At 48.5% G+C, this 71,894-nt stretch overlaps 1 protein-coding gene across 3 annotated transcripts; it reads left to right on the forward strand.

Moving 5' to 3' along the window:
• The first annotated feature begins 8,303 nt into the window (after positions 1-8,303).
• Positions 8,304-45,712, forward strand: LOC141272720 (uncharacterized). Of its 3 annotated transcripts, XM_073683743.1 has the most exons (5): positions 8,323-8,446; positions 11,491-11,614; positions 20,668-20,765; positions 20,898-21,012; positions 43,686-45,708. In XM_073683743.1, the coding sequence occupies exons 2-5, from the start codon at positions 11,530-11,532 to the stop codon at positions 45,167-45,169; spliced, it is 1,782 nt and encodes a 593-aa protein (XP_073539844.1). In that variant the 5' UTR covers positions 8,323-8,446; positions 11,491-11,529; the 3' UTR covers positions 45,170-45,708. The 3 variants fall into 3 exon arrangements, with proteins under 3 accessions (XP_073539825.1, XP_073539834.1, XP_073539844.1); XM_073683724.1 differs by lacking the exon at positions 20,898-21,012 and having other exon boundaries at positions 8,304-8,446; positions 43,686-45,712; XM_073683733.1 differs by lacking the exon at positions 11,491-11,614 and having other exon boundaries at positions 8,304-8,446; positions 43,686-45,710.
• Positions 45,713-71,894: the final 26,182 nt, after the last annotated feature.

Here is a 71,894-nt window from a genome sequence, read left to right on the forward strand (position 1 = left end):
CTGACAATCATGTTCATGTGCCATATCAAACGGAGCTTCCTCATCTGCTAATTTGAAAAACAGGGGCAAATCTTGGCTCATGGTTTCTCCCTCTTCCCCATCCTGATACTTTCCTCCCTTTTCTAAATCCACTGGTAGTAGTGTAGCTGGATTTAGAACATTACAGCGTTTGATCGTTATATGGGGAGGTGTAAGGAGTAAGACTTCATATTTTGTCAACCTTGATGCTGAGAGGTGGCGGGTCTAAGCCTGTTGAAGTATTTCAGATACAGCATGAGGAACTTGAAGTGTGAGGGAGCTTCTGAACACTATGTCCTCTGTCTTTTCAACAAGTTCTGAAGCAGCTGCCACAGCTCTAACACAAGTAGGAGAACCCATAATGACTGGATCTAGGATTACAGAGTAATACCCTAGAGGGTGCTGCCTACCACCATGTTCTTGGGTAAGGACACCAGACGCATGTCCAGCCTGTTCGTGGCAGTACAAAGTAAAAAACTTGTCATAATTCGGTATACCTAGAGCTGGTGAGGCAGAAAGAGTGAGCTTGAGGGTGTGAAATGCATCAATAGCCTCAGAATTAATGGTGAAAGGCTCAGTTTTGAGGCAATGGAACAATGGGGCCATAATACTAGAGGCATTTCGTATCCAGAGACGACAGTACTGGACTAGGCCCAAGAATGCCCGAAGGGACTTGGTAGATCTTGGAAGGGGTATTTTTAGTATAGCCTCAATCCTCCCTGGGCTGAGATGCTTAATGCCTGGAGACAGGCAATGCCCAAGGAAAGTGACTGTGGACTTGCACAATTGGAGTTTATCTTTTGAAGCTTTGCACCCATGTTCTGCTAAGAATATCAGCATAGATTGAGATTCCTTGTGGCATATCTGGTCAGTGGTGCAGCACAGGAGAAGGTCATCCACATATTGTAAGAGTATGGTGGATGAATCAAAGGGGCACCAGTTATCGAGTACAGTCTTTAGGGATGTGGAAAATAAGGAAGGGGAGTTAGCAGCTCCCTGAGGAAGGACTGCCCATGCATACTGAGCACCTCTGTGGGTGAAGGCAAAATAAGAGGTGCCCTCCGTGGACAAGGAGACAGAGAAAAAAGCATTGGCCAGATCAATCACTGTGAAACAGGTGGCTGTGGAGGGGACCTGATTCAGGAGAGTATGGGGGTTGGGTACAAGTGGAGTATCCACTATAGTTACTGCATTAACTGTCCTGAGATCATGTACCATACGATAGGCTACTGGCTGTCCAGGTGGGGTTTTCTTTTTGACTGGGTACAGGGGAGTGTTAAATGGGGAGGTTATAGGAATAACTAGACCTCTTAACAAAAGCTCCTGGACATTCTCATGTATTGCTGCATCCTGAGCAGCACTTAAAGGATACTGCTTTATACAGGGGGGTTGGGCACCTGGTTTAAGTTTTACAGTCACCGGAGGGTTGGGTAGTTTTCCCACATCAAGTTGCTACATGCCCACAATTGACTGGGTATATCCTCAAGCCAAACAGGATGGGAATGAGGTTTAGAGTCTGTATGGTCTAGAACTGTGGGAATTGTTAGGGATAGAAGACTACACAATGTGTCATCATCCAGGGGGGTGGTCATCTTGGGGCCATTTGGAGTGAATTCTATGCAGGCCCCAATTTTCCGCAACACATCTGTTCCCAACAAATTATAAGGCACATCAGGGGAAACTAAAACCTGGGTTACAATTGAAATTGAGTCATGCAAATTTAACCAGAGAGGATGAGTCATTTGTAATTAAGTCGTCCCTCTACCCCTTCACACGTCACATAGTCGGGGGACAAAATGTTCTTGCATTAATACTGTACGGGCTGCTCCAGTGTCTACCATGAATGAAATAGTTTGTCCCTCCCCCAGGGATACAGGGACAGTGAGTGTGGGTCCCTGGGGGGTGACAACGGGGCAGAGGGAGACATCTGGATTGCCAGTTTCCTATGGAGGGGGCTGGGCAGTGGCTGTTGATTTTGTGGGACATTTGATGGATAGATGTCCTTTTTGCCGGCAAGACCAACATTCTACATTGCTGTAATCTCTATTTCCTCCTTGGTGGTTACTTCCTCCCCCCCCCATCTTCCCTTCCTGGGCTGCACAGGAGCCAAGTTAACCCTTTTCTTTTACATGCTTTCTAGTTCAGCACCTCGGGCTTTTTCCTTTAAATCAACCCATTGCATATTGCGCCACTCCGGGCGACTAGTGCGTCCTGCAGCCTGAACCGTAGGTCTAAGACCACTCATAAAACACTGCAAGAATAATCTGCGATCCTTATCATCATTATGCTCATATCCAAAATCCAACCATGTTTGTTCTAATACAGAGGCATATTCTGAGACTGACCGAGCCTTATCCTGTACTACAGTTTGTAACAGGTCTTGTTTTTTATCCTGCTCTGCCCGTGCCCAGTTTTGCATCCTTTGTATAAACACCCGACCCGACTCTGATGTATTTTTAATGGCCGGTTCCTGGCCTGGCAGCATCTGAGTAATTTCCATAAGTAAGGGGTCACTGCCTTTCTGCAGAATGACAGAAACTAGGTCATCCCATGTGGCCCGATATGCCTCCTGAACACCCTGGAGGTGCATTCTAAATGTTAAGGTTTTTTTCGGGGATCTGGGAGCTGTGTAGCGAGGGCAATAAGTTCACTGGGGGACCAAGGCCGATATGTTTCTATTGGCCATACTTGGGGGGGATCGTGTACCTGAACATTATCAACCATCCTAGGAGGTTGAAACTGTACATGACTAGTGGTCCTCATAGGGAACAGAGGCACCCTGGGTGTTGTCCCTGGGTGTGAAGACCCACAGGACCTGCAACAATTAACCCCCAGGGGGATTCTGATGACCACAATGTCTGCAAGTCCATGCCATTGACCCAGCATAAGGCGGGGGTGCTGAAGGGGTGCAGAATTTACATCAGGTACAGAGACTACAGGGGTTTGAGAGTTTTTCAAACTATCATAGATTACATAGACAGTTCCATGCCTTGTTTCCTCTGATTTATGTTCACTCATTGAGAGACGTTTTGCTGCTTCTAACCACATCCTAGCCTGCTCTAGTTTGTTTTTATCTTTCAACCATCCTTCCCAATTGCAGATATATTTCTCCCATTCCTTCACTTCCAGATTTCCCCACTTTCCCATACCAAATTTCCTCAATATTATTTCACATCCCTCTACTGCTTCTTTCCCTTTCAGTCTCTCCACTATCTCACATGCTGGAACTGGGGCCACGCCCTTTAGGGTAGTCAATTCTTTACTGTTGCCAGTCCCCATGACTGCAACCACTGTGCCAGAGTTACCGCAGAACTCTCTTCAGCACACCTAGAGCCTCTCAGACTCTAAATTTGATCCCATCCCAGTCTCCTCTGAGCCTCGAAAGACGGATCTGATCCTGTCCCAGTCTCCTCTGAGCCTCAGAAGACAGATCTTTAAGGAAGTACTAACACAGATTTTCCAGCCCTGTGAGCTACGGAGATTCTTACACACAACCAAACAAATAACAATACCAAGCCTACTGCTCCACCTACTATTCCAATTATTTCAGCATGATCATATAACATTTCCCAGTTCAAAGGATTTCCTTCTATACCTTGTAAAGGCGCTGCGTGACAACTATATCTGCAATAAGTGTTACTTGTTATACTATATGTTTCCCAGTCTGGGTATACAGGCTGAGCAAGAACTTCAGCTACTATGATTTTCCCTCTCTTGAGCTTACACAAAACAGAACACAGACACTGAGGACAACGATTCTGATTCATCAAAAACGACTTAACAATATGTCAGTCACTCAATACACACTGCACAATCGCTGATATTAATCCCCCTGCTGTTTTCGGGCTAAAACCTGCATTCAGTTACCCCTTTCTTGAGGGTGCCCTTATCAATTTACAGGGGAATTTAATACCCTCAGAGTACTACCTTACCGTGAAGGATTCCTATGTTATAGGCAATCACACTTCCCTGATCCTCTTACGGACCGATTTTCCTCTCCACCACATGTGAAGGAACACACCTAACGGGATCCCTTATCCCTTGTACATTCACACTGAAGGCATCAAAACTATGAATTAACACATGTGGAATTATATACTTAACAAAAAAGTGTGAAACAACTGAAAATATGTCTTATATACTAGGTTCTTCAAAGTAGCCACCTTTTGCTTTGATGACTGCTTTGCACACTCTTGGCATTCTCTTGATGAGCTTCAAGAGGTAGTCACCGGAAATGGTTTTCACTTCACAGGTGTGCCCTGTCAGGTTTAATAATGGGATTTCTTGCCTTATAAATGGGGTTGGGACCATCAGTTGTGTTGTGCAGAAGTCAGGTGGACACACAGCTGATAGTCCTACTGAATAGACTGCTAGAATTTGTATTATGGTAGGAAAAAAGCAGCTAAGTAAAGAAAAACGAGTGGCCATCATTACTTTAAGAAATGAAGGTCAGTTAGTCTGAAAAATTGGGAAAACTTTGAAAGTGTCCCTAAGTGCAGTTGCAAAAACCATCAAGCGCTACAAAGAAACTGGCTCACATGAGGACCGCTCCAGGAAAGGAAGACCAAGAGTCACCTCTGCTTCTGAGGATAAGTTTATCTGAGTCACCAGCCTCAAAAATCGCAGGTTAACAGCAGCTCAGATTAAAGACCAGGTCAATGCCACACAGAGTTCTAGCAGCATACACATGTCTACAACAACTGTTAAGAGGCGACTTTGAGTCGCAGGCCTTCATGGTAAAATAGCTGCTAGGAAACCACTTCTAAGGACAGGCAACAAGCAGAAGAGACTTGTTTGGGCTAAAGAACACAAGGAATGGACATTAGACCAGTGGAAATCTGAGCTTTGGTCTGATGAGGTCAAATTTGAGATCTTTGATTCCAACCACTGTGTCTTTGTGCGACGCAGAAAAGGTGAACGGATGGACTCTACATGCCTGGTTCCCACCGTGAAGCATGGAGGAGGAGGTGTGATGGTGTGGGGGTGCTTTGCTGGTGACACTGTTGGGGATATATTCAAAATTGAAGGCATACTGAACCAGCATGGCTACCACAGCATCTTGCAGCGGCATGCTATTCCATCCGGTTTGCGTTTAGTTGGACCATCATTTATTTTTCAACAGGACAATGACCCCAACACACCTCCAGGCTGTGTAAGGGCTATTTGACCAAGAAGGAGAGTGATGGGGTGCTACGCCAGATAACCTGGCCTCCACAGTCACCAGACCTGAACCCAATCGAGATGGTTTGGGGTGAGCTGGACCGCAGAGTGAAGGCAAAAGGGCCAAGAAGTGCTAAGCATCTCTGGGAACTCCTTCAAGATTGTTGGAAGACCATTTCTGGTGAGTACCTCTTGAAGCTCATCAAGAGAATGCCAAGAGTGTGCAAAGCGGTCATCAAAGCAAAAGGTGGCTACTTTGAAGAACCTAGAATGTAAGACATATTTTCAGTTGTTTCACACTTTTTTGTTAAGTATATAATTCCACATGTGTTAATTCATAGTTTTGATGCCTTCAGTGTGAATGTACAATTTTCATAGTCATGAAAATACAGAAAAATCTTTAAATGAGAAGGTGTGTCCAAACTTTTGGTCTGTACTGTATACACCATTCCAATATGGTTCAACACTACGATCCAACAGGAGGACAATCTAGGACAATGCCAAAGCATATGCAGTATGTCTGCCTGAGATTGCGAGCACCTTGGGCAGTCGGAGTTAGACTTCAACCCTGCTTTAAATAACATATCAGGGTTTCTATATGCCCTGTGGATCACATACAGCTGTGACATTATCCCAGGCTCACTCACGGATAACTTGGGTATATGTTCTAGAATAGACTCCCACCTATTATCGTTTATCTCTCTCAAGTCTGTCTCCCACTTCCTTCTAGCTTTGATAAGGTGTTGTCCAAGAAAGGCATGCAGCAGGTCTCTCTATACACTAGAGATATTGCCCCTTTCGTTCCTCTGTTTTTAAGTATAAAATCTAACATCAGATCTATTTGTATTCCCATAGGCCCTCTTCTGCTTTGGGTGTGAAATGCGTGCTAAACCTGTCTATATGGAAAGAGGTTTAGCCTTGGGAATTGAAATTCTTCCTGCAACGTTTCATATGATTTAAGCTTCCCTCTGTAAATCAACTGATAGATCAGGCCAATACCCATTTCTTTCCACTCACCAAACCCCTTCATATTACTGAACTCCTGAAAATAGATGTTATCCCAGATAGGTGAAAACTTAGTGAAGTGAGTTACCCCCCTCCCCTGCTTGATTTTTGTGCCACATTTTATGTATAAGATTTATGGTATGGTAATGCGATCCCCATTTCTTGAAGATTCCCGCCTCCAGTCCCATACTTAATGGCGAAATCTTAATTAAGTGCTCCAAACTGACAGGTACCTGTCCCCTCCTATAGTTTCCCCCCAGCCCTTGAGGTGTTGGCTTTGTGCAGAAAGAAAGTATAACCAGGGATTAGGGAGCGCTAGGCCTCCCTCCTCTTTTGGTCTCTGCAGTGTTTGGTTAAGTCTGGGACTCTTCTTATCCTACACTAACTCTCTAAATAGTGATTTCATCCTGCGGCACCTGCTCATTGGGATCCAGATGGGGGAATTGTGCAGCACATATAACAGTTGCGGCATCACAATCATTTTGAGGAGGTTCACTCTGCCCACCACTGATAAATGGAACTTATTCCACGCTGTGATTTTAGAGCGCAGTCTTTGTAATAAAGGGCATATATTATGCTCCTCAAATGTCATCAATGGAAGAGCGATATGAATCCCTAAGTACTTAAATTGTTGGACCACCTTTAATTTGGTGAATAGTTCCACCTCCCCGGTACAGTCACCCTTTCCATCTATCGGCAGAACACACGACTTATCCCAGTTAATGAGTAGTCCCGATATCTGTCCAAATCCCTCAATTAGTGTCACTACGTTTCTCAAGGCTTCCCCAGGATTTTCCAAAAATAGTAGAATATCGTCGGCATATAAAGCGATCTTCTCCTCAGTTTTCCCATATACAAACCCCGTCACCTCCTGCGATCTTATTTTGGCAGCTAATGGCTCCACAGCTGGGGCAAATAGCAGCGGGGACAACGGACACCCCTGTCTCGTACCCCTAAACAGAGGGAAGCTTTCCCACAGTTTGTTATTCACTTTAATTCTGGCTGGTGGAGAGGAGTACAGCACTTTTACCCATGAGGTAAACACTGGCCCGAACCCGAAGCGACTCAGCACCAACCACAGGTAGTTCCAAAATGTGGTGAGTCTTAGCCGCCACACAGAAGACTCTACCTGCTGACAATGCATGTCGCATGTATTCTGTCACAATGCATGTCACATGTATTCTGTCTCTCTTCCTGCATCGATGAAGTATCTTAATTTGAATCTCACTGGCAATGTGAAGACCCTTTGCTGTCTATTCCAAAGTTCTCCTTAAAACAAAGAGGGTCTCCATAACATATGGAAGATCGGGAGGACTGCTGTTAGGAGGCATCGGATGTGTCCTCGGGGTGAGGGAGGCAGCTGCACAGCGCTCTACAGCTACTGGCGCCCAGCGTCTCCCAGGATCTCACCAGCAGAGATGGCAGCGTCTCCTCTCTCTGCACACACTGCTGAAATCCTGACACCAAAGAGGAAAAACTCAAGCTGTGAGTGACAGGAGCTGGCTGATAACAGAGAGAACACGACATCACTACAAAGGACGGGTCTGCGGCGCCGTGACAGAAGGACCTGTGGTGACGTCACCGTCATGTGATCAGTGCAGGAGGGGGTGGAGCTCTACAATAGAGAGAAGTGGTGAAGGACCTGCGATGATGCAGGGGTCACATGATTGTGATGTATTCACAGGTCTTTCACCAGTTATAATAACGTTATATTTTATAGCCTCATTACAATCTACGAGGAAACATCAGACAGAAAAGGCGACAACGGCTGGAGAAGAAACCCTGCGGAGCCAATGACTAGCCGAAGATCATAGTGCTAAGCTCCGCCTCCTCAGCGCATGAGGTGACGTCACCACAGGTCCTTCACCACCTCTCTCTGAGCTCCGCCCCCTGATCACATGGCGGTGACGTCACCACAGGTCCTTCACCACCTCTCTCTGAGCTCCGCCCCCTGATCACATGGTGGTGACGTCATCACAGGTCCTTCACCACCTCTCTCTTGAGCTCCGCCCCCTGATCACATGGCGGTGACGTGTTCACAGGTCCTTTACCACTTCTCTCCTGAGCTCCGCCCCCTGATCACATGGCGGTGACGTCACCACAGGTCCTTCACCACATCTGTCCTGAGCTCCGCCCCCTGATCACATGGTGGTGACGTCACCACAGGTCCTCCCGCTCTCAGTGCAGCAGCTCCGTCCTGGTTGTGCGCAGCTCTTGCTCTCTGGTATCAGCCAGCAGCAGGTTTCCGCTTCCCGCCATTCCGGTGAGATTACAGGGAGGGTTTGTGGTGAATCTGTGAGAGGAGAGTGTGGGGTGAGATCAGAGCTGTTCCTGTGGAGGCTCCTGCTCCATGTGACTGCGGCTCCTCAGTGTTGTATGGGGGATGTGCAGCGGCTCCTCCTCACCTCACCGCCCCCGCTGGAGGTGGAGTTACCACGGTGACCGTCCCCGCTGGAGGTGGAGTTACCACGGTGACCGCCCCCCACTGGAGGTGGAGTTACCACGGTGACCGCCCCCCGCTGGAGGTGGAGTTACCACGATGATCGTCCTCCGCTGGCGGTGTAGTTACCACGGTGACCGTCCCCGCTGGAGGTGGAGTTACCACGGTGACCGTCCCCGCTGGAGGTAGAGTTACCACGGTGACCGTCCCCCGCTGGAGGTGTAGTTACCACGGTGACCGTCCCCCGCTGGAGGTGGAGTTACCACGGTGACCGTCCCCCGCTGGTGGTGGAGTTACCACGGTGACCGTCCCCCGCTGGTGGTGGAGTTACCACGGTGACCGTCCCCCGCTGGAGTTACCACGGTGACCGTCCCCCGCTGGTGGTGGAGTTACCACGGTGACCGTCCCCCTCTGGAGGTGGAGTTACCACGGTGACCGTCCCCCGCTGGAGGTGGAGTTACCACGGTGACCGTCCCCCGCTGGAGGTGGAGTTACCACGGTGACCGCCCCCGCTGGAGGTGGAGTTACCACGGTGACCGCCCCCGCTGGAGGTGGAATTACCACGGTGACCGTCCCCCGCTGGAGGTGGAGTTACCACGGTGACCGACCCCGCTGGAGGTGGAGTTACCACGGTGACCGTCCCCCGCTGGAGGTGGAGTTACCACGGTGACCGTCCCCCGCTGGAGGTGGAGTTACCACGGTGACCGTCCCCGCTGGAGGTGGAGTTACCACGGTGACCGTCCCCCGCTGGAGGTTGAGTTACCACGGTGACCTTCCCCCGCTGGAGGTGGAGTTACCACGGTGACCGCCCCCCCGCTGGAGGTGGAGTTACCACGGTGACCGCCCCCCCGCTGAAGGTGGAGTTACCACGGTGACCGTCCCCCGCTGGAGGTGGAGTTACCACGGTGACCGCCCCCCACTGGAGGTGGAGTTACCACGGTGACCGTCCCCCGCTGGAGGTGGAGTTACCACGGTGACCGTCCCCCGCAGGAGGTGGAGTTACCACGGTGACCGCCCCCCGCTGGAGGTGGAGTTACCACGGTGACCGCCCCCCGCTGGAGGTGGAGTTACCACGGTGACCGTCCCACGCTGGAGGTGGAGTTACCACGGTGACCGTCCCCCGCTGGAGGTGGAGTTACCACGGTGACCGTCCCCCGCTGGAGGTGGTGTTACCACGGTGACCGTCCCCAGCTGGAGGTGGAGTTACCACGGTGACCGTCCCCCGCTGGAGGTGTAGTTACCACGGTGACCGTCCCCCGCTGGAGGTGTAGTTACCACGGTGACCGTGCCCCGCTGGAGGTGTAGATACCACGGTGACCGTCCCCCGCTGGAGGTGGAGTTACCACGGTGACCGCCCCCGCTGGAGGTGGAGTTACCACGGTGACCGTCCCCCGCTGGAGGTGGAGTTACCACGGTGACCGTCCCCCGCTGGAGGTGGAGTTGCCACGGTGACAGTCCCCCGCTGGAGGTGGAGTTACCACGGTGACCGTCCCCCGCTGGAGGTGGAGTTACCACGGTGACCGTCCCCCGCTGGAGGTGTAGTTGCCACGGTGACCGTGCCCCGCTGGAGGTGTAGATACCACGGTGACCGTCCCCCGCTGGAGGTGTAGATACCACGGTGACCGTCCCCCGCTGGAGGTGGAGTTACCACGGTGACCGTCCCCCGCTGGAGGTGTAGTTACCACGGTGACCGTCCCCCGCTGGAGGTGGAGTTACCACGGTGACCGCCCCCGCTGGAGGTGGAGTTACCACGGTGACCGTCCTCCGCAGGAGGTGTAGTTACCACGGTGACCGTCCTCCGCTGGAGGTGGAGTTACCACTGTGACCGTCCTCCGCTGGAGGTGGAGTTACCACGGTGACCGCCCCCGCTGGAGGTGGAGTTACCACGGTGACCGTCCTCCGCAGGAGGTGTAGTTACCACGGTGACCGTCCTCCGCTGGAGGTGGAGTTACCACTGTGACCGTCCTCCGCTGGAGGTGGAGTTACCACGGTGACCGTCCCCCGCTCCGACGACAAAGCTGATGATGATCAATCAGATCAGCGGAGGAGGCTGAGGACAGAGAAGAAAATATGGCGTAAATGTGATTGGAGCCTTAGTAACTGGATGATACAGGACAGCACTGGAGGATTCTGGGTGATGAGCGGAGAGGTGACTGCTGGGACATTATACAGGACAGCACTGGAGGATTCTGGGTGATGAGCGGAGAGGTGACTACTGGGACATTATACAGGACAGCACTGGAGGATTCTGGGTGATGAGCGGAGAGGTGACTGCTGGGACATTATACAGGACAGCACTGGAGGATTCTGGGTGATGAGCGGAGAGGTGACTGCTGGGACATTATACAGGACAGCACTGGAGGATTCTGGGTGATGACTGGAGAGGTGACTGCTGGGACATTATACAGGACAGCACTGGAGGATTCTGGGTGATGAGCGGAGAGGTGACTGCTGGGACATTATACAGGACGGCACTGGAGGATTCTGGGTGATGAGTGGAGAGGTGACTGCTGGGACATTATACAGGACAGCACTGGAGGATTCTGGTTGATGAGCGGAGAGGTGACTGCTGGGACATTATACAGTACAGCACTGGAGGATTCTGGGTGATGAGCGGAGAGGTGACTGCTGGGACATTATACAGGACAGCACTGGAGGATTCTGGGTGATGACCGGAGGGGTGACTGCTGGGACATTATACAGAACAGCACTGGAGGATTCTGGGTGATGAGCGGAGAGGTGACTGCTGGGACATTATACAGGACAGCACAGGAGGATTCTGGGTGATGAGCGGAGAGGTGACTGCTGGTACATTGTACAGGACAGCACTGGAGGATTCTGGGTGATGGCGGTGTCGTTGTTGTCAGGTTCCTATAAGGTGTCAGGACGTTGCTGTCTATCTCTCCATGGAGGAGTGGGAGTATCTAGAAGGACACCAGGATCGGTACCAGGAGGTGATGATGGAGGAGCTCCGGCCTCTGACATTACGAGGTCAGCAGATATATATTTATCCCCATTACTATAGGCACTGGCTGCCATGTTGAAGCCTTACTGCCATCATGTGCAATGCGTACATACGTTTGTGCAGTAACATGTAATGTAGATGGTCCCTAAAGGGAATCTGTCAGCAGGTTTTCGCTACATTATCTGAGAGCAGCGTAACGTAGGCAGTGAGAAGCTGAATCCAATGATGTATCACCTAATTTACTGGGTCCTGTGACGTGCACTGTGCTCCCTCACTTGCCGGACATGAGCAAAGCGCCGCTCACATAGAGCTCCCATAGAGCGCGCTTTGCTTCCTCTCTGCCCGTCTCTCCCTGCTGCGGGGTTCTATTGCGCAGGTGCCGGGAAGTGACAGTGACTCCCCAGCGCCTGCGCAATAGAACCCTGTGGCACGGAGAGACGGGCAGAGAGGAAGCAAAGCACGCTCTATGGGAGCTCTATGTGAGCGGCGCTTTGCTCATGTCCGGCAAGTGAGGGAGCACAGTGCACGTCACAGGACTCTGTGACTTGCTGGGGAAGGGGGTCATTGTGATAGCTAAGCATATAGGCGGGGATTTCGGGAATTACTAAGAAGGTAGGCGGGGATTGCTTGGCGTCCGGGGGATGCAAAAAATATATATTTTCATCTTTTACATTTTTAAAATTACAAAAAGGAAAATGGGCCGACGCAGAAGTTTGTGCCCCCTGCATGGTTAGTACCTAGTAGCGCCCCCTTTTGAAAGTATCACAGCTTGTAAACACTTTTGTAGCCAGACAAGAGTCTTTCACTTCTTGTTTGAGGGATTTTCATCCATTCTTCCTTGGAGAATTCTTCCAGTTCTGTGAGATTCCTGGGGCGTCTTGCATCCTCTGCTATTTTGAGATCTATCCACAGATGTTCAATGATGTTCAGATCAGGGGACTGTGAGGGCCATTGTAAAACCTTCACTTTTTGCCTTTTGAGGTTGTTTATTGTGGATTTTGATGTGTGTTTAGGATCATTATCCATTTGTAAAGCCATCCTCTTTTCAGCTTCAGCTTTTTTTTACAGATGTTATGTTTGCATCAAGAATTTGTTGAAATTTCATTGAATCCATTCTTTCCTCTACCTGTGAAATGTTCCCCGTGCCATTGGCTGCAACACAACCCCTAAGCATGATGGATCCACCACCATGCTTAATGGTTGGCGAGATGTTCTATTCCTGAAATGCTGGGCTTTTTTTTTTCCACACAGACCTGTGATCATTGTGGCCAAAGACTTCTATTTTAACCTCATTGGTCCACAGGACTTGTATCAGGCTTGTTTAGATGTTATTTTGCACTTCTGACGCTGAATTTTATGGCGAGGACGCAGGAGAGGTTTTCTTCTGATGACTCTTCCATGAAGGCCACATTTGTGCAGGTGAAAAAGAAAGATAAGAAAAAAAATGTTATTTTGTTTTATTGACCTAATAAAGGTGGTTTTTATTATTTCCCCTTCACCATCCATTCCTTAGCGCTCCATAGACCGCAGCTTTGTCCTTCATCCACATTTGTGCAGGTGTCTCTGGACAGTAGAACAATGTACTACAACTTTATAGTCTGCTAAATCTTTCTGAAGGTCTTTTGCAGTCAAGCGGGGGTTCTGATTTGCCTCTTTAGTAATCCTATGAGCAGCTCTCACTGACATTTTGCTTGGTCTTCCAGACCTTATCTTGACCTCCACTGTTCCTGGTAACTGCCATTTCTTAATTATATTTTGAACTGAGGAAAGGGCAACTTGAAAACGCTTTGCTATCTTCTTATAGCTTCTCCTGCTTTGTGGCCTCCACCATTTTCAGAGAGCTCCGCAGCTGCATAGGAGAACCCATGGCTGCTGGTTTTTGGCACAAGGTTAGAGGAGGTTTTTATAAAGCTGGAAATTTGCATCACCGGCCTTTCCGAACTATGATAGTGAACAAGCCATAACCCTAACAGGCTAATTAAGGTAGGTCTGAAACCTCCGTCAAAGGTATCTGAGCAAACAAATCTCCAAGGGTGTCCAAACTTTTGCATTTTCCCATTTTCCTTTTTGTAACTTTTAAAATGTAAAAGATGAAATTATATATTATATAGTTTTTTTTGCCTAAAATACAAAGGAAATGTGACATCTTTAACTTTAGGCCTTTTAGAGATAATTTCATCTTCAACTTGCTTAAAGAGGTTTTCCCACAAACAAAGGTTTATTTTGATCAATGGCTGTGTCTGTCCGTGTATGGAACGTGGTCTGATCATACCACAGCTCCTGGGCAGGCGAGGAAGCAAAAGACAATACAGACGTTACAGCAGGGGATCACAGCTGATTCTTTCTTTGAAGTAAAATATTGTTTAAAAACAGGTAAGAAATGTTTGACCTCACAAAATGAATCCTCTGCGATCCTGTGCTCTAATGTCTGTATACTCTTTTGCTTCCTCTCCTGCCCAGGAGATGTGGTATGATCAGACCACGTTCCGTACATGGAATTTACTTAAGTTCGTGGGAAAACACCTTTAACTGTTCACAATGACAGTGATTTTGACCAGGGGTGCCTAAACTTTTACATGACACTGTATTCCGTATTTTCACAATACCTCTGTATAGCTGTGCGCCATGTGCAGAAATATCAGGCAGGGAGTATTGTGACAATCATTATTCTGCAGATTTCCCACCTTCTCCTTGTAAATCTGAATGCTGATTTGGTGAAGCAGATCATGTGATGTGTATGTGTGTAATGAGGGGGTGTGGCCTCTGGATGCCCCGCCTTTTATCAGGGTGCAGAATTATTAGGAACTTGTTTTACTCAGGAGAATGGACCAAAAAGCAAATTTACCTGACAGAAAAGTAAAAAATTGTTGCAAGAAGATTCATCACGAGGTGAGGAGGCTGAGCCCGACCACCACTGAACAAGACACAGAAGTACAAGGTGTTCAGTGCTCAGAGACACGGCCGAGGTGAGGAGGCTGAGCCCGACCACCACTGAGCAAGACACAGAAGTACAAGGTGTTCAGTGCTCAGAGACATGGCCGAGGTGAGGAGGCTGAGCCCGACCACCACTGAACAAGACACAGAAGTACAAGGTGCTCAGAGACATGGCCGAGGTGAGGAGGCTAAGCCCGACCACCACTGAGCAAGACACAGAAGTACAAGGTGCTCAGAGACATGGCCGAGGTGAGGAGGCTGAGCCCGACCACCACTGAACAAGACACAGAAGTACAAGGTGCTCAGAGACATGGCCGAGGTGAGGAGGCTGAGCCCGACCACCACTGAGCAAGACACAGAAGTACAAGGTAATCAGAGACACATCCGAGGTGAGGAGGCTGAGCACGACCACCACTGAGCAAGACACAGAAGTACAAGGTGCTCAGAGACATGGCCGAGGTGAGGAGGCTGAGCCCGACCACCACTGAGCAAGACACAGAAGTACAAGGTGCTCAGAGACATGGCCGAGGTGAGGAGGCTGAGCACGACCACCACTGAGCAAGACACAGAAGTACAAGGTGCTCAGAGACATGGCCGAGGTGAGGAGGCTGAGCCCGACCACCACTGAACAAGACACAGAAGTACAAGGTGCTCAGAGACATGGCCGAGGTGAGGAGGCTGAGCCCGACCACCACTGAGCAAGACACAGAAGTACAAGGTGCTCAGAGACATGGCCGAGGTGAGGAGGCTGAGCCCGACCACCACTGAGCAAGACACAGAAGTACAAGGTAATCAGAGACACATCCGAGGTGAGGAGGCTGAGCACGACCACCACTGAGCAAGACACAGAAGTACAAGGTGCTCAGAGACATGGCCAAGGTGAGGAGGCTGAGCCCGACCACCACTGAGCAAGACACAGAAGTAGAAGGTGCTCAGAGACATGGCCGAGGTGAGGAGGCTGAGCACGACCACCACTGAGCAAGACACAGAAGTACAAGGTGCTCAGAGACATGGCCGAGGTGAGGAGGCTGAGCCCGACCACCACTGAGCAAGACACAGAAGTACAAGGTGCTCAGAGACATGGCCGAGGTGAGGAGGCTGAGCCCGACCACCACTGAGCAAGACACAGAAGTACAAGGTGCTCAGAGACATGGCCGGGGTGAGGAGGCTGAGCCCGACCACCACTGAGCAAGACACAGAAGTGCAACGTGTTCAGTGCTCAGAGACACGGCCGAGGTGAGGAGGCTGAGCCCGACCACCACTGTGCAAGACACAGAAGTACAAGGTGTTTAGTGCTCAGAGACATGGCCAAGGTGAGGAGGCTGAGCCCGACCACCACTGAGCAAGACACAAGTGGAAACGTCTAGATTGTGCAAAGAAATATCTGATACGATTGTTCACAGGTTTTATGGACTGATAAGATGAGACGACTAAACAAAGCAGATGGGTGGGCCGGGCTGATCAGTACCGGGCACAGACCTCCAGTTCCTCTCAGACGCCAGCGAGGTGCTGTTAGTGGGACTATTACAGAGGATTTTGTTGGACCTTTTCAGGTTGAAGATGGATCACAATCTCCTCCCAAACCTGCCGGTGGTTAGTAAACACTTTCTTTCAGCAGTGGAAAATATCTGTGTCTCCAGAAAACCAGGATTGTTCTGCAGGACAAGTTTACTTCACAGCATCGAAGTGTCCACTGCTCAGGGCTAGGAAATGCCTTTGTAACATACCTGGCGGCGTCCTTGCATAGTGGTCCATCTCCCACTGTGCAAGAGCGTGCACTTGATCTCCAGTCCAGACTGCCATTCTGGCTTCTTTCCATGTTGTCTGCTTTGCTTTGCTCTTGCTGTTTAGGGCGACGCCCGCTGAACTTCCTGTTTCTTGTAGCTGCTGCAGACACGCCCCTAATGCGTCCTCAGCCTATTGCTGTCTGTCACCTGGTATTTAACCCAGCTCCTTCTTGGAATCCATGCCTGAGCATCTTGTTCTGTCAGTTGGCTTCTGGTCGCTGACATGCCAGGTCCTGTCTATGTTTCCTGCCTTACGGTATCAGTTCCCGTGTCTGAACTGTGTCCTGTCTGTGCACTCTAGCCAGCTGTCTCTCTGCCTTCCTTGAGGCTGTATTTCCAGGCCTGTCTGAACACGCTCCTAGCCTGTTCGTCTCGCCCTCTGGGGGCCGCACACCCAGACTCGCTCCTGTATTTGTTGTAGTACAGTTCCTGTCAGAACTGTCTCCTAGCTTCCTACCTGTTTTATCTTTATGTCCGTTTGTTCCCTTTTTCTGCAGTGTCTGAACCAGCACTTGGCTTTACCTAGGCTCTTTCCTGCATTTTGTTGCAGTAACTGTTCTTGTCTGAACTGTCTCCTAGCTTCTTACCTGTTTTGTCTTTATGTCCATTTGTTCCCTTTTTCTGTAGAGTCTGAACCTGCACCTAACTTCTACTCGTTGTCATTGTACTTCCGTTTGTGAGTTGGAGTCCTTTCGCTACTTCTTTGCAAGTACCTTGTGTGTATCTGGTTCTGCCTTTCTTTTCCAGTCTGTTCTGTATGAACAGAGCCCTGTCCCCTTTGTTTTGTCTTTGTTTACCGCTTCGGCGATTTATCTCTGTCCTGTCTTACTTACCGCTTCGGCGGTTCCTGCCTGCTCAGCCTTGTCCACCGCGTCTGCGGTTTCGCTCTGCTCAGCCTTGTCTACCGCGTCTGCGGTTTCGCTCTGCTCAGCCTTGTCTACCGCGTCTGCGGTTTCGCTCTGCTCAGCCTTGTCTACCGCGTCTGCGGTTTCGCTCTGCTCAGCCTTGTTTACCGCGTCTGCGGTTTCGCTCTGCTCAGCCTTGTTTACCGCGTCTGCGGTTTCGCTCTGCTCAGCCTTGTCTACCGCGTCTGCGGTTTCGCTCTGCTCGGCCCTGTCCACCGCGTCTGCGGTTTTGCTCTGCTCGGCCTTGTCCACCGCGTCTGCGGTTTCGTTTTGCTCTGCTTGATTACCGCATCTGCGGCTCTGAACCCGTCTCCCAGTCTGTACTGGACCCTACTCAGCCTGCACTCTAGGCTGCCTGTTCCTGTATTCCCCGGTGTGGGTCAACAGCCGTTTCCGGAGTCTGACCTGGAGTAGACCCTGGTTCCTCTGCTCGGTTCCTCCCTGGTGCACTGGCGTCGTATGCCGTCGTGCGACCTTGGTCGGATCGAGCAGATACTTAGTTACGCCCCTCCAGGCACTCTCTGGTTCATGGCAAAGTGGAACCACTAAACACGCACACGCCAGTCAGTCCGGGCGTGTGCATTACAGCCTTAAAGATGTAGAATAATGACTGTTGGGCAGAGAAGACTAACCAGTGGCCAGAGTGGTCATTGAGACAGCCCGAGGTACTGAGTCTAATGAGGTTGGCGTGGTCCAGGATTTATTGCACCCAATTATTGTAGGCCAGGACTTTTGTGTTGTTTTGGGACTTGTGGGGGAGGAGCAGAGACCTTGATTGCTAGGTTAAGAGATGGGTTGGCCCTCAAGAAATCTCACCACCTCCAAAGTCTGATGGGTTTCCCTTCTGTGCAATGGTGGGGGATGAGGAGGTAGTAACACTTGAGGCCGACATTCCTGAGATAGGGGTGACCGGAGAAAAATTTGGGTCCTCCCAACATTTTGACCTAACTCTAAAAGATGCATTCCACAATGTAACCGTTATGAACGGCATAGCGCATGATCCGGGGGCTGACACCAGATTTCCTTATTCTATGATGAATGAGGCCGGGTTACTAAGTCCTGGGTTACTAAGGTCAGATTGGAAATAGTGGAGCAATTGTTGGTACCAGGACCCTATGGATGGAGGGTGTTTTACATGGCCCATTCACATATCTTGGGTGGCCATCTGTGTGACAACAAAACCCAAGAACGGGTCATGCAGATGTTCTATTTGCCCGGATGCCACTGGGAAATTTGAACGTATTGCAAGTCTTGTCCCACCTGTCAGTTAACCGCTCTCACTTCTGAAATCCCCTTGTTCCGCTGCCCATTATTAAGGTGCCGTTTGAGCGAATTGCAATGGACCTGGTTGGCCCCTTTAAGTCTGCTCATGGGCATCAATATATATATTTGTTGTCCTCGACTATGCTACATGGTACCCAAAAGCGGTTCCCCTGAGAAACTCCTCCGCGAAAAGTATAGCCCGTGAGTTGATCCACATCTTTGCCCAGACAGAACTGCCGAGGGAGATCCTGACCGACCAAGGAACACCCTTTTGAGTAATGTGATGAGGGAACTGTGTAAGACCTTGCAAATTACACAACTGATGATGTCAGTTTACCATCCCCAGACAGACGACCTTGTGGAAAGGTTAAATAAAACCTTAAGGAGTATGCTGAAGAAGGTCATAGAAAAGAACGGTCAAGACTGGGACAGTCTTCTCCCATATCTATTATTCTTTATTCGGGAAGTTCCACAAGCTTCTACTGGATTCTCTCCGTTTGAACTCCTGTATGGCCGACATCCGCGGGGTCTCCTTGATATAGAAAAGGAAACCTGGGAAGCTGAGGTCACGCCCCGTTGGAGCATCATCATGTACATCACCCAGATGCAGGAGAGAGTTGTGAAGGTAATGCCCATCGGAAAGGAACAGCTCCTCCAGGCACGAGGCTCCATCTTGGGTCTACAACTAGTCAGGCAGTTCAGCCCCGGGGATCGAGTCCTTGTGCTTATTCTCACGGACGAGAGTACGTTTTTGGCCAAATGCAACGGCCCCTATGAGGTGGAAGAGAAGCTGGGTGAAGTGAACTACAAGGTTCATCAACCAGAAAGATGAAAGCCATACCAAGTCTAACACGTCAATCTTATCAAGCCATGGCAAGACAGGGATCCTGGTGAAACTCCATGTTTGCTGGTTAAGCCAGAAGGTGATATTGAAGGTGTCACAATAGCAGAAACACTGTCGAAGGCCCAAAGACAGCAATGTCAGGAATTTCTGCAGTAGAACTGGGACTTCTGACGGAACCCCATGTGCAGGTGAACTTGAAGCCCTACTGAATTCCCGAGGCCCACCGAGAACTGATCTCCAAGGGAGTGAAACGTATGCTGAATGTCACAGGGATACAGCATATGCTGAATGTCACTGGGATACCGCGACAGAGAGTGACCATAAGACCGCAATGTTTGGTTTCATGAACTCCTGCACTACTGAAGCCCTACTGAATTCCCGAGGCCCACCGAGAACTGATCTCCAAGGGAGTGAAACGTATGCTGAATGTCACAGGGATACAGCATATGCTGAATGTCACTGGGATACCGCGACAGAGAGTGACCATAAGACCGCAATGTTTGGTTTCATGAACTCCTGCACAAGTTAAAAGTACTTCACCATCTTATTAAACAGTGTTAGTTCTTACTGCCTGGTTCTAGAGTTGGAGGTGTAATTTGTAGTGTGAGTTGGCGTTTTGGAGATTTGTTCAGGAGATTGCTACTTGGAGTTTTGTCTGTGCACATCCTCATCCTCTCCTATTTGGTTTCTCCTTCCTTTAACTCCCCTGTGTCCCACACTGTTGTTTGGTGTGTGAATTTTGTATGGTTGGTAGTTTCCTTTCTCCCTGTCCGTCTTCCCTTGTTAGTGTGTTCCTATTCACTTCAGCTTCCCACAACCCTGAGTAGGGGAGGGGACAGATAAGGGTTGATATAGGAGCATAGCAAGGCACGTGAACCCGGCATCTTCACCTTCAGGAGTAATCCAGGAGACTGGGATAGACTAGGGCGCCCCCAGTTCTAGGGACCTAGTTAGCTCCCATATTTGTCACGCTGAATCTGAGTCATTGAGGAGTCTTGAGAGCAGGTGGTCTAGTTTAATTGTCCTTGTTCCAAAACCCGATGGAGAACAGAGATTCTGTAATGATTATCGGAAGCTGAACGAAGTTCCAAGTTCAACACATATCTGATGCCACGTGTCGATGAGCTGATCGAGAGAATTGGGCTAGCAAGATACATAACCACCTTGGATCTAGCAAAGGGGTATTGGCCAATCCCCATCTCACAAGAAGCCAAGGAGAGTCGGCTTTCTGTACACCCAACTTAGAGAGAACCACAACATAGAAGTACTGGTGTTGATAGAAGTTTCTGGTATATAGATATACAGGAGGCTGTGTAGTTCGTCACTATGTGATGGTGTCTCCACAGATGGATCCAGGAGGGGATATCTACCAGAGAAATGTCCCCGTCCTCTGTATCCCCAGGACTGTCCAGAGGAGAATCACAGTGTCCTCGAGGATCATCAGGTAGACGGCCCTGAGCCCGTATCTACAGTATATGGAGGGTTGGGTTTTTTTCTGATCCTGTAGTAATTGTTATTGATTTTGGTGGTTTCTTATTTTTCCATTGTCTTTTATATTGTATATCTGATATATCAGGGGGAAGTTCTGAATATTATTAAAGTGAAGGATGAGACAAAAGAAGCGATGACAAGGGGGGATCAGCCTTATAAGAATGAAGTGAAGGGGGAAATTCCAGTAAAGGTTTCCACAGGTGTGTAATATATGTATATATTTTGCTACATACTGTATAGGTGACACTTGGGGCAGGAGTTATACACTTAATAATGTACAGGGCAGGAGTCCTCTACAGCAGTGGTCCCCAACCTTTTTTGCACCAGGGACCGGCTTGAAGCAAGATCATTTTTCCATGGCCCAGCAAGGAGGGGGTGGGGTGGGCGGGGCTTTGGTCATATGGGGGCGGGGTAATGGAGGGATTTGGAGTTTAGTGCATACTTATCATATAGTGTAGACCAGGTCCCCGCCAGGAGCTATGCCAGGAGCCCCACATAATGTGCTGTGCCAGGAGCCGCATCACTGAGGCCCCATCACGCCCTGCAGCAGGACAGGGCAGCTGTCCTGACAGCTGCTGTTCAGCTGCATTTACTTCATCCCAGGGGCGGACACAGACTGTAGTGGGCCCCTGTGCAAGAAATTTTTGGGGGCCCCCCCCACCCTTCATAAGGCAACAAAGTTATGTAAACATAACCCCCCCATGTGCATCTCTCACCCCCCCATGTGCAGCTCACCCCCGTGCATCTCTCATCCCCCTCCGTGCATCTCTCATCCCCCTCCGTGCATCTCTCATCCACCCCCCGTGCATCTCTCATCCCCCTCCGTGCATCTCTCATCCCCCTCCGTGCATCTCTCATCCCCCTCCGTGCATCTCTCATCCACCCCCCGTGCATCTCTCATCCCCCTCCGTGCATCTCTCATCCCCCTCCGTGCATCTCTCATCCACCCCCCGTGCATCTCTCATCCCCTCCGTGCATCTCTCACCCCCCCGTGCATCTCTCACCCCCCCGTGCATCTCTCATCCACCCCCCGTGCATCTCTCATCCCCCCGTGCATCTCTCACCCCCCCCGTGCATCTCTCATCCACCCCCCGTGCATCTCTCATCCCCCCCGTGCATCTCTCACCCCCCCGTGCATCTCTCACCCCCCCGTGCATCTCTCATCTCTCCCCTCCCTCCCATGTGCATCTCTCATCTCTCCCCTCCCCCCATGTGCATCTCTCATCTCTCCCCTCCCCCCATGTGCATCTCTCATCTCTCCCCTCCCTCCCATGTGCATCTCTCATCTCTCCCCTCCCCCCATGTGCATCTCTCATCTCTCCCCTCCCCCCATGTGCATCTCTCATCTCTCCCCTCCCCCCATGTGGATCTCTCATCTCTCCCCTCCCCCATGTGCATCTCTCATCTCTCCCCTCCCCCCATGTGGATCTCTCATCTCTCCCCTCCCCCATGTGCATCTCTCATCTCTCCCCTCCCCCCCATGTGGATCTCTCATCTCTCCCCTCCCCCATGTGCATCTCTCATCTCTCCCCTCCCCCCATGTGCATCTCCCATTCCCCCCACTCCTAGTTAATTGTATTTAAAAAAAAATAAAACTTGTTATACTTACCCCCATGCGATCCCTGCAGAATCCTGGCGCTCGTCCAAATCGCTGACACCAGGTTCTCCTGACTTCCGGCCATGTGACGGCGCCGTCACATGACCGGAAGTCAGGGGAATCATGAAGGTGCTGCCGCAGCAGCGCAGCGCTAAGATGTCCCGAACCCGGCGCTTAGCATGCGGCCGGGGGCCCCATGAGGAGAGAGACGCACAAGAGGGGGGCTCCGAGGGGGCTCCTACCGGCCGGGCCCCATACTGGAGTCAGGGCAGTCATGCCCTGATGGCGGCCCTGCTGGAGGCTGGAGGGGCCCCCTCTCCCCGCGGACCGGCTGAAAAACCCCAACGGCCCGGTCCTGGTCCGCGGACCGGCGGTTGGGGACCTCTGCTCTACAGGGTGTTCTGTGGACCCTGCCTGCACTAATTCCAAGTCCTTAATATATTATATTTTTCCTATTTCAGTGTATGTGAGGACGGGTACTGTCCTGAGTAAGATGGTTTTCACTTCTGTGACGTGTCTGTAACATCTTTACGATCAACCATTTTCGAGCCCTTACTGCAAAGCATTTTTTTCCAACATCATTGGAGCTATTTCTGGGGTAGATGAAACTTAATAACTGATCAACTCTTCATGGGAAGGAAAAAAAGAAAAACAGCAATTCTGGCTTCTTTTTTTTTTTTTTTTAAACACATTAAGGCGATGTTCACATTAGCCGTTTTTTTATGCGTTTTTTTAATGCAAATTTTCAGCTGTGTTTTACAGTACCAGCAAAGTATGAGATTTCAGAAACCTCATGCACACAGCTTGTTTTTTTTGTTCTCAGTATTTTGTGCTTTGCATGTTTTTTTTTGCTCAATAGAGCATGTCACTTCTTTCAGCGTTTTTTTAGCATTTTTCACCCATTGAAAGTAATGGGTGGTGAAAAAAAACGCTGCAAAAAACACAGGTATCAGGTTTTGCTACGTTTTTAGTGAAAAAAATCAAGTACATCAGTATGTCAAACCAATTTATTCTTATGATTTTCCCAAGTTTACCACCTTGTCTTGGTCACCTGAGATGGCAGTTTGGATTAGTACAGTTTAATTAAATTAGTGATGTGGACAAAGTAACCATTGGCCAACAAGGACCTTTCATCATTTTCTAACTGGACCCCTCTAGACACAGTAGAAATGATGACGTTTTGGGGTTTTGTCCTTCACCTGAGGTTAGTGAAGAAGCCAGAAATTCGACAATATTGGAGTGTTGATGTTTTATACAACTATCCACTGTTACTCATGGCTATGACCTGTAAACGTGGTGTCCTCTCCGAGATGGCACCAACTTTTAACGACTTTTAAAAGTTAGGCCAGTCATTGATTACTTCAGCAACAAGTTTGCTGAGGTGTGCGTTCCCCAATGGGACATCTGTGAGGATGAGTCCCTAAATCATTATTTAAAGGGGAGACTCAAATTCTGGCAATACCTGCCCAGTAAGAGGGCCAGGTGCGGAATTAAACTCTACAAGCTGTGCGAGAGTACCTCAGGATACACCCACAGGTTTAGGGTTTATGAAGAAAAGAACTCCTGGATTTAACCCCTTCAGGACCCAGCCTATTTTTGTCACGGGTGTGTCGCCACGAAGATCGTCACGATTACACAGCCTGACTTCTCGCAGCTGACTTTTTGGTGCTTTGTGTTTTCGGCAGTGAGGGAGTTAATTCTCTTTCTCTCTGTGCTAGACGAGGTCCAGCCTCGCCCAGCTGCAATCAATGCTGCTGTAGTGAGTCTCCTTCAAATGCCTGCTGGTCTGTTTGGGAAGTGTCGGTGAAAGCTTTTCATACAGACTTACAGAGCGGATCGTGGTATTTGGAGTTTCTGAGATAAGTGTATTTGGAGTGTATTTTCCCTTCCTCGCTTTATCATTTATCTCCTTTCCCGTTCGTGTTCCCTCTGTTGTAGTTGTGTAGTCTTTGTATGCAAGGTGGTTTTGGTTTTTCCCTTGTACTGTCTCGTTCGTCTAAGTACTGTGTGTGGGCATATTATTACTTGTCCTCTTTTGTTGTGATCGGGGTCCTTCTCAGGACTAGATTACTTAGGTGCAGGGATCCTCAGGAGGTAGGGGTTACGCTGGCGGCCTGGACCTCTGTACCTTTAACAGTACCTCCAGGTTGAGGGATTAGTAAGGGCCCCAGCTTAGGGTCAGCTTAGGCCCCCTACCTCCAGTATACAGAGACAGTGTGACATTTTCACCGACCCACTTAGTTTTTCTCCAGCTACCATGGATCCAGTAGCCGGTCTAGCTCGGCAGTTGCAGAGTTTGTCCATGGAGCTGGCGGACGTTAGGTCCAAGGTTTTGCATCCTCTGGAGCAAGCCGGACCAGAACCTAAAGTAGCTCTCCCTGACAGGTTCACTGGGGGGCGGGACAAGTTTTTTGTTTTCCGGGAGGCATGCAAATTGTACTTTCGGCTGCGGCCTCGGTCATCGGGGAGTGAAGAACAAAGGGTGGGAATTGACATCTCGCTCCTACAAGGGGACCCACAATCTTGGGCGTTCTCTCTTCCCCCGGGCTCCCCGGCTCTCCAGTCAGTGGATAGGTTTTTCGCTGCTCTGGGACTCGTATATGATGACCCAGATCGGATCTCCCTTGCTGAGTCTAAGTTACGTAGGATCCAGCAGGGAGATCGTCCGGCAGAGGAATTCTGTTCGGAGTTCCGTAGGTGGGCCACGGACACCCAGTGGAATGACCCGGCTCTTAGGAGCCAGTTTTGTCAAGGTTTATCCGACAAATTACAGGATGTGTTGGCACAGTATGACTCTCCCGCGTCACTGGAAGCCGCTATGGCCCTGGCTATTCGCGTTGACAGACGGCTTCGGGAGAGGTGCGGGATAACTCGACCCCCTGTGATGACTCCACCTCCTACAAGGTCCCCTCATATGGTGGTTCCCCTGGTCAGTCCAGAGGAGCCTATGCAATTAGGAGGGACATCATTTCGGGGGAGGGGACCGGTGGTGCGCCATAAGACAGGAAGGTGTTTCTTCTGCGGGAGAAAGGGACATTTTATTGGGGGGTGTCCATCCCGTCCCTTGCAGAGTGAAGAGTCGTCGGAAAACTGTTGATCCCAGGTTGTGTGGTGGACGGCAATCTGGGAGTAGGTATTTCGTCCCTAGGTTCGTCTCAGTTTCTCGTACCGGCGGAGGTGGTGGTGGGTACGAGAACTGAGAGGATATCTGTTCTTCTGGATAGTGGGGCCGGGGCTAATCTGGTTGATGCTCGGTTTGCCCGGGTTCAAGGTATGCGATTGAGTGAGTTGGCTAAACCCATCCCCATATTCTCGATCGATGCCAGGCCTCTCGGTCAGGGAAGTTTTTTGCAAGCTGTGCATGACGTAAAACTTCAAGTGGGGGCGATACATAAAGAACTGTTGTCTTGCTACGTGTTGGAGGGTCTTCCCACTCCTATAGTGTTGGGCCTTCCTTGGTTAACTAAGCATAACCCGGTTATTAATTGGCAAACCAGAGAGATAAGCCAATGGAGTAAATTCTGTAATAAAAACTGCATGAACACGGTCATCGGTGCGGTTACTCCTTGGGTCTTACCTCCATTTCTGGCGGACTTTGAGGATGTATTCTCGGAGAAAGGGTGTCAGGAACTACCTCCTCATCGCGAGTATGACTGTTCTGTAAAACTGCTCCCTGAGGCCAAGTTACCTAAAGCTAGGTTGTATAACCTTTCTGGTCCTGAGAGGCAGGCCATGAAGGATTATATTTCAGAAAGTCTGGCTAAGGGGCATATTAGACCTTCATCTTCACCGGTGGCTGCGGGGTTCTTCTTTGTTAAGAAGAAAGATGGAGGCCTACGCCCTTGCCTGGATTTCCGTGAACTTAATCGGATTACGGTCCGAGATCCGTATCCACTCCCACTTATTCCCGATCTCTTTAATCAGATCGTGGGCGCCAAATGGTTCTCTAAGTTGGATCTCAGGGGGGCGTACAATCTGATTAGGATGAAGGAGGGGGATGAGTGGAAGACGGCGTTTAACACTCCGGAGGGGCATTATGAGAACCTTGTCATGCCATTCGGTCTGACTAATGCCCCGGCGGTGTTCCAACACTTTGTTAATGACATTTTTCGCCGCCTGGTGGGACAGTTTGTTGTCATATATCTGGATGATATCTTAATTTACTCGCCGGATCTGGTGTCTCATCAGGAGCACGTTAGGCAGGTGTTACAGATCTTGCGGGATAATAAACTGTATGCCAAATGGGAAAAGTGTGTGTTCGCCGTACAGGAACTCCAGTTTTTAGGCTTCCTGGTTTCAGCGTCCGGTTTTCGTATGGACCCTGGGAAAGTGCGGGCAGTTCTTGAGTGGGATCGGCCAGAGAATCTTAAGGCACTACAACGTTTCCTGGGGTTTGCTAATTATTACCGGAAGTTCATTCGTAATTTCTCGTCCATGGTTAAGCCTCTCACAGACATGACTAAAAAGGGGACGGATTTTTCTAGGTGGTCTGACAAGGCTTGTCAAGCATTCTCCTGCTTGAAAAAATGTTTTGCCTCGGCACCCATACTCATTCAACCTGATGCGTCACAGCCATTCATTGTAGAGGTAGACGCTTCCGAGGTAGGGGTGGGAGCAGTATTGTCACAAGTTTCGTCCCCTGGTAAGTGGCATCCGTGCGCCTTTTTCTCTAAAAAATTGTCGTCCGCTGAGAGGAATTACGATGTCGGCAATAGGGAACTCTTAGCCATTAAGTTAGCTTTTGAGGAGTGGCGCCATTTTTTGGAGGGGGCAGTCCATCCGGTCACCGTCATCACCGATCACAAGAACCTGCTATATCTGGAGTCCGCGAAACGTCTGAATCCCAGACAAGCTAGGTGGTCATTGTTTTTTTACCAGGTTTAATTTTGTCGTTACATATCGTCCTGGGTCAAAAAATGTAAAGGCGGATGCCTTATCTCGTAGTTTCCTTGGGGCCGGGAATACGGACGACCCGATTCCTATCCTTCAGGAGGGGGTGGTGGTTTCGGCAGTATGCTCTGAGCTGGAGGAGGAGGTATTGGAGGCTCAGGGGGACGCCCCTGTTGGACCTCCGGGGAGACTGTTTGTTCCAGATCAGTTGCGACAAAAGGTGATCGAGGCACACCATAACTCAGTTTTGGCAGGACACCCGGGGAGTAAAGCAACTGTGGATCTTCTCTCGCGTCGGTTTTGGTGGCCTAACTTACATAAGGAGGTGGTAACTTTTGTCGCGTCCTGTGGGGTTTGTGCGCGCTCTAAGACCTCACATACCCGTCCGTCTGGGGCCCTCTTACCTTTGAAGATCCCGGAGCGTCCTTGGACTCATCTGTCTATGGACTTTATTACGGAACTCCCTCCGTCTTCGGGTAAAACGGTCATACTCGTTGTAGTGGACAGGTTCAGCAAGATGGCACATTTTATCGCTCTTCCGGCTCTCCCTAATGCTAAAACTCTTACGCAGGTGTTCATTGGGGAGATTGTGAGGCTTCACGGGGTACCCTCCGATGTGGTGTCTGATCGGGGGTCTCAGTTTGTGTCCAAGTTCTGGAAGGCGTTTTGTGCACGGCGGGGGATGCATTTGTCATTCTCATCGGCTTTTCACCCTCAGACCAACGGTCAGACGGAACGTATGAACCAGAGCTTGGAGACATATCTCCGGTGTTTTGTGTCAGAGAACCAGGAGGACTGGGCTTCTTTCTTACCTCTGGCAGAGTTTGCTCTCAATAATAGGCGGAGCGAGTCCACTGGTAAGTCCCCGTTTTTTGGGGCATATGGTTTTCACCCCCAGTTTTGTACTTTCAGTAGGGGGGGCTCTTCGGGGGTTCCTGAGGAGGAACGATTTTCCTCATCACTCGCTTCAGTATGGAGAGGGGTGCTGAAGAATCTGAATACTATGGGGAACCGATACAAACGTATGGCTGATAGGAGGAGAGTGTCTGGTCCGGACCTTAGTGTGAACGATCGGGTATGGTTGTCTACCAGGAATATAAAACTTAAGGTTCCCTCCTGGAAACTGGGTCCCAGGTTCATCGGGCCGTACAGAATCAGTTCTATTATTAATCCGGTGGCATTCCGTCTTGACCTCCCCCCTACGTTTAAAATTCACAACGTGTTCCACAGATCGTTGCTTAAGAGGTATGTGGCGCCGGTGGTACCGTCACCTTTACCTCCCCCTCCAGTGGTGGTCAAGGGTAACTTGGAGTTCCAGGTATCGAGGGTCATCGATTCACGCTTTAATCGCCGGTCCCTTCAGTACCTGGTTCATTGGAAAGGGTATGGTCCTGAGGAGAGGATGTGGGTTCCTGCGTCGGATATTAACGCAGACCGATTAGTTCGGGCCTTCCACACTACTCACCCGGATAAACCTGGCCCTGAGGGTCCGGAGGCCCCTCGTAGAAGGGGGGGTACTGTCACGGGTGTGTCGCCACGAAGATCGTCACGATTACACAGCCTGACTTCTCGCAGCTGACTTTTTGGTGCTTTGTGTTTTCGGCAGTGAGGGAGTTAATTCTCTTTCTCTCTGTGCTAGACGAGGTCCAGCCTCGCCCAGCTGCAATCAATGCTGCTGTAGTGAGTCTCCTTCAAATGCCTGCTGGTCTGTTTGGGAAGTGTCGGTGAAAGCTTTTCATACAGACTTACAGAGCGGATCGTGGTATTTGGAGTTTCTGAGATAAGTGTATTTGGAGTGTATTTTCCCTTCCTCGCTTTATCATTTATCTCCTTTCCCGTTCGTGTTCCCTCTGTTGTAGTTGTGTAGTCTTTGTATGCAAGGTGGTTTTGGTTTTTCCCTTGTACTGTCTCGTTCGTCTAAGTACTGTGTGTGGGCATATTATTACTTGTCCTCTTTTGTTGTGATCGGGGTCCTTCTCAGGACTAGATTACTTAGGTGCAGGGATCCTCAGGAGGTAGGGGTTACGCTGGCGGCCTGGACCTCTGTACCTTTAACAGTACCTCCAGGTTGAGGGATTAGTCAGGGCCCCAGCTTAGGGTCAGCTTAGGCCCCCTACCTCCAGTATACAGAGACAGTGTGACAATTTTGACCCTAAAGACCTTGGCATTTTTGTCAATTCTGACCAGTGTCCCTTTACGAAGTAAAAACTCTGGAACACTTCAACGGATCCTAGCGATTCTGAGATTGTTTTTTCGTGACATATTGGGCTTCATGTTAGTATTAAATTTAGGTCGATAATATTTGCGTTTATTTGTGAAAAAATCAAAAATTTGGAAAAAAAATTGAAAATTTCGCAATTTCAAATTTTGAATTTTTATTCTGCTAAGCCAGAGAGTGATGTGACACAAAATAGTTAATAAATAACATTTCCCACATGTCTACTTTACATCAGCACAATTTTGGGAAAAAAAAATTTTTGGTAGGAAGTTTGAAGGGTTCAAAGTTCATCAGCAATTTATCTTTTTTCCAGCAAAATTTACAAAACCATTTTTTTAGTGACCACATCACATTTGAAGTCCCTTTGAGGGGTGTACATGATAGAAAACACCCAAAAGTGACACCATTCCAAAAACTACACCCCTCAAGCTACTCAAAACTACATTCAAGAAGATTATTAACCCTTCAGGTGCATCACAGGTACTAAAGCAACATGGAAGAAAAAAATGAACATTTTAATTTTTCTAACAAAAATTTTCTTTTAGCCTAAATTTTTTAATTTTCACATGGGTAACAGGATAAAATGCATCCTAAAATTTGTTGGGAAATTTCTCCTGAGCACACCGATACCTCATATGTGGTCATAAACCACTGTTTAGGCTCACGGCAGGGCTCAGAAGGGAAGGAGCGCAATTTGACTTTTGGAGCTAATTTTCCATTCAAAAAGTGAAATGTTGGCTCCTTCCCTTCTGAGCCCTGCCGTGCACGCAAACAGTGGTTTATGACCACATATGAGGTATCGGTGTGCTCAGGAGAAATTGCCCAACAAATTTTAGGATGCATTTTATCCTGTTACCCATGTGAAAATTAAAAAATTTAGGCTAAAAGAAAATTTTTGTGAAAAAAAAAGTCCTTTTTCGTTTTCCCAGCTCAATTTGTGAAGCACCTTGGGGTTTAAAGTGCTGACTATGCATCTAGATAAATTCCCTGGGGGATCTAGTTTCCAAAATGGGGTCGCTCCAATGTTTAGGCACACAGGGGCTCTCCAAACGCAACATGGTGTCTGCTAACAATTTGAGTCGATTTTCCATTCAATTTGTTAGCGGACACCATGTCGCGTTTGGAGAGCCCCTGTGTGCCTAAACATTGGAGCTCCCCCACAAGTGACCCCATTTTGGAAACTAGACCCCCCAAGGCACCTATCTAGATGCATAGTGAGCACTTGGAACCCCCAGGTGCTTCACAAATTAATCCGTAAAAATAAAAAAGTGTTTTTTTTTCCACTTTTTCATTTTTGCAAATCAATTTGTGAAGCACCTGGGGGTTCAAAATGCTCACCACCCATCTAGATAAGTTCCCTGGGGGGTCTAGTTTCCAAAATGGGGTTACTTGTGGGGGAGCTCCAATGTTTAGGCACACAGGGGCTCTCCAAACGCGACATGGTGTCCGCTAACAAATTGGAACCATGTCGCGTTTGGAGAGCCCCTGTGTGCCTAAACATTGGAGCTCCCCCACAAGTGACCCCATTTTGGAAACTAGACCCCCCAGGGATATAAACCTATAAAAGTATCACTAAAAAGTGAGAACAGTCCCAAATCAAGTGAGAAACCAAAAAACGAAACATTCCCTGATCAATTTTGCCAGCCCAATTGTATATCATATGGTATATAATCAAAAGCAAATGGGAATTAAGAAAAACTGTGGGATCAGTTTGTAAGAGATTAACAAATTTTATTTAATATAATAGATATACAACATAGAAAATATCAGTTAAAATGGTTTGGAGTGACAAAAATTACTGCAATGGCACTATAGAAAAAATTGGTGAAAAAAATTCAACACGATAGAAAATAAGTAGAGACACATGGGATCCTGCTCGAACTACATATGGCTTCCTAGTGCAAAGCAGTAAATTAAATGCGCAGCAATCAAAAAGGTTAATGGTATACAACCTAATTATATCTTGTCTGCATGACTTCCTAATAAGGCTGTTATGATATGTTGCAAAGCAATACGGTTTATGCCTAACTATCAGTCGGAAAGTTAGTAATATGTAGCCTGATTCTGTCTAGACTGTATGTCAGAAAAGGACTAGAACAGAAATAACTTGAGTCGTAGTATATAAAAGGTAGGTATTACTAGAAACCCGTGCAACAGCCTCGGATACTGTTCAAACTACATGCAGTTTCCTAATAAAGGCTACTCTAAGCTATTAAGGAGGGCAGCAGAATTAATGCTCAGCAATCAATCAAAGAATTAATAGTATGCAGCCTAATTCTGTCTTATCCACAAGTCAGTGACAAGATCAGGGCAAGATATAGAGCGTAGGAATACCTTGAGTCATGGTGTAGTGAGGAGCAGGTTGTGAAGGACCCGTGCGACAGTTGCACTTGTCCTTCACAACCTGCTCCTCACTACACCATGACTGCTGGTTTCTTCACAATCCCCATGTGAAGTACCAGTCCCCAATATTTCAACATTTCTACTGAGTCAACGGGACTTCAAGTAGAAAACATTGAATTTGGGTTTGCAGCCAAAAATTGTTGGACTTAGATATTGGTCTGCTCCACCATGAGACTGACAATGGCCTCAGAGAAATAGACTTTGAAAAAGTCTATTTCCCTGAGGTTTGCTGTCTCAAACTGGATTCCTGATTGGGGAAGGAAATCAGAAATCCGTGGAGTGTAATTTTCAGGGACGGGGGTCCACACGGAGGCCCTGTTGCTAGGTTGGGCGTGACTAGCACCAGGTTGAGGGTTACTCACAGATGGCTGTGGGTCTTCTTCCACGGCCTCCGGACGATGTCTTGACCGCTGACGTCGTCTTGGTGCCGGCTCGGTGTCACTGGAGGAGGAGGAATGGGAGGAATAGAGGAACGTGGGGTCCTCTCCCTCACTATCAGCTTCGGAGGCAATAATGGAATATGCCTCCTCAGCTGTGTACGCCCTAGACTGGGATGAGCGGGACAGGCGGGACATTTTGTGTGCTGTGTGCATGTGTAAAAAGAAAAAAAAACAAAAAACTTTATTATAGTGTGAGTGTACGTGTGTGTATGTGTGAGTGCTTGGTGTAAACTTCTGCAATCACGTGTGGGGACTGTCAGGTGCAGGGGACTGTCAGGTGTAGGGGGCGCACTCAGGCACACGGGGCACAGGAGGGGGCGCACTCAGGCACACGGGCGCAGGAGGGGGCGCACTCAGGCACACGAGGCGCACTCAGGCACATGGGGCGCAGCAGGGGGCGGGGGGGTGATCACTGGGGACGGGGGGGTGATCACTGGGACGGGGGGATGATCACTTGGAGGGATGGTGGGTGATCACAGGCGCAGGGGATTTACAGCGAGCCTGCTGCTGCCTGTGATCACCTTACACCGGCTGGCAGAAGGAAAGCACCAGCCGGTGGGTGAAGACGTGGGAGAGGGAGCGGAGGGAGCAGTAGGAAATTGGACTGGGGTGGAGGGGGGGTGGAAGGGGTTGAAGGGGGGGTTGGGGGCTAAGTGGGGGCTGGAGTCGAACAAGGGGGGAAATATTTACCGGCGGTGACAGCAGCGGCGGATCGGTGGCGGCGTTGGCAGCAGCAGATCGCGGGGGGGCTACCAAGCTCCTCAGCTTCCACGGATGGGATGAAAGCTGGTTAGCTTGGTCAGCCATTGTAAACATCCCCTCCGCATCTGATTGGAGGGCTAGCGTCACATGGACACTAGCCCCAATTAGATCTGGGGGGGGGGCAGAGGTGACACTCAACCCAGCCAATGGCTGATGCTATATGCATCAGGCCATGCCCAGATTGTAAATATTTCACCAATTTCCATTGGTGAAATATTTAATTCATTCCGATTGGCAGTTTCACTAAAGTGAAAGTAAAAATGCCAATCGGAGGGGTCCTAGGCACGGGGGGGTTAATCCAACCCCCCTGGGGTCAACTACAGGTTGTCTAGTTGCATCAGCAACTGTGACACCTGAGTGACACTGCTCGCACGCGCTGTGTGACAGACGCTGTGACATGGGTCGGGAACGCACCGATTTCCATGTCACAGACGCTGTGACACGGGTCGGGAAGGGGTTAATGCCCCCGTGTCCTGGGAGTGAGTGGGAAAATTATGTGGGATTTGGTGCACCCACTGCTGGATCAAGGTTATCACCTCTATGTAGATACATTTTATACCAGCATTGCACTCTTAAAGTCCCTCTCTGAGCGAGCTACCGCAACGTGTGGTACTGTCCGCGAAATTCAGAGAGGCCTCCCTAGGATGCTAGTTGGGCGGCTGCTCAGAAAGGGTGAGAGCAGAGGCCAATGTAGCAACATCCTGCTGGTGGTCAAGGACAAGAGGGATGTCCTTTTCTTGACCTCCATACATGGTGATGGCAGCACCTCCAGCATTGTACGAGGTTCCTCTACACGGATCCACAAACCAGACTATGTAGTGGGGTACAACAAGAACATGGGGGAAGTTGGTCTCTCTGATCAAGTCCTCCAGTCGTACAGTGCCTTGAGAAAGGCCAAGGTGTGGAACAAGAAGCTGGCCGTGCATGTCATGCAGATGGCAATGTGCAACGCTTTCGTGCTATCACGAAGTTCAGGCCAGGCTGGTACATCGTACCTTCAGTTCCAGGAGGTAGTGATCAAGGCCCTAATCTTTGGAGATCATGAAGGAACGGGCCCCAGAACTTGAGGTGCTTGTATCGTACCAGGACAACATTTCCCCGGGAAGGTCCCTCAAACTGGAAAGAGAGGAAGGTCGCAAAAAAGGTGCCGAGTGTGTTACAGAAGGGGGATACGCAAGCACACCACTTATCAATGCGACACTTGCCCCAACAAACCTCGCTTGTGTATAAAAAATGCTTCAGATTGTACCACACATCCATGGACTACAAAATTCATTTTTTTACTTGCATAACTTGCGTATGCCAACCTGACGTACTCTACACAATTCACGTATGCCAACCTGATGCACTGTATGCAACTCGCATATGCCAACCTGATGCACTCTATTCAACTTGCATATGCCACCACATTATAGAGTTCACATACCAGGAAAACACTAGATCAATTCGAATATAGGGTCACTTGTGGGGGGTTTCCACTGTTTAGGCTCATCAGGGGCTCTGCAAATGCGACATGACGCCTGCAGATCATTCCATCAGTCTGCTTTCCAAAACGTGTCTCCTTCCTTTCCGAGCCCTGCCGTGCTCCTAAGCAGTAGTTTTCCTCCACATATTGGGTATTGGTGTACTCAGGAGAAATTGCACAACAAATGTTGGTTCCATTTGCTCCTGCTATCCATGTAAAAATGAAAAAAATTGAGGCCAAAACATGTTTGTGGGAAAAATCATCTATTTTTTTTTTTTTCATTTTTCAACGTTGTAAAATTTTGTGAAGCACCTGTGGGTTCAAGGTGCTTACCACACATCTAGATAAATTCCTTGAGGGGTCTATTTTCCAGAATGGGGTCACTTGTGGGGGGCTCCACTGTTTAGACACATCAGGGGATTTCCAAATGTGACATGGCGGCTGCTCTTGATTCCAGCCAATTTTGAGTTAAAAACAGCAAACAGTGCTCCATTCATTCTGAGCCCTGCCATGCGCTAAAACAGTAGTTTCCCCCCACATATGGTGTATCGGTGTACTCAGGAGAAATTGCATAACAAATTTGGGGATCCGGATTCTCCTGTTAATCTTGTGAAAATAAAAGAAATTGGGACTAAAGTTACATTTTTGTGAAAAACAGTAAAATGTTAATTTTTTCGTTCCACATTCCATGAATTCCTGTGAAGCACCTGAAGGGTTCATAAGCTTCTTGAATGTGGTTTTCAGGACTTTGAGGGGTGCAGTTTTTAGAATAGTGACACTGACACTTTGTGACATTTTTGTCATATAGGCCCCTCAAAGCCACTTCAAATCTGACTTTGTCCCTAAAAAAAAATGGTTTTGAAAATTTTGTTGGAAAAATGAGAAATTGCTGATTAAACTTTTAACGCTTTTAACTTCCTAACAAAAAAAAAATACATTTCAAAATGGATGCACATGTAAAGTAGACATGTGGCATATGTTAAGTATTAACTATTGTGTGACATAACTCTCTGGTTTTAGGGCATATAAATTAAAAGTTTAAAAATTGCAAAATTTTAAAAATATTTACAAAAGTTACGATATTTTCACAAATTGACGTGTTAGGGATCCAGGTGGTGGAACCTCTGTGCTGCGGTGCAAGGAGGGACCCAGTGGGGCATAACTAGGTATCAACTCAGACCGACCTGGGTCGTACGGCGGCTCAATCAACTCCGTGACCAGGGAGGGACCGAGCAGAGGGACCAGGTGCTACTCTGGGGACGACCTTGTAAGAGAGCCGGTGACTCCCATGTGTCAGATGGCAAGGACTGACCGGGTTCAGCAGATGAGCACAGCAAGCAGGCTGACGGGTGGTCCGGACAGACTTACTGGCAGACACGGCAGGTAACAGGCGGGAGCCTCTAGGTAGGCTGTCGGGCAGGCAAGGCAAGTAATGAGCAGGAGCCCCTAGGTAGGCAGTCAGGTGGTCACGGCAAGTGACAGACGGGAGCCTCTAGGTAGGCTGGCAGGTGGTCACGGCAAGTGACAGGCGGGAGCCTCTAGGTAGGCTGTCAGGTGGTCACGGCAAGTGACAGGCGGGAGCCTCTAGGTAGGCTGACAGGTGGTCACGGCAAGTGACAGGCGGGAGCCTCTAGGTAGGCTGTCAGGTGGTCACGGCAAGTGGCAGGCGGGAGCCTCTAGGTAGGCTGTCAGGTGGTCACGGCTAGTGACAGGCGGGAGCCTCTAGGTAGGCTGTCAGGTGGTCACGGCAAGTGACAGGCGGAAGCCTCCAGGTAAGCAGGCGGACAGAGCCCATAGACAGACTGGCGGACTGGACTGTAGACAGACTGTTGGGCTGGAGAGTAGACAAGCAGACGGACTGGACTAGTAGTAGGCTGGCAGGCTGGACTAGAAGTCAGGCTGGCGGGCAGGACTGGAAGACAGGCTTAGCAGCGGGACCTGAGGGCTGGAGCAGAGTTTAACACACAAAGCTACAACCTTGCACGGGCACCTCCATATTGGAAGAGGTGCCTTTTATAGAGGAAGTCCTCCGGCCATTGGCCGAGGACTTTTCAGGACAGCGTGCGCGGCCCCTTTAAGAGGGAGGGAGCGCGCACGCGCGCCCTAACACAGAGCCGGGGAAGCTGCGTGCAGCAGCTGCAGGGAGGCCGGAAGACGCCGGAGCAGGACCGCGGTGGTAGGGGGAATGGCTTCTCTGCCGGGAAGGAGGCAGAGACGCCGATGCTACAAGACGTAAGGTTATACCAAACAAATTTTACCTATATCATGAAGTACAATATGTCATGAAAATAACAGTCTCTGAATCACTGGAATCCGTTGACGCTCCAGAGTTATTACTTCATAAAGTGACGCTGGTCTGAATTGTAAAATGTGCCCTGGTCAGGAAGGCGAAAACAGGCTGGAGGGTGAAGAAGTTAAAAACAAAGAAATCAAAGCAATTAAAAAATGAAATATTTTCCTATCACCCATGACAGCACCACAACGAGAGAGGGGATCCGCCCTTCCAGGACAGGAAACCTACAGAATAAAAGGGCGGCGCCTCTCCACCACCTCAGTTGGTTTCCTGTCCTTGAGGGGGAACCTTGTTAAAATGGCGGCAGTAGAAAGAAGAGAAGATTATTCCCAGACCTGGGCCGGTTGGTTTTCAACAAGGCACAGTCTCTGCTGCGGACGGCGCCAGGGACCTGGAAGCGCCATGGTGGGTCCAAGGGGGCCTGTCCCGTCGGACGGGCGCGAGCAGCAGCCGCGCCATTATCTTATGGTGGCCTGGCAGCCATGCATCACGGTTGCGCAGGCGCAGGACTCTATCAAGCAAATTCCGCCCTAAGACGCACGCCGGTGAAAAAAGAAGTAGCGGAGACCCATGTCTTCTAACATGTTTCCGGCTACTGTTTTGTACCAGCCAGCGGCCCTGATGACGAGCGTACCGGAGGGTCCTTGATGGGAGAACCTTAGACAGGCTTACCTGTTGAAGATCCGGATACTACTGCGTGGCGCCCCTGCCTGGGGTCGGCAGCTCCAGCTCCGTGCATCAGTGGAAAAGCTGCTGTGGAACTGCGCCCCTGTCTGGCGTCGGCAGCTCCAGCTCTGCACGTCCGTGAGAGAGCAGCTCTGCACATCAATGGGAGCACCTGTTGAGCTGCGCCCCTGCCTGGGGTCAGCAGCTCCAGCTTTTATCGGCGCACTATTGGAGGTGCCCCTGCCTGGGATTGACCTCCCCAGTATTGCTCAGGCGTGGCCGGATGGAGAGGAACAGGCCTGTGACTTGGTCCAGCCTCAGAATCCGTACAACTGGTGGTGAGTAATCTTTGTGAATGTTTACCTTGTTTATGGGGCCCTTTCCTTGTAATGGTTACTAGGAAAGGCTGAAGGAAGTTAGCGAAAAACTCAAAACTGTGTGTGTGTGTGTGTGTGTGCTCTGTAAGACCCCATCTGGGCCAAGGGCCTCGTTCTTTAAATTTGGCTTCAGGACGGAAGCTGGACCTTAGACCTCTAGGCTAAAGTTAGCCACATGTCTGGGCCGCACAGAGCCTCATGATTGGGCTTCAGAATTTACCGCAAAAATGAGCCTCAATCTGCTCAGTAAATGTTAAAGTAACTCTCAGAGGTTTTTACTGTTGTCCTCCAGTCTGTTTACTCCATCCATAGGACGGCACATGGTGTTAATACAGCACATGGTCTCTGTGAAGGTCTGCTGTCCAGCTGCGTCTCATCAGTTGGCTCCTTCAGGTGGGGCTAGTCTGACAATTAAGATTTACCACCCAAAGGAAAGGTTTATCCTTCGTTCAGATGGATTACTCTTTTAAATAAAAATCTGAGCGCAGTGCCTTATAAAGCCTCTTTGTGCTTCACAAAAAGAACATCATAAGTGCCTCATAGCGACTCATGGCACATTTTAGCGCCTCATAGCATAGTGCTTCATAGCACATCATAGTGCCTCATGGCACATCATACCATAGTGCCTCATAAAGCCTCTTTGCGCTTCACAAAAAGCACATCATAGCGCTTTATATCACATCATAGTGCCTCACAGCGCCTCTTGGCACATCATAGTGCCTCATAGCATAGCGCTTTATAGCACATCATAGTGCCTCATTGCGCCTCATGGCACATCATAGTGCCTCATAGCTTAGCGCTTTATAGCACATCATAGTGCCTCACAGCACCTCATGGAACATCATAGTGCCTCATAGCATAGCGCTTTATAGCACATCATAGTGCCTCATTGCACCTCATGGCACATCATAGTGCCTCATAGCTTAGCGCTTTATAGCACATCATAGTGCCTCACAGCACCTCATGGAACATCATAGTGCCTCATGGCACATCATAGTGCATCATAGCATAGCGCTTCATAGCACATCATAGTGCCTCATGGCACATCATAGCATATTGCCTCATGGCACATCATAGTGCCTCATAGCACATCATAGCTCTTTACTGTGCCTTTTAGTACCTTATGGGGCCTCATAGTGTCTCTCGATGCTTCAGGGTGCCCCTGTGCTTTGTAGTGCTTTATAGGGTGTCTGTGCCTTGTAGCGCCCCTGTGCCTCATAGTCCCTCTTTGGAAAGGTACTGGTTGCACAACTAAGTTTATGTCTGAAAAAAAACAAGTTCAGCGACTGGCAAGCTTACCGAATTCAGGGGGAAAAATATCCTAGCCTCTATTTTGAGACAGAGGGTGGCAGTATTCCTGGCTGGTGCTCAGCTGGCTCTGTGGTATGCTGATTGGAGGCAGGTGACAATAAGAACGCTTCCTTAGTTTTGCAGGTTAATAATAAACCTTGTAGGGTTTCACTCTTAAAGGTAGGAGGCATCATGTAGTGCTCATACAGTCATTGTGGGTTTGGTCCAATCAAGCGCAGTTTTATTGCTTTTTACAGGTTGCACAGAAGTCATAAACATTAATATTTCTGGTCTTGTCCAAGCTCTGACTAAATAGGACAGACCCTGACTACTCATATACAGCTCAGCTAACCCAGCTTGATCAAACAAAACAATATTTATCCAGGGCAACCACTGATACTTGTGGAGTCTGGCCTGTGTCTCTGATTAGCTCCAAGACACATACAGTCTGCTCTGCTCTCCAGCAGTCTGACTAAGGTGAATGCCTAGCCTGCTCTAATGCTTAGCTCTCCAGGTGCCTGAATCAAGACCTGTAACGCTATTATTTAACCCAGGCCTACCTAGGTTTGCTACAACCCGAAGGGGCTGTACAGATTCCTGAGAGTTAGATCATTGGAAATGGACTCTATAAGACCTGCTAGTAAATCTGCTGTTCCAGATTGCTATATAGTAGTATAGGCGTTTAAGGAGGTATACAATCAGGTTCCAATTCACATAAAACATCAAATTTCCTGAGAATAGTTCTTGGCATAAAATGAGGATTTAGGCTTTCAGTTTGTGTCCTTCCATTCAGATGTTAATGAGCCTTAAGGCTTTATGGAGAATTATAGTAGTTAGGACAACTCTCATATCGAAGGAAGAGGCATTGACAATAGTTTACTGCAACTATTTCGGGATTATGGGCAGATCCATCGAGCGCTGCAGCACTCACTGGGCAGTGAGTAAGTGTTGTGGTCTCCCAAGGTAGAATAAGGAGTCCTGCTATATGTCAAAATGAATAAGCCATCTGGCCACAACTCTGAACAAGGCAATTGCTGTTAATAACTCTAATCTCCTACATTCCAGTAGTAGCATGTTCACGGGTACACACCCGGGGGCTGCCTCTAAAGACCCGGTTCCTCTTTCCTAAAGAAACTTTAGGCACTATATAAGAAAGCTCCATTCATCTATACATGGTCACCATGTAAAGGTCTTGTCATACAACAGAGTAGCTTTATCTTACGTAAACCATGATGGAGGAACTCTGCCAAGATCACTAATGACACTTATGTCTAATCAGTTCAGATGGCGAAGTCTCACCTTTTATCTTTAACAGCACCTCATATAAAGAGGAAGAGAATTGCAAGTGGACCTTTTTAGCCGTAGACTACTGGAACAGTGTCCGACCTGCATTGAATAAGCAAGGATTGTGAAAGTGAGCTTTGGATCTAGGCCCATTTTCAGTCCAAAGATGGCACCCTGAGATCTGAATCCAGTGCTTACAGCTCTAACGAGCCTTCGCTTGAACCTATGGATTCAGGGTCTTCACATTAAAGACTATTATCCCGGTGGCCCTGACTTCAGCATGGTAAGTTAGTGACATTCAAGCTTTGTCGGTTAATCCTCTGTTTATACAGATCCTAGAAGATGGGCCGGTTCCGAATCTACCCTATCTTCCGAAGCTACCCCATCTTCCGAAGATGGCTTCCAGTTTCCATAGAAGTCAGGAAATTGTGCACTCTACTTTCTGTGCTAACCCAGGAATCCATGGCAGAACAATAAGAAAGCGGATGTCTCCATCAAGCATTATGTAAGGTTGTGATTCAGTCTTCACCTTTCACCTTCTATAGACACTATAGGCTTGATCTGGGATCTTCTGCTGTCCTTTCCTTTAGGAAAACTGTTCTACAGGCTGTGGTCCCACCCTAACTTTAAAGTTTTTTCTCTGTAAATCTCTCGTTGTGGTGCTGTCATGGGTGATAGGAAAACACTAAATTACTTACCGGTAATTTGATTTTCCTGAGCCCATGACAGCACCCTTATATTTCCTCCCATCACTGGTAGAAGTTGATCACTTCATTTCCTTCGTGGTGTTTGATTCACGCGATGTGTAGAAGGAAAAATCATGGGATATATAACTATTAAGTAGTGTCCTTTCATACTCTGTAAACAACTGAGGTGGTGGAGAGGCACCGCCCTTTTATTCTGTAGGTTTCCTGTCCTGGAAGGGCGGATCCCCTCTCTCGTAGTGTTGCTGTCATGGGCTCAGGAAAATCACATTACCGGTAAGTAATTTAGTGTATTTGGTTCCCCAAAAAATTCAATAAAAACCAAAATCAAAACATGTAAAACTTTTAAAATTGTTTCAATGAAAACATCAACTTGGCGTGCAAAAAACAAGGAAATGGTGACATAAACAAAGTATGTATACGGTGTGTGTGTATGTATGTATTTATGTGTATATATATAGAGAGAGAGAGAGAGAGAGAGAGAGAGACGCACTTTTTTTTCCCAAATTTGGGAGGAAAATGTGGGGTGCGTCTTATGGTCCGAACGTTGCTTACCTGCGGTGGTGGTGGAGCGGGATCTCCCTCCATGGCGGCGGCGGCTGCAAAGGAGGAGGAGGTGAGATGCTGCTAGTGTCTGGCTGGGGGCTGCCGGTGTCTGGCTGGGGGCCAGCGCGGGTTGGACTGAATGCGGGCAGTGTCTGTGATCCACAGAAAAATGGCTGCCCGAGCCGGCGCATGCGCTGACTTGTAGCTCGGGCGGCCATTTTCCTGTAGACCAGAGCTTCAGGAAGATGGCCGCGCACACCGGAAACCTGCGCCGCTCACCGCCCCGGCCCATCCAGTCTAACCAAAGCCAGACACCAAGGGCCCCCAGCCAGACACCCGCAGCCCCCAGCCAGTCACCTGCAGCACCTCACCTCCTTCTCCTTTGCTGTTGCCGCCACCACCACTGGTCCCGGTCCCCAGGCAGGCCTCGGCGGCACGCAGCCAGACCCCTGTCCCTACCCTTGTACTGACCTGGAGAATTGTGGAGCCAGGTCATTTTTAGCACACAATAAACGCAGTAAAAGCAAAAAACAATGGTGGAGTTGCATTTTTATTTTTATGGAAAAAAATGCAATTCCACCATTGTTTTTCCCTGCACTTGGATTTTTTTTCCCTTTTTTCACTACTTTGTATGTTAAAAAACTACAACTCGTCCTGCAAAAAAACAAGTCCTCACATGTCTTTGTCCGGCCTCAGCTATGTCAATGGAAAAACTATAAAAGCAATTGCTTTTGGTACAAATGTAGGAAAATAATGAAACACAAAAACTCTAAATTCCTGGGTTATTAAATACTTAACTGCAATTTCATTTAATTATTTTTTACACTTCAAATACTTTTTGACAATATTTATAAGTCCTATAAGGAGACTTGAACATATGATCCTTTGCTTGCACAGATAAAGCAGAAGTAGTACGGTGCTTTATCTCAGCCTGACATGATTTTCCTGACAGCCGACCTATTAGATCCTGTGTGATCTAACAGGCTCAGAGGCGACAGAGGGAGCATTCTCCTTTTGTCAAACTCCTTCCAGACTTAGTCAATAGTGATTTCGACATTTAAGGAATTAAACATCAAGGATTGCATACAGAGCATGGAACAGTAAAGAACACTTCACCATAGTGTGGGACCAGAAGGGGTTATTAGGTAGCACCTATTTTATACTTCATTTATGTGTGTGCAAAGATGCATAGAATCACACCTGCAGTTTTTTTTTGTGGTCGTTTTCAATGCAATTTTTTCCAGCCAGAACTGTGATTTGGTTCAAAAGAAATGTTCTGGCTTTGAGTTAAAAAAAACTGCACTTCAAAATGCGTCAGAAACATGTCATATTATGTCTAAGGTTATTTTCACACTTTTTTTTTGGGGGGGGGGGGGGGGATTTTTTTTTTAAGCATATTAAAAGCTGCTTTTTACAGTGACAGCAAAAGCTATGAAATTTCAGAAATCTCCTGCACACATTTTGTTTTTTTTTTCTGACTGAATTGGAAAACTGCTGCTTTTTTGAAAACTGCAGAATGTCAGTTTTTTCAGCATTTTTGCAACGTCTTTTTCACCTACAGAAATCAATAAGTGCAAAGAAGCAGCAAAAAAACATTGCTATCAGTTTTTGCAGCGTTTTTAGTGAAAAAAAGCAGGTACAGGCAGGATGTGAAACCCATTTGTTTTTGTGATTTTTACAAGTTTAAACCAAAATGTCTCGGTGTCCTCACCTGAGCTTATTAGCATGAGTATTAGTACAATGTAATTAAATTAGTGTTATGTCATAAAGTAAGCAAAGCCTTAGTATAGTAAGAATTACCTGGCCAATGTATGAAAGTAAACAATGTCCGACCTACTCAATGTACTGCCAATGTCTTAGGTAAACTATGCCACACCAATTCAACTTCCCTCCCCCCCCGCTGTTACATTTGTAATTGTGTATTTTTACTCCTTACAGAGCATGACAATAACTGTTCTGAGAAAAGCTTCATGTTATTGACAAGTTCTAAATTAGAAGATGACTATATGAAGCTGCACTCTTCAGAAGAAAATCCCATCAGCTCTAATGTAAATTCAGGATTCAACTGTACAGAGCTAATATATAATCCACCTAATCCTGAGGAACCGTCTCCTGACCAATCTCAGATTGTTACAAATACAGATCAGACAGGGAGCAGAGAGCTTCAGTGCGGTATCTGTGGAATGCAATTTGCAAGAAACTCAAGTCTTCAGACACACAGAAGAATTCACACAGGGGAGAAGCCATACTCTTGTTCAGAATGTGGGAAAATCTTTAGAAATAAATCAAGTCTTGTTATACATGAAAGAGGGCACACAGTAGAGAAGTCATTTTCATGTTCTGAATGTGGAAAATGTTTTATTTCTAAAGCCAAGCTTTTTGATCATCATCGAAGTCACACAGGGGAGAAGCCATTTTCTTGTTCAGAATGTGGGAAATGCTTTACACTTAAATCACATCTTGCTACACATGAGAGAATCCACACAGGAGAGAAGCCGTATTCATGTTCAGAATGTGGGAAATGTTTTTCCGATAAATCGGGTTTAGTAGCTCATCAGAGAACTCACACAGGAGAGAAGCTATATTCATGTACAGAATGTGGGAAAAGTTTTTCAGATAATTCGGCTTTAGTAAATCATAAGAAAATTCACGCAGGAGAGAAACCATATTCATGTTCAGAATGTGGGAAATGTTTTATACATCAAACTGGTCTTGCAAAACATCAGAGAATTCACACAGGAGAGAAGCCATATTCATGTTCAGAATGTGGGAAATGTTTTAGATGCAAGTCAAATCTTATCCAACATCAGAAAACTCACACAGGAGAGAAGCCATTTTCATGTTCTGAATGTGGGAAATGTTTTATTTCTAAAACAAAACTTCTTGATCATCATCGAAGTCACACAGGGGAGAAGCCATTTCCTTGTTCATTTTGTGGGAGATGCTTTGTAATTAAATCAAGTCTTGTTACACATGAGAAAATCCACACAGGAGAGAAGTCTTATTCATGTTCAGAATGTGGGAAATGTTTTATTTCTAAAACAAAACTTCATGATCATCATCGAAGTCACACAGGGGAGAAGCCATTTCCTTGTTCATTTTGTGGGAAATGCTTTGCACTTAAATCAAGTTTTGCTGCACATGAGAGAATCCACACAGAGAAGTCTTATTCATGTTCTGAATGTGGGAAATGTTTTATTGCTAAATCCATACTTCTTGATCATCATCGAAGTCACACAGGGGAGAAGCCATTTTCTTGTTCATTTTGCGGGAAATGCTTTACACTTAAATCAAATCTTGTGGCACATGAGAGAATCCACACAGGAGAGAAGCCGTATTCATGTTCAGAATGTAAGAAACATTTTACACATCAGTCAACTCTGATATACCATAAGAGATTACACAAAGGGGAAAATGCGTAATTATGTTGAGAATGTAGAAAGTGCTTTTGTCATGGGTGTGTCAGGTGTGACAGACTCGTTGCGGATTCAGCTGTAGAAGGTCATTGCTGTAGCGCTGGCGTCCCTGCCCTCTGCTAGGCAGGGACGCTGCTCCCCTCACCGCTCTGCTCCGTGCCCGGCGTCCTCTCCCCGCTCTGCTGTCAGCGCGCGCTCCTGCCCGGCGTCCTCCTCCTGCTCTGCTCTCGGCGCGCGCTCCTTCCCGGCTCCTGTGCTTAGGGCGCGCGCGCGCGCGCTCCCCTCCTCTTAAAGGGGCCGCGCGCGCCGCCCTAAAGAGTCCCCGGCCAATGGCCGGAGGACTTCATCATATAAAAGGCACCTCCTCCAAAATGGAGGTGCCCGAGCAATGTTGTTTGCACCTGTGTCTCACCTGTGCTTCAGCCCTCAGGTCCCGTTGCCAGTTACCTGCCAGTTACCTGCCAGTTACCTGCCTGATTCCTGCCAGTTACCTGCCTGATTCCTGCCTGAATACTTGTTACCTGTCTGCCAGTCTGAGGTCCGACGGTCTGCCTTACTACTCCTGTCAGTCTGTCTAAGGACCAGCCTGCCCGCTCACCTGGGAGCGCATATCAGCTACCTGCCTGCTTGCCTGAGGTCCGACGGTCTGCTTTACTACTCCGGTCAGTCTGTCTATGGACCAGCTTGCCCGCTCACCTGGGAGCGCTTCTCCGTTACCTGCCTGCTTGCCAGCCCGGAGGCTCCGTTGTCACGTGCTGTGACCACCAGCTATCTCAGAGACTCTTGCCCGCTCACCTGGGAGCGCATCTCCGTTACCTGCCTGCTTGCCAGCCCGGAGGTCCCGTTGTCACGTGCGGTGACCACCAGCTATTCCAGAGACTCTTGCCCGCTCACCTGGGAGCGCTTCTCCGTTACCTGCCTGCCTGCCAGCCCGGAGGCTCCGCCGTCACGTGCCGTGACCACCTGCTATTCCAGAGACTCTCGCTTGCTCACCTGGGAGCACCCATCTACCATCTGCCTGCTAGCCTACCCGGAGGCTCTGCCATCACAGGTCGTACCTACCCCTTACCCAGAGACTGCCCTGATCACTTGCCGTATCTCCCTGTCCGTTCACCCAGAGACTGCCCTGATCACTTGCCGTATCTCCCTGTCCATTCATCCAGAGACTGCCACCCGCTCCCTTACAAGGGCCGCCCCCTTGTATAGTAGCTCAGAGGTTCCGCCTCCCGGACCCGTTACAGTTTGCTCGGGCCATGGAACCCGGTGGCACCCAAGCTCCCTCGCTCTCGGACCTCTGTCTTGAACTGTCCCGTCAGAGGTCCCAACAGGAGACCATCCTGGGTCACCTGCGGAATGTTAATACTCGCCTGAACACTCTGTCTGATCCACCAACAACCTCCGCCAGTACCATGGTATCCTTTTCCGGACCCCGGCTCTCTGCACCTCCTCGCTTCGGAGGCGACTCCGTCCTGGCTCGGGGCTTCATAAATCAGTGCACCCTGCATTTTGAACTATTATCCCACCAGTTTAACTCCGACCGAGCCAAAATTGCCTTTATCATGTCCCATCTCACCGGGGAGGCCCTGGCCTGGCTAAATCCTCTATGGGAGAGAGGAGATCCCCTGGTGTCCGACTTGCCTGCCTTTCTCATGGCTTTCCGGAAAGCCTTCGACGAACCCGGACGGAGGACCTCATCCGCATCTTCTCTGCTTCGCCTCCGTCAGGGAAGCCTCACCGTGGGCCAATATGCCATACGGTTCCGTACCCTTGCCTCGGAGCTGGCCTGGGATAACGAAGCCCTGGTATCCGTCTTCTGGGAGGGTCTGTCCGGCCGTATTAAAGATGAACTTGCTGGTCGGGACATTCCTACCACTCTCGATGATCTAATAACCCTTGCCACCCGGATTGACCTACGGTTCCAGGAGCGTGCCAAAGAGGTCACCCGTGAGAGAAGGATTCCACGTCTAGCTCCTACTTTCCAGGAACCCGTCATTCCTTCCGTTTCTCCACAGGTACACTCTCCTGAGCCTATGCAGGTCGACCAGACCAAGATGGTCAAATCCCGTCAGGATTTCCGCCGTGCCGAGGGGAGCTGCTTCTACTGTGGCAGTAAGGAGCATCTGATCCGTGCCTGCCCGGAGAGGTCGGGAGAACGCCTGTATCTAGGTTCACTCAGAGGGGTCGATCTAGACAAAAATAAATCCTCTCCATCCCTGCTGTTGTCAGTCTCAATCATCTGCGGGGAGAATCGTTATTCCGAACTAGCCCAACTTGACTCTGGAGCAGCCGGAAATCTTATTTCACAGTCCCTGGTGGAGAAATTCCGCATCCCCACCAAACCTCTGGCTGTACCCTTGTCTGTTGTTGCCGTGGATGGGGGCCTCTTACCTCGCCCCATCCAATTCATCACCGAATCCATTACTCTGCAGGTGGGAATGCTGCATTCAGAGAGTATCTCCTTTCACGTTCTGCCTGGTCTCCCTCACGCCCTCTTGCTAGGTCTGCCTTGGCTCCAGAGACATGCACCCGTGCTTGACTGGCAAACCGGAGAAGTCCTTCACTGGGGACAGGCCTGTCATAAAACCTGCCTGGTTCCCGTCCATTCCGTCCGTCCCTCTCCTATCCCAGCTAATCTACCTGGACTTCCGATTCCTTATTGGTCTAGTGCTGATGTCTTTGTTAAGGAGGAGGCAGAGACATCACCACCTCATAGACCATGTGACTGCCCCATCGATCCCGCCAGAGTAATGCAGGTGGCTCCCGTGAGTCTAAATTGTCTCCCTCCTGGTAAGACGTTCGTATCGGTACCTGATCGGGAGAGAATCCTACACTGGGGTCATTCGTCTAAACTAGCTGACCACGCCGGTCGGAAAAAGACCCTCCAGCTTATTACCCGACACTACTGGTGGCCTAACCTGCACAAGGATGTTATGGACTTTGTTTCTGCCTGTGTGTCCTGCGCCCGCAACAAAGTTCCGAGACACCTGTCGGCCGGCCGCCTTCTTCCTCTGCCAGTACCTGCTGCCCCCTGGCAGCATTTAGCGATGGACCCTCCTCAATTCCGTCCTGGGGATAAAGTCTGGCTCTCGACCAAATATGTCCGACTCAAGATCCCTTCCTATAAGTTAGGGTCTCGGTTCATCGGCCCACTGGTGGTCATCGGTCAGATCAACCCGGTAACCTATAAATTGAAACTCCCGGCCAACTTACGGATCCCTAACTCCTTCCATGTATCTCTCCTCAAACCTGTGGTACTTAACTCTTTTTCTAAGTCTACAGGTACGCCTCCTGCTCTGGTTTCTGCTGAGGACAAGTTTGAGGTAGAGAACATTCTTGCCAGCAAAAGGGTAAGAGGAAAGACCTTTTTTCTGGTAGATTGGAGGGGGTTTGGTCCTGAGGAGAGAACGTGGGAGCCCCGGGAGAACATCCATGCCCCTCTCATCCTAGCTAAATTTCTGTCTGGCCTAAAAAAGGGGGGGCCTAAAGGGGGGGGTACTGTAGCGCTGGCGTCCCTGCCCTCTGCTAGGCAGGGACGCTGCTCCCCTCACCGCTCTGCTCCGTGCCCGGCGTCCTCTCCCCGCTCTGCTGTCAGCGCGCGCTCCTGCCCGGCGTCCTCCTCCTGCTCTGCTCTCGGCGCGCGCTCCTTCCCGGCTCCTGTGCTTAGGGCGCGCGCGCGCGCGCTCCCCTCCTCTTAAAGGGGCCGCGCGCGCCGCCCTAAAGAGTCCCCGGCCAATGGCCGGAGGACTTCATCATATAAAAGGCACCTCCTCCAAAATGGAGGTGCCCGAGCAATGTTGTTTGCACCTGTGTCTCACCTGTGCTTCAGCCCTCAGGTCCCGTTGCCAGTTACCTGCCAGTTACCTGCCAGTTACCTGCCTGATTCCTGCCAGTTACCTGCCTGATTCCTGCCTGAATACTTGTTACCTGTCTGCCAGTCTGAGGTCCGACGGTCTGCCTTACTACTCCTGTCAGTCTGTCTAAGGACCAGCCTGCCCGCTCACCTGGGAGCGCATATCAGCTACCTGCCTGCTTGCCTGAGGTCCGACGGTCTGCTTTACTACTCCGGTCAGTCTGTCTATGGACCAGCTTGCCCGCTCACCTGGGAGCGCTTCTCCGTTACCTGCCTGCTTGCCAGCCCGGAGGCTCCGTTGTCACGTGCTGTGACCACCAGCTATCTCAGAGACTCTTGCCCGCTCACCTGGGAGCGCATCTCCGTTACCTGCCTGCTTGCCAGCCCGGAGGTCCCGTTGTCACGTGCGGTGACCACCAGCTATTCCAGAGACTCTTGCCCGCTCACCTGGGAGCGCTTCTCCGTTACCTGCCTGCCTGCCAGCCCGGAGGCTCCGCCGTCACGTGCCGTGACCACCTGCTATTCCAGAGACTCTCGCTTGCTCACCTGGGAGCACCCATCTACCATCTGCCTGCTAGCCTACCCGGAGGCTCTGCCATCACAGGTCGTACCTACCCCTTACCCAGAGACTGCCCTGATCACTTGCCGTATCTCCCTGTCCGTTCACCCAGAGACTGCCCTGATCACTTGCCGTATCTCCCTGTCCATTCATCCAGAGACTGCCACCCGCTCCCTTACAAGGGCCGCCCCCTTGTATAGTAGCTCAGAGGTTCCGCCTCCCGGACCCGTTACAGTTTGCTCGGGCCATGGAACCCGGTGGCACCCAAGCTCCCTCGCTCTCGGACCTCTGTCTTGAACTGTCCCGTCAGAGGTCCCAACAGGAGACCATCCTGGGTCACCTGCGGAATGTTAATACTCGCCTGAACACTCTGTCTGATCCACCAACAACCTCCGCCAGTACCATGGTATCCTTTTCCGGACCCCGGCTCTCTGCACCTCCTCGCTTCGGAGGCGACTCCGTCCTGGCTCGGGGCTTCATAAATCAGTGCACCCTGCATTTTGAACTATTATCCCACCAGTTTAACTCCGACCGAGCCAAAATTGCCTTTATCATGTCCCATCTCACCGGGGAGGCCCTGGCCTGGCTAAATCCTCTATGGGAGAGAGGAGATCCCCTGGTGTCCGACTTGCCTGCCTTTCTCATGGCTTTCCGGAAAGCCTTCGACGAACCCGGACGGAGGACCTCATCCGCATCTTCTCTGCTTCGCCTCCGTCAGGGAAGCCTCACCGTGGGCCAATATGCCATACGGTTCCGTACCCTTGCCTCGGAGCTGGCCTGGGATAACGAAGCCCTGGTATCCGTCTTCTGGGAGGGTCTGTCCGGCCGTATTAAAGATGAACTTGCTGGTCGGGACATTCCTACCACTCTCGATGATCTAATAACCCTTGCCACCCGGATTGACCTACGGTTCCAGGAGCGTGCCAAAGAGGTCACCCGTGAGAGAAGGATTCCACGTCTAGCTCCTACTTTCCAGGAACCCGTCATTCCTTCCGTTTCTCCACAGGTACACTCTCCTGAGCCTATGCAGGTCGACCAGACCAAGATGGTCAAATCCCGTCAGGATTTCCGCCGTGCCGAGGGGAGCTGCTTCTACTGTGGCAGTAAGGAGCATCTGATCCGTGCCTGCCCGGAGAGGTCGGGAGAACGCCTGTATCTAGGTTCACTCAGAGGGGTCGATCTAGACAAAAATAAATCCTCTCCATCCCTGCTGTTGTCAGTCTCAATCATCTGCGGGGAGAATCGTTATTCCGAACTAGCCCAACTTGACTCTGGAGCAGCCGGAAATCTTATTTCACAGTCCCTGGTGGAGAAATTCCGCATCCCCACCAAACCTCTGGCTGTACCCTTGTCTGTTGTTGCCGTGGATGGGGGCCTCTTACCTCGCCCCATCCAATTCATCACCGAATCCATTACTCTGCAGGTGGGAATGCTGCATTCAGAGAGTATCTCCTTTCACGTTCTGCCTGGTCTCCCTCACGCCCTCTTGCTAGGTCTGCCTTGGCTCCAGAGACATGCACCCGTGCTTGACTGGCAAACCGGAGAAGTCCTTCACTGGGGACAGGCCTGTCATAAAACCTGCCTGGTTCCCGTCCATTCCGTCCGTCCCTCTCCTATCCCAGCTAATCTACCTGGACTTCCGATTCCTTATTGGTCTAGTGCTGATGTCTTTGTTAAGGAGGAGGCAGAGACATCACCACCTCATAGACCATGTGACTGCCCCATCGATCCCGCCAGAGTAATGCAGGTGGCTCCCGTGAGTCTAAATTGTCTCCCTCCTGGTAAGACGTTCGTATCGGTACCTGATCGGGAGAGAATCCTACACTGGGGTCATTCGTCTAAACTAGCTGACCACGCCGGTCGGAAAAAGACCCTCCAGCTTATTACCCGACACTACTGGTGGCCTAACCTGCACAAGGATGTTATGGACTTTGTTTCTGCCTGTGTGTCCTGCGCCCGCAACAAAGTTCCGAGACACCTGTCGGCCGGCCGCCTTCTTCCTCTGCCAGTACCTGCTGCCCCCTGGCAGCATTTAGCGATGGACCCTCCTCAATTCCGTCCTGGGGATAAAGTCTGGCTCTCGACCAAATATGTCCGACTCAAGATCCCTTCCTATAAGTTAGGGTCTCGGTTCATCGGCCCACTGGTGGTCATCGGTCAGATCAACCCGGTAACCTATAAATTGAAACTCCCGGCCAACTTACGGATCCCTAACTCCTTCCATGTATCTCTCCTCAAACCTGTGGTACTTAACTCTTTTTCTAAGTCTACAGGTACGCCTCCTGCTCTGGTTTCTGCTGAGGACAAGTTTGAGGTAGAGAACATTCTTGCCAGCAAAAGGGTAAGAGGAAAGACCTTTTTTCTGGTAGATTGGAGGGGGTTTGGTCCTGAGGAGAGAACGTGGGAGCCCCGGGAGAACATCCATGCCCCTCTCATCCTAGCTAAATTTCTGTCTGGCCTAAAAAAGGGGGGGCCTAAAGGGGGGGGTACTGTAGCGCTGGCGTCCCTGCCCTCTGCTAGGCAGGGACGCTGCTCCCCTCACCGCTCTGCTCCGTGCCCGGCGTCCTCTCCCCGCTCTGCTGTCAGCGCGCGCTCCTGCCCGGCGTCCTCCTCCTGCTCTGCTCTCGGCGCGCGCTCCTTCCCGGCTCCTGTGCTTAGGGCGCGCGCGCGCGCGCTCCCCTCCTCTTAAAGGGGCCGCGCGCGCCGCCCTAAAGAGTCCCCGGCCAATGGCCGGAGGACTTCATCATATAAAAGGCACCTCCTCCAAAATGGAGGTGCCCGAGCAATGTTGTTTGCACCTGTGTCTCACCTGTGCTTCAGCCCTCAGGTCCCGTTGCCAGTTACCTGCCAGTTACCTGCCAGTTACCTGCCTGATTCCTGCCAGTTACCTGCCTGATTCCTGCCTGAATACTTGTTACCTGTCTGCCAGTCTGAGGTCCGACGGTCTGCCTTACTACTCCTGTCAGTCTGTCTAAGGACCAGCCTGCCCGCTCACCTGGGAGCGCATATCAGCTACCTGCCTGCTTGCCTGAGGTCCGACGGTCTGCTTTACTACTCCGGTCAGTCTGTCTATGGACCAGCTTGCCCGCTCACCTGGGAGCGCTTCTCCGTTACCTGCCTGCTTGCCAGCCCGGAGGCTCCGTTGTCACGTGCTGTGACCACCAGCTATCTCAGAGACTCTTGCCCGCTCACCTGGGAGCGCATCTCCGTTACCTGCCTGCTTGCCAGCCCGGAGGTCCCGTTGTCACGTGCGGTGACCACCAGCTATTCCAGAGACTCTTGCCCGCTCACCTGGGAGCGCTTCTCCGTTACCTGCCTGCCTGCCAGCCCGGAGGCTCCGCCGTCACGTGCCGTGACCACCTGCTATTCCAGAGACTCTCGCTTGCTCACCTGGGAGCACCCATCTACCATCTGCCTGCTAGCCTACCCGGAGGCTCTGCCATCACAGGTCGTACCTACCCCTTACCCAGAGACTGCCCTGATCACTTGCCGTATCTCCCTGTCCGTTCACCCAGAGACTGCCCTGATCACTTGCCGTATCTCCCTGTCCATTCATCCAGAGACTGCCACCCGCTCCCTTACAAGGGCCGCCCCCTTGTATAGTAGCTCAGAGGTTCCGCCTCCCGGACCCGTTACAATTGCGCTTGGCTCTGCAGGCACCTTCTTGACCTTTTCATCTCTGTAGTGTAGCGATATCTTTCTCCCTCTAGGATCTAGCAGTGACCTTCACCTTCTAATTGACACACCCTTGCTGGATGTTTAAATACCTTCAGTCTCTCCAGAGAGTCGCCGGTGATAGCTCTATATTCCTCTGTCCAGGCTTGAAGTACTAGTAGTCGGCTAGTGTCTTCTTGGAGGAGTTCCCTTGGAGGATTGTTGGCGTGATCTCTCTGGTGTCTTTTCAAGCTAAGTGTTTCCTTTGTCTGTTTACCTGTTTGTCTTTAGTTGCAGTGGGGGCTGACTAGTGCTCACCCCGTCTCCTCCCTATATAGGGCCTATCGCTAGGTACGGGATTAGGTTTCCTGCTTGGCAACAGGTGCAGAACCTATTTAGGGACATTTCTCCCCCTTTCCCTAATGTTTGGGCTTCCTCCCCCTCTTCCCATTGTTGTGTACTTAGTCTTTCCCTCACCTTGCCTGACAGCTTTACAGAGATATTTGACCTTGTTAAACATCACAGAATTAAGGTCAAAGGCTGATTTCTTGTGTACAAGTCAGGAAATGTTTTATTACTAAAGCCAGATTATTGAAGTCATCAGAGGAGTCACAAAGGAGAGAAGCCTTTTTCATGCTGTATATGTGTAAAATGTTTTACAAGCAAATCAAATTCTGAAACTCCTCAAATAATCCATATTAAGAGGAAACTATATCATTAGATCATTCATAGACTCTTGGCCAATAAGAGAGGTTTTTTTTGGAGGAATATTTAGCGTCAAACTGCTAAACACCAAAATTATATGTAATCAAAATATATTAAAAACATTTTCAGATAAGGAGAGGGGAAAAAAAGAACCTTATTTTCTTTCAAAGTAGTGAAGCTTCCATGAACCTTGCTGTTTATTACTGTATGATATATGGACATATCAGTATTCATCATTGTCAGGGTTTCACAGGGGACGACACCGGGGAGATCACACAGTATCTCACCGTTGCTGTCACTCTGTCTGTCTGGATTTCGTCAGGATTGAGCTGGGATTCACGAGCCCACGAACCCGACTACTCACTACAGAGCTATCGGCAAGGGAGCAGAAAGCATATGGCGTCACACCTCCGGACTCCAACGCATGGAATATGTGTATACGCCCCGTACGGTTACTTCCAGCTTCACGATAGCCCAATTATTATTATTCGCTGCCACCACCGGCCTAGTTTGAAATATAATACAGGCCTGGCCGGACGCCTGCGTTCTGGTAGCGTATATGGCTTCAGGGGAGGGAATGATTACAGCGCAAAAGAAACAGGACTATTAAATATTATATTTAATCCAAAAGGGAGGCAGTGTTTAGGAAAAAATATACAAAGATTTTACAAAAGGGGACATTACAATACAGAATATTCAGTTAAACAAAATAGGGTTAAAGAAGACTTGCGTACTTGACAGATCGCAGAGACGATTCCGTTTAGCTGGAGGGGGAGGTCGCCCCACTTATTGATTTGACTGTTATCGAACAAGATCTGTTTGTTATAATCTCTATACCCTCCTGGCAATGAATATGGATCAATCTTCAGTTGGATCTTTTATGCCGAAGAGGGGACCTGCCCACACTCCCCTTGTGCTGACATCGTGTGGGCTGGACTCCACCCTTCATGTTTTTATTAAAAACTCTAACTTCTTTGATAACTCCTCACTGGTGGATCGCAGAAGCCCGAAAGTGATGCATATTTTTTATTATGAATTTACCTTTCCGTAGAGACTATACATGGCATAGCTGCGATCTGTTATTCTGGTACTTTTGCGCCACAGCTACCCGGGGGAGCTCACAGCTATGGGAAAATAAGCATATCTTTCCTTAGCTGATCCTGTCACTAAAAATATGGCCCCATTGTTATCGGACGTATGGAACTTTAGTTATTCCATATTTCGTGTTGGTGCCAAACGTCTGGAGACCTCTGTTAAATTCCCTTTAACGTCCTGGGAATACATTCTTCCCACCTAGATGTAGATTTATCGCAAGCCTGTGTCTAATTATCCCCTGCCTGTGCCAGGGGGAAATACCCTCGCTTTTTAATTCGGTTGGTAGCACCTCTCTTGTGCCAGCATTTGTTTAAGCTACTTCTGCTGTGGGTGATAATTTGCAGAGAGATCGCTCTTTAGATTGTCAGCTCTTCTCTTGTGACAAATACTATAGGGAAGGGAAATGAGGGGTTTGGGAGAAATTGTTTAATATTTTTTTAATATCTCCATGACAAACATTTAAAATATAAAAATGCTGAAACTGAACAAAACACTACAAAATACATTTTGCTATAATGTATTTAAAGAAAGATCCACAGTAGGAAATGTCATGTGTGACCCCTTAAAGACCTAAACCTTACAGACCTAAAAGTAGGATTGGGTGTTTCACATTGGGTATGGAGGATTAGATCAATTTATAATTACACTTTGCAGATATATTTCGACTGAAAATAGTCCTAAACCTCCTAAGCAGTGATGTTTTCAGTGTCTGCACATGGATTCTGTGGAGTAAGAGTAACGTTGAGGTTGAGCTGAAGATATCATTTTTTTTTTATGTATTTTTTTATATTGGAGATTTTCTTTATAAAAGTGAAAAGATGTGTGAAAATAGCGGAACATGTATCCAATTAGTCTTGTAATTTATGACCAGCAATATAAGTGCACTGCTCAAATTTAGCAAATCATTCCAAAGTGTTAGTACAGTATCTATTTCCATTATACTCATAGATGCTGAACGTCCGGGCGGTCCTTGTTCTATTTTGCAGCGACATTTTAAAATGTTACTGCATAGTAGAGCAGGTGCACGTGATCAGTCTACGGATTGTCAGTCAAAGCCAGATTTCCCATAGAGAAGGCGGAAACGGTTTATTATCTTTGCCTTCCCGATCACTGTATACACAGCACTAAGCATACGCTGTATATACAGTAATAGGAAGCATTAGTGGTGCTTTCTCTTCTGGATCCAGCGGTCACTTGATCACTGGTTGTAGGGAGGGTGGCAGGAGCTGCTAGGTCCCAGGAGTTTCCTCCTGCAACTAGGGCTAATATACCAGAAGCAGTTGCAGGGGAAATTAAGTAAGAAAATAAATAAATGTGACACTAGTCACTACTCACGGACAAGCTGTGAGGCAGGGTGGTCAAGAGGTCCGGTTTAGATACCAATAGAGCTTGTCGTAAGCCAAGGGGAAAGACGAAGGCATAGTCCAGTGACGGTGCGAGGTCAGAATTCTAGGAAGGTAGCAGATCAAGACAAAGGTGTTAGGCAAATCAATGGTCAAAGGCAAGGCCAGGCGGCAATAGATCTTTCCCCTTCTCCCCCTGGAAGAAGCTACACGTGAAACGCGTTTCAGGGTCTTTCTATTGCCACTCGGCTTACTTACCCAGCTCTGCCTCATTCCATTAGCAGTTCATTTGTTGTTATTTGCCTTGTTATGTGGCTGCACTAATTATCTTAATTGTCTTACACTTTGTATAAAAGTATTGGAGCGTGAATCACTCACTTTTCCGGCCACTTGGCCTTAACTTCTAGACTTCAAGGAGTACTACTACTCCATCAGCCATTGTACTACCCTGCAGCAGTTTTTGTTACCAGCTATTTGACTGTATATTTTTTGGATTTTGGCATGCAGATATTAGTCCTAAATATATGCTGGAGTATCTAAGTGACATAGTATCTCTGTATCCACCATTTATCTGTTTTTATATTCTTTTTGTAATCTAATAAAAATCATTTGATCTGACTTTTAGGTGTTACACGTCTTTTCTTTGTAGGTTTTTGCATATATTAGAACTGCCCTTTTACTAATTTTTGGCCACATATAGGAATAAGGGGAAAGACCAAGGCGTAGTCAGGTCACTGTCCAAGGTCAGAATTCTTCTTGGAGGTGGAAGCAAGGCAGGAGTGCAATCCCAATTACTCAAAAGAGAAATGTTCACTGCACACTCAGACGGTAACATAGTGGTGATGATTCATAAAGGTACAGCAGGTGCATTCATTTGTGAAGATGTGTCTCTTGAACGTGACAATACGTTATTTTTAATGTTTCAATTCGTGGAGACTTTGTTGGAATTGTCATTAGGAAAAACTAATGAAGCAAAATTTCAACTGGGTACAGTACTGATCAAAGTAAGAAGAAATCCAGGTAAACAAGTGAAGGAAGCGTGCAAATAAGTACATACATGGCGAAAAGACAAAACACAAATTATACATATCATATACAAATATATACGTATTAAATCCTAATTCCAACAGGAAAGTCTATTCGCTATTAAGGAGTAGCAAGAAGGAGGACATGGTATAGTGGATCAGGGGTAGAGCACCAGCGACATGGTAAATAAGAGGCAGTAGGAGATGGACACTTACCGGGGTGACTGCCAGCGACATGGTAAATAAGAGGCAGTAGGAGATGGACACTTACCGGGGTGACTGCCAGCGACATGGTAAATAAGAGGCAGTAGGAGATGGACACTTACCAGGGTGACTGCCAGGGGCATGGTAAATAAGAAGCAGTAGGAGATGGACACTTACCGGGGTGACTGCCAGCGACATGGTAAATAAGAGGCAGTAGGAGATGGACACTTACCAGGGTGACTGCCAGCGACGTGGTAAATAAGAGGCAGTAGGAGATGGACACTTACCAGGGTGACTGCCAGGGACATGGTAAATAAGAGGCAGTAGGAGATGGACACTTACCAGGGTGACTGCCAGGGACATGGTAAATAAGAGGCAGTAGGAGATGGACACTTACCAGGGTGACTGCCAGGGACATGCTGTCTGTGCTTGTAGGGTTCTGTGTAAGGTTAAAATGTATTTCAATTGTCCTTTGTGTTGTTTTTTTTTTTAAATATAAAATGTAAAGGAGATTTCCTTTATTTTTCCACTGATGTCGCCCAAGATCAGCAAGAAAATAAGACAGAATGAGCATGATATGAAACTCGTGCCTCACATACAACGATAAATAAATGCAACAATTATTTGATTATCCAAAGGAGAAACTTTTTTATTTTTTTATAGATCTTTAAACCACCAACACTAACATGGTGCAGAGCAGAATGACAACGGAGATTGAAATGGAGGTCTGTCGAGTGATGAGTCTCGCTTTTGTCTTGGACACAATGATGGCCCGAGTTTTGTCTGGAGACTACGTAGGCAACGCCATGGAGAGACCTTCATGAGAGAATGAGAAAGAATCCTAGGAGTAGTTCATCAACACAAAAATGTCAGGAACATGCAAAATCTCAATACAAAGAAACACAACCAATAGTAGATAAATACTTATTTTCCCCACTGTATATATATTACACTGCCTATCTTACAAGTTTTCCCACCTACAAAGAATGGAAAGGTCTGTAATTATTATCATAGATACACTGCAACTTGAGAGACAGAATCTAAAAAAAAAATCCAGAAAATCCCATTGTATGATTTTTACATAATTAGAATTTTATTGCAGGAAATAAGTATTTGATACAATAGAAAAACAGAACTTAATATTTGGTCCAGAAACTTTTGTTGGCAATTGCAGAAGTCAGACGTTTCCTGTAGTTCTTGACCACACACTGCAGCAGGGATTTTGGCCCCCTCCTCCATACAGATCTTCTCCAGATCTTTCAGGTTTCGGGGCTGTTGCTGGGCAACGTTGAGTTTCAGCTCCCTCCAAAGAAAAGATTTTCTATTGGGTTCAGGTCTGGAGACTGGCTAGGCCACTCCAGGACCTGGAAATGCTTCTTAAAAAGCCACTCCATAGTTGCCCTGGCTGTTTGTTTCAGGTCAATGTCATGCTGGAAGACCCAGCCTCGACTCCTCTTCAATGCTCTTACTGAGGGAAGGAGGTTGTTGGCTAAAATCTCGTGATACATGACCCCATCCAGCCTCCCTTCAATATGGTGCAGTTGTCCTGTCCCCTTTGCAGAAAAGTACCCCCAAAGTATGATGTTTCCTCCACAATGCTTCACGGTTGGAACGGTGTTCTTGGGGTTGTACTAATCCTTCTTCCTCCAAACACGGCGAGTGGAGTTGATACCAAAAAGGTCTATTTTGGTCTCATCTGACCACATGACCTTCTCCCATGCCTCCTCTGGATCATTCAGATGGACATTGGTGAACTTCAAACGGGCCTGGGCATGTGCTGGCGTGAGCAGGGGGACTTTGTGTGCTTTGGAGGATGTTAATACATGACGGTGTAATGTTTTACTAATGGTTTCTTTATTACAAAAACATTTGCATTGAACCTTCTGAGAGTGCGGTGAAAATTTCTATACTCCAGTGATCGTGGAGTCTGTTTGTTTTCCCCGTGTTTGTGGGGGTTTCCTCCGGGTTCTCCGGTTTCCTCCCACACTCCAAAGACATACTGATAGGGAATCTAGATTGTGAGCCCCAATGGGGACAGTGATGATAATGTCTGTAAAGCGCTGCGGAATTAATGGCGCTATATAAGTGAGTAAAATAAATAAAAACATAGTAACAGTAGTCCATCCAATTACATATAACTTGGGAAGTGCTAATAACATTTTTATTACCGTATATTCCGGCGTATAAGACGACCTGGTGTATAAGACGACCCCCCTACTTTCCTGTTAAAATATAGAGTTTAGGATATATTCACCGTATAAGACTACCCCTTTTCCAACGCATACCAAACACCGGTAAAAATAAAAAAAAAACAGATTTGAATTTAACATGGTCCTTTTTTAATTTAAATTCTTATGACATGCAGGTATATAGCAGGAAAACTGTCACTCATAAACATATTAAAATAGGGGGGACCCCACGTCATTTTTTGGGGGGTCCCCCATTCTAATAGCTAGTAAAGGCTAGGTATTCAGCTGCGGGCTGATATTAGTAGCCTGGGAAGCTCCGTGGGTATTACCCCCTTCCCAGACTTCAAACATCTGCCCCAGCCGTCTGCTTAACCTCCGCTAGAGACTATAATGATGGTGGATCCCACGCCAATTTTCTTTTTAAAAAATCCTTTATTTTAACACTAAATGACAATTGAGGGGTTAATAAAGATGCAGTCCCTAAATTATTATTAATTTTGTAATTAATTTTTCCCAAAAATGTTGACGTGGGCTTCGCCATATTTTTGTGTCCAGTCAGGTACAGCAGGCAGGAACGGGCTGCCCCCAACCACCAGCTGCCTATTTGTACCTGGCCGGACACAACAATATAGGGAAGCCCTTTTTTTTTAATTATTTCATGAAATAATTAAAAAAAAAAGACGTGGGGCTTCGCCCTATTTTTGTGTCCAGCCAGGTACAACTAGGCAGCTGGGGGCTGGAATCCGCAGCGCAGGGAGACCCAAGCTTTCTGGCCCCCCCCCGCTGCAAATTGCAGTCCGCAGCCCCCCCGGAAAATGGCGCGTTCATAGAAGCGCCATCTTCTGGCGCTGTACCCAACTCATCCAGGGCCCTGGTGCGGTGGCTCACTGGGTAATAAAGGGGTTAAGGCCAGCTTGGCATTATCAGCTGGCCCTAAGCCCGAAATTCATGGGGTCACGCCAATATTAGACATGACCGCCATGAATTTCTAGTAAAGTAATTAAAAAAAACACAACACCCAGAATAAAGTCCTTTAATTGAAATAAAGACACAATTTTTTAATGTTCTAAATTAAACCATACTTACCGTCACGCCCATTCCAGCTGAAGCCAACGATCTCCTGCAATAAAAGTAAAATAATAAAGCAACCTCATCCTTACCTCTCCATGGTTCCCAGGACCGGTCCAGCTCTGCTACATTCACATGACAGGCTGCACCGCAGCAGAACGCTGCCGTTCAGCTTGCCATGCGGCAGACACTGAGAAGCGTAGGCATGCTTGTGCTCCTCAGTGTCTGACTGTGACGGCATCCAGATGAGCCGAGATCATGTCCAATGAACTCGGCTCACCTCATGCACGTCACTGACAGCGTGGGAAAATTCTCCTGCTCCCCGCATGCGCAGTAGAAGTTTCCCACGCTGTCAGTGACGGACGTCCAGGAGGTGAGCTGAGTTCATTGTCGGCTCATCTGGATGCCGTCACAGCCAGACACTGCAGAGCGCAAGCATGCCTGCGCTTCTCAGTGTCTGCGGGATGAGAGGCTGGATGGCGGCGTTCTGCTGCGGTCCAGCCTGTCATCTCGATGTAGCAGAGCTGAAGCTGTCGTGGGAACCATGGAGAGGTAAGGATGAGGTTGGTTTATTATTTTTCTTTTATTGCAGGAGATCGTTGGCTTCAGCTGGAATGGGCGTGATGGTAAGTATGGTTTAATTTAGAACAATAAAGGATTGTGTCTTTATTTCAATTAAAGGACTTTATTCTGGGTGTTTGTGTTTTTTTTAACTTTTACTATGGGGTTAGTAATGGGGGTGTCTTATAGACGCCTCTCCATTACTAACCTGGGCTTGATGTCAGCTGGCATTATAAGCTGACATCAACCCCAACCCTATTACCCCCTGCCACCGCTACAGGGCAGTGGGAAGAGCGAGGCTAAGTGCCAGAATTGGCGCATCCTATGAATGCGCCATTTCTGGGGCGGCTGACGGCTGGTGTTTCTAGCCTGGGAGGGGGCCAATATTCATGGCTCCCTTCCTGGGCTATTAATATCAGCCCCCAGCTGTCTGCCTAGCCTTTGCTAGCTATTAAATTAGGGGGGACCCCACGTCATTTTTTTTGGGGGGTCCCCCATTTTGATATTAGTAGCCTGGGAAGCTCCGTGGGTATTACCCCCTTCCCAGGCTTCAAACATCTGCCCAAGCTGTCTGCTTAACCTCCGCTAGAGACTAAAATTACGGGGAACCCCACGCCAATTTTTTTTTAAATAAATCCTTTATTTTAACACTAGATGACAAGTACAGTAACCAACACTGTCACTGTACTTCATATATATGTGACTGACATGTTTCTATCTATCTAATCTATGTATGATGCTCTATTCTGTCTGTTATAAATTGTCGGGTACAGATGCTGAATTGCCGGCCGGCTTTTTTAAAGAGACGGTGCATGAAAACACTATTATTTGTTTTAATAAATCCTTTACACTAAATGACAAGTACAGTAAGCAACACTGTCACTGTACTTCTTATATATGTGACTGACATGTTTCTATCTATCTAATCTATGTGTGAAGCTCTATTCTTTCTATTCTAAATTGTTGGGTGCCGGCTTATGCCGCTGCTGAATTGCCGGCTTTTCATATATTGTCACAGAAGCGATGCGAACTTCCCTGCTCCGGACACAGCGCAGCGCTTCTGTGACAAGTGAAAGCTGTCGGCACAGAAGCCCTGCGCTGTGTCCGGAGCTGGGAATACGCAGCGATGTGTCAGTTTCAGCACAGAAGCGCTGACTGTCTGGACCTACCGCCGCCGTATTTTAACTCCCTCCACCTTATATTAACTCCGACATGGCAGGGATACGGCCACGGCAGCTTATTAACACCCCCAGAGTATCCCCGCATGTCAATTTCTGAAAGTTCAAAAGCATTACCGGCGTATAAGACGACCCCAGACTAGACAGAAGATTTTTCAGTCTTATACGCCGGAATATACGGTAATTTTCAAAGAAGTTTAATTTGAAGCATCATATAAATGTAACTCAAAGCAAGCCGAGGCGAAATCTCCTCAGTTCCCTAGATGTCAAACCAGAGTCATCAATCCATAGACCCCATATCTTGTCAAATTTAGAGATAGCATCTCTTTTTAGGTATATGCCTTTTTCCAAATTTACTAGCCAGTTAACTTTATCAATAAATTCTGATATCATAGGCTCCTGATCTGCTATCCATTTTTGGGCTATCAATTTTCTTGCCATATATAACACACGTGCCGCCGCAATTTTGCCGTACTCATCAATAGTCAGGTCTTCAACATATCCCAATACACATACTAATGGGAAAGCTCCACGTCAATTGAATAAACCCTGTTAATCATTGCTACAACACTCTTCCAAAAGGACACCAGGTTAGGACCGTTCCACATCATATGAAGCCTATCCGCTATGTTAGTTTTGCATCTAGGACAGTGGGGACTTGAACGAAATCCTGTGTTAAATAAGAATTTATTATTGATACTTGGTGTGTCACATATATATATATGGGACAGTCTATGGGATTCACTTAAAGACAGCTGTGGACTCTTTCCAGTGTATCTGACCAGTGATTTTCCGCTATGGTCCCATTACACTCTCCCATTTCTCTTTTTATTGCATCGGCTGGTTTATCAATATAATGTCATAAAGTAATGAGATCAATCCACGAGAACTGTGTAGATTAGCTATTCTCTGTATTATTGAGTTTCGGGGTACCCTCCTTCCAGAACAATGCCTTCCCCCCGATACGCGCGCCTAAATTATAAGTATCTATAGAATTCAGAGGGAGGTAACCCATATTCATTGTGTAGCTGTGAGAATTCCTTAATCACATCACCTATCAGCACGTGATTAAGTCTGGTTAATCCTTGGATCTCCACGAGTTAAATCCCACCAGTTGCTGTAGACTTGGAAGCCATGGAGTGTTCCATAATGAAGAAAATTGCGAAACACCTTCTATTCCTTGTAATTTTTTCACCGTCCCCTAAAGTTTGTGACATAACAGCATAGTCGGTATTTTGCCTCCAAGTGTCCAAACGTAAACGCCTCCAATACCTCATAGAGTTTATCTGATTGGAAATAATGCTGTAGCAACATACGCTGAGCTCCCCCTCCCCCAGGGTCGTCCCATCTCCACATACGCTGAGCTCCCCCTCCCCCAGGGTCGTCCCATCTCCACATACGCTGAGCTCCCCCTCCCCCAGGGTCGTCCCATCCCCACATACGCTGAGCTCCCCCTCCCACAGGGTCGTCCCATCCCCACATACGCTGAGCCCCCCCTCCCCCAGGGTCGTCCCATCTCCACATACGCTGAGCCCCCCCCTTCCCCAGGGTCATCCCATCTCCACATACACTGAGCTCCCCTCCCACAGGGTCGTCCCATCCCCACATACGCTGATCTCCCCCTCCCACAGGGTCGTCCCATCTCCACATACGCTGAGCCCCCCCTCCCCCAGGGTCGTCCCATCCCCACATACGCTGAGCCCCCCCTCCCCCAGGGTCGTTCCATCCCCACATACGCTGAGCTCCCCCTCCCCCAGGGTCGTCCCATCCCCACATACGCTAAGCTCCCCCTCCCCCAGGGTCGTCCCATCCCCACATACGCTGAGCCCCCCCTCCGCCAGGGTCATCCCATCCCCACATACGCTGAGCCCCCCCTCCCCCAGGGTCGTCCCATCTCCACATACGCTGAGCTCCCCCTCCCCCAGGGTCGTCCCATCTCCACATACGCTGAGCCCCCCGTCCCCCAGGGTCGTCCCATCTCCACATACGCTGAGCCCCCCCCTCCCCCAGGGTCATCCCATCTCCAGATACGCTAAGCCCCCCCCCTCCCCCAGGGTCGTCCCATCCCCACATACGCTGAGCTCCCCCTCCCCCAGGGTCGTCCCATCCCCACATACGCTGAGCTCCCCCTCCCCCAGGGTCGTCCCATCCCCACATACGCTGAGCTCCCCCTCCCCCAAGGTCGTCCCATCTCCACATACGCTGAGCTCCCCCTCCCCCAGGGTCGTCCCATCCATGGATATGTTGAAGCTGAGATGCCACATAATACCCCCATGGGTTAGGAACTGCAAGCCCTCCCATTGTTTTGTTTCTTTGCAGTATTTCCAGTTTAATTCTCGGAGTCTCTTTGCCCCATATTAAATTTCTAAACTCCTGACTGACTCTAAAGAAAAGCCTCTGATTTATCCATATTGGGGAGTTGTGTAGGACATACAGCAGTTGTGGCATCCGGATCAGTGTGACCAGGTTAGCACGGCCCACCACCGACAGCGGTAACTTAGACCAGGCGCCTAGTTTACCTCTAAGTTTAATTAAGACTGGATTAAGATTCAACTTCTCACAATCATTTATTTTTGCCGATATATTGATGCCTAAATATTTAAACTCCGATATCACTTGTAAACCCGAGTTAATGCAGTGGGAAGCATTCTCATCTGTATTATCCAATGGAAGTATAACTGATTTGCTCCAGTTTATCTTCAGACCAGAGTATTTTCCAAATGTTTCTATCATAGATCATAGAATCATAGAATCATAGAATGGTAGAGTTGGAAGGGACCTCCTGGGTCATCTGGTCCAACCCCCTGCTCAAAGCAGGATTCACTAGATCATCTCAGACAGATGTCTGTCCAGCCTCTGTTTGAAGACGTCCATTGAAGGGGAACTCACCACCTCTCGTGGCAGCCTGTTCCACTCATTAATCACCCTAACTGTCAAAAAGTTTTTTCTAATATCTAATCTGTGTCTCCTCCCATTTAGTTTCATCCCATTGCTTCTAGTCTTTCCTTGTGCAAATGAGAATAAAGATGATCCTTCTACAATGTGACAGCCCTTGACATATTTGTAGACAGCTATTAAGTCTCCTCTCAGTCTTCTTTTTTGCAAGCTAAACATTCCCAAATCCTGCAACCGTTCCTCATAGGACATGGTTTGCAGACCAGTCACCATTCTGGTCGCTCTTCTCTGAACTTGTTCCAGTTTGTCTATGTCTTTTTTAAAATGTGGTGCCCAAAACTGTACACAGTATTCCAGATGAGGTCTGACCAAAGAGGAGTAAAGACCGATAATGACTTCACGTGATCTAGACTGTATGCTTCTGTTAATACATCCCAGAATTGTATTTGCCTTTTTTGCTGCTGCATCACACTGTTGACTCATGTTCAGTCTATGATCTATTAGTATACCTAAGTCTTTTTCACATGTACTGTTGCTTAGCTCTATTCCTCCCATTCTGTATATGCTTTTTTCATTTTTATTGCCCAGATGTAGTACTTTGCATTTTTCCCTGTTAAAAACCATTCTGTTGGTTGCTGCCCACTGCTCCAGTTTATTTAGGTCTTTTTGAATCCTCTCTCTCTCTTCTCTAGTATTAGCTATCCCTCCTAGCTTTGTGTCATCAGCAAATTTAATCAGTTTACCCTCAATTCCTTCATCTAAATCATTGATAAAGATGTTGAACAATACAGGTCCCAGGACGGAGCCCTGCGGTACCCCACTTGAGACATTCATCCAGCTGGATGTGAAGCCATTTACAACCACCCTTTGAGTCCGATCACTAAGCCAGTTATGAATCCACCTAACAGTTGCCTGGTCCATTGCATACTTGGTCATTTTTTCAATAAGGATGGTGTGAGATACTTTGTCAAATGCTTTGCTGAAGTCAAGATATACTATATCTACAGCATTTCCCTGATCCACCCAGTCAGTGATTCTGTCATAGAAGGAAATTAAGTTAGTCTGACATGACTTGTTAGTTACAAACCCATGCTGACTCTGGTTAATCACTTCATTCTTATCCATATACTTACATACATGTTGTTTAATAATTTGTTCAAAGATCTTTCCTGGTATAGAAGTCAGACTCACCGGCCTATAGTTCCCTGGGTCCACCTTCTTCCCCTTCTTCGTTTCGCTGTAGGAAGGGACTCAGAAGTTTTAGCCAGAAATAATAAAGTGTCATCAGCGTATAACGCGACCTTCTCTTCACTGTTCCCTCTACGAAACCCAACTATTCCTGGATGCTCCCTGATACGAGATGCCAGGGGTTCAATGGCCAGTGGAAAGAGCAGGGGGGATAACGGGCACCCCTGCCGCGTACCCCTACTCAGTCCAAAAGCCGGTCCATTTACCCGTATTCTAGCCGCCGGTCTACCATTAAGTAATTTAATCCATGAAATAAAACTAGGTCCTATACCAAACTTTTCCATCACCGCCCATAAATATTCCCACTCAACAGAATCGGACACCGTCCAGAGAACATACAGCCCTGTCCCCATCACCATCCACCGGCAATTGAAGATTAAGAAACAATCTCCGGATATTAACAGTTGTGGATCTAGCCGGCAAGAAGCCTGACTGGTCGGTATGGATATCTGTGGAAATAACTGTATTCAATCTAGACGCCAGAACCTTCACAATAATTTTAACATAAGTTGACAATAAAGATAAGGGCTTATATGAGTCAGGGATTAAAGGGTCTTTACCTGGCTTAGGTATGACTACTATCACCGCCTCTTGCATTGAATGGGGTAGGGTTCCCCTCCTCACCGCCTCCTCGAAGGTAGCCAGTAAGTGGGGAAGTAGAATATTTCCAAATTTCTTATATATTTCTGTGGGAAGCCCGTCTAGTCCTGGCGATTTGTTATTAGCCATAGAGGCTACTGCCATTTGTACCTCCTCCAGCTGTAGTGGTCTGTTTAATAATTCTTCATCTTTACCGCTGAATGTCGGTAGTTTGATTTCCCTCAAGTAAGATAAGATTTGTTCTCTATTAAATTGCAGTTTGGGTGTATATAAATCTTTATAAAATTCTAGCAGAGTGTTTGAGATCTGGTCAGTCTGGTTTACTACCGCTCCTTCCCTGTCCTTCAGCACCAATAATAGACCTCCCCGTCTGGGCTCTTGCTATCACGGCCAATAAGTCTCCTGTCTTCTCCCCCTCCTCGATGAAGTGTGTCTGGGTGAAACATGCGTTTGTTTTTAGCTTTTTCCTTGATATGTGTGGTGTACTCTTCTTGTGCCTCTCCCCACTCCATCAGGTCCTCTTTTACACCGTTTAGCACAAATTTCTCTTCTGTAGATCTAACTCTATCCCGAAAACCCCCCCACACTGTTTTGTCTTAGGTTTGGATCTGTTAATGGCCTGTATTAAGACTCCTCGTAAGCCGCTTTCATGACATCCCATAGTGTGCTTTGCGACACTCGTTTATAAACACAAAGTAAGATGCACAGCCACTATATAGCAGACCTGGGTGAAAAACAGAGAGTAGTCAGCGAGGGTGAATGATCTGATAGCGATCTGGGTAAATATTCCAATGTTCTTACCAAGGGAGATGTTCTGTGCCCAATACCAGATCTATACGCCATAATGTTCTATGTGTCTTGGAATTGCAAGAAAACTGTCTAGTGTTCGGATATGTGAGACGCCATTTGTCCACTAATGATAGTTCTGATAGTATTTCTCCAAACTTAGTTATGGGGCAGTTTTTGTAGCAGTCTCTGATTTATCTCTATCCCAATATGGATGAACACCATTATTGAAATCTCCCATACAAAGGACTGGATCTCCCGGTATCTTATTCATTAGTGAAGCCATATTTTTCACACTAATGTTGTTATATGGAGGAGGAACATAGACGGCCACAAGTAGAATTTCTTTCGTGAATATTTTACAGTGAATACCCAGAAATCTGCCTTCTCCATCTATCTTGGAATCAATTAATTCAAAAGGGATAGTCCTATGGACTAGGATGCTGACCCCCCTAGAGTATGTGGAGAAGGCAGAGTGGAAGCTGTGGCCGATCCATGAGTATTTCATACCCACAACACTGTTTTTCCCAAAGTGCGTTTCCTGCAGACACCACTGCAGGCAGATGATCCCGGATATGCTCCATGACCGCCGCTCTCTTTAAGAATTCCCCCAGACCTCTGACCCGGGCAGCCTTAAGGATGGCACAACACTGCAGGCAGGTGATCCCGGATATGCTCCATGACCGCCGCTCTCTTTAAGGAGTCCCCCAGACCTCTGACCCGGGCAGTCTTAAGGATGGCACAACACTGCAGGCAAGTGATCCCGGATATGCTCCATGACCGCTGCTCTCTTTAAGGAGTCCCCCAGACCTCTGACCCGGGCAGCCTTAAGGATGGCACCACTGAAGGCAGGTGATCCCGGATATGCTTCATGACCGCCGCTCTCTTTAAGGAGTCCCCCAGACCTCTGACATTCCATGAGAGGAATTTTACTTTATCAGCCATTATATATAGTTATAAGGGATTGAAAAATACAGGTGACTTGTAAGGTATCTCGCCTTTCTCTTCCCTTTTATAACCCTCTTTACAGTATTTCCACTTAGTCGGCTTGACCACTAGTATTTGCAGAAGCAAAAAACAAGTTATAGAAACAAAAACCCCACAAACACATTTAAACAAGTAAATATTAATCCATCCGTTCAATCTGGATGAAGAAAGCCACCAGTCCATCCTGTAGCCGTATACAAGGCAAGCGAATGAAGAAAGCCACCAGTCCATCCTGTAGCCGTATACAAGGCAAGCGAATGAAGAAAGCCACCAGTCCATCCTGTAGCCGTATACAAGGCAAGCGAATGAAGAAAGGCACCAGTCCATCCTGTAGCCGTATACAAGGCAAGCGAATGAAGAAAGCCACCAGTCCATCCTGTAGCCGTATACAAGGCAAGCGAATGAAGAAAGGCACCAGTCCATCCTGTAGCCGTATACAAGGCAAGCGAATGAAGAAAGGCACCAGTCCATCCTGTAGCCGTATACAAGGCAAGCGAATGAAGAAAGCCACCAGTCCATCCTGTAGCCGTATACAAGGCAAGAGAATGAAGAAAGCCACCAGTCCATCCTGTAGCCGTATACAAGGCAAGCGAATGAAGAAAGCCACCAGTCCATCCTGTAGCCGTATACAAGGCAAGCGAATGAAGAAAGGCACCAGTCCATCCTGTAGCCGTATACAAGGCAAGCGAATGAAGAAAGCCACCAGTCCATCCTGTAGCCGTATACAAGGCAAGCGAATGAAGAAAGCCACCAGTCCATCCTGTAGCCGTATACAAGGCAAGCGAATGAAGAAAGCCACCAGTCCATCCTGTAGCCGTATACAAGGCAAGCGAATGAAGAAAGCCACCAGTCCATCCTGTAGCCGTATACAAGGCAAGCGAATGAAGAAAGCCACCAGTCCATCCTGTAGCCGTATACAAGGCAAGCGAATGAAGAAAGGCACCAGTCCATCCTGTAGCCGTATACAAGGCAAGCGAATGAAGAAAGCCACCAGTCCATCCTGTAGCCGTATACAAGGCAAGCGAATGAAGAAAGGCACCAGTCCATCCTGTAGCCGTATACAAGGCAAGCGAATGAAGAAAGGCACCAGTCCATCCTGTAGCCGTATACAAGGCAAGCGAATGAAGAAAGGCACCAGTCCATCCTGTAGCCGTATACAAGGCAAGCGAATGAAGAAAGTCACCAGTCCATCCTGTAGCCGTATACAAGGCAAGCGAATGAAGAAAGTCACCAGTCCATCCTGTAGCCGTATACAAGGCAAGCGAATGAAGAAAGGCACCAGTCCATCCTGTAGCCGTATACAAGGCAAGCGAATGAAGAAAGGCACCAGTCCATCCTGTAGCCGTATACAAGGCAAGCGAATGAAGAAAGCCACCAGTCCATCCTGTAGCCGTATACAAGGCAAGCGAATGAAGAAAGCCACCAGTCCATCCTGTAGCCGTATACAAGGCAAGCGAATGAAGAAAGTCACCAGTCCATCCTGTAGCCGTATACAAGGCAAGCGAATGAAGAAAGGCACCAGTCCATCCTGTAGCCGTATACAAGGCAAGCGAATGAAGAAAGGCACCAGTCCATCCTGTAGCCGTATACAAGGCAAGCGAATGAAGAAAGCCACCAGTCCATCCTGTAGCCGTATACAAGGCAAGCGAATGAAGAAAGGCACCAGTCCATCCTGTAGCCGTATACAAGGCAAGCGAATGAAGAAAGCCACCAGTCCATCCTGTAGCCGTATACAAGGCAAGCGAATGAAGAAAGCCACCAGTCCATCCTGTAGCCGTATACAAGGCAAGCGAATGAAGAAAGCCACCAGTCCATCCTGTAGCCGTATACAAGGCAAGCGAATGAAGAAAGCCACCAGTCCATCCTGTAGCCGTATACAAGGCAAGCGAATGAAGAAAGTCACCAGTCCATCCTGTAGCCGTATACAAGGCAAGCGAATGAAGAAAGGCACCAGTCCATCCTGTAGCCGTATACAAGGCAAGCGAATGAAGAAAGGCACCAGTCCATCCTGTAGCCGTATACAAGGCAAGCGAATGAAGAAAGGCACCAGTCCATCCTGTAGCCGTATACAAGGCAAGCGAATGAAGAAAGGCACCAGTCCATCCTGTAGCCGTATACAAGGCAAGCGAATGAAGAAAGGCACCAGTCCATCCTGTAGCCGTATACAAGGCAAGCGAATGAAGAAAGGCACCAGTCCATCCTGTAGCCGTATACAAGGCAAGCGAATGAAGAAAGGCACCAGTCCATCCTGTAGCCGTATACAAGGCAAGCGAATGAAGAAAGTCACCAGTCCATCCTGTAGCCGTATACAAGGCAAGCGAATGAAGAAAGGCACCAGTCCATCCTGTAGCCGTATACAAGGCAAGCGAATGAAGAAAGCCACCAGTCCATCCTGTAGCCGTATACAAGGCAAGCGAATGAAGAAAGCCACCAGTCCATCCTGTAGCCGTATACAAGGCAAGCGAATGAAGAAAGCCACCAGTCCATCCTGTAGCCGTATACAAGGCAAGCGAATGAAGAAAGGCACCAGTCCATCCTGTAGCCGTATACAAGGCAAGCGAATGAAGAAAGTCACCAGTCCATCCTGTAGCCGTATACAAGGCAAGCGAATGAAGAAAGGCACCAGTCCATCCTGTAGCCGTATACAAGGCAAGCGAATGAAGAAAGCCACCAGTCCATCCTGTAGCCGTATACAAGGCAAGCGAATGAAGAAAGCCACCAGTCCATCCTGTAGCCGTATACAAGGCAAGCGAATGAAGAAAGCCACCAGTCCATCCTGTAGCC

The sequence above is a fragment of the Phyllobates terribilis genome, unplaced genomic scaffold (assembly GCF_046119375.1).
Source record: "Phyllobates terribilis strain yellow unplaced genomic scaffold, ASM4611937v1 Scaffold_1__5_contigs__length_1240528914, whole genome shotgun sequence".
In the NCBI taxonomy this organism is placed as follows: domain Eukaryota; kingdom Metazoa; phylum Chordata; class Amphibia; order Anura; family Dendrobatidae; genus Phyllobates; species Phyllobates terribilis.

Coding starts and splice junctions, on each gene's coding strand:
- LOC141272720 (XM_073683724.1), top strand. CDS start 8,329: ATGGTGGTGACGTCACCACAGGTCCTCCCGCTCTCAGTGCAGCAGCTC. Junction 8,447..11,490: donor TTCCGCTTCCCGCCATTCCG/GTGAGATTACAG, acceptor CGTTGTTGTCAG/GTTCCTATAAGGTGTCAGGA. Junction 20,766..43,685: donor GTGTCCTCGAGGATCATCAG/GTAGACGGCCCT, acceptor TACTCCTTACAG/AGCATGACAATAACTGTTCT.